The sequence below is a fragment of the Peromyscus eremicus genome, chromosome 2, assembly GCF_949786415.1.
Source record: "Peromyscus eremicus chromosome 2, PerEre_H2_v1, whole genome shotgun sequence".
Classification (NCBI taxonomy): Eukaryota; Metazoa; Chordata; class Mammalia; order Rodentia; family Cricetidae; genus Peromyscus; species Peromyscus eremicus.
In genome coordinates, this window is record NC_081417.1 from 128,317,598 (window position 1) to 128,388,923 (window position 71,326).

Consider the following 71,326-nt stretch of genomic DNA (forward strand, 5'->3'; position numbering starts at 1 on the left):
TGCGATTCTCAGACATCATCAGAGAAGCTTATGTAGTGGATGCTGGTTAATGTAGAAATGAAAAAAAAAAAAAAAGGACAGGCATAAGTACCTATGGCTTGCTCAGCCACAAGTAGGACAACTGTATCACACTCTCTACCACCAAGACTCAGGAAACATCATAAAAAAGGGGGACAGAAAGATTGCAGAAGCCAGTGGTCAAGAATAACTAGGATTAAGTATTTAGAGACATGACAGGACCGACGCCATCATTAACTCACAAAAATTATGATTGCCTGTATAGGCCTGTACAAGATCAATCCAGTCAACATCCCAACATGGAGGCAGGAGAGTTCATGAGCTCTGACTCCCACTAAGGAACTATTGGTAGTTGATGGCTTTTAGGGGATGGAGGATCTGTCTTTTTTTAATGGATGCAGTTTCTAGTGGGTAGACAATGCCCCAGTGGGTGACTCCACATTCATGTATATAGAGCAAAACAATTTTTTTAAAGTTTTAAGATTGTCATGAAGTTGAGAGGCAGATGGATGGTAAGGGAGGAGTTAGAGAAATGAATGGGAAGTAAGTATGATCAAAATACATTGTATGTGTATATAAAATTCTCAAAGAATTAATAAAATAAATACATTTTTAAAGGATATGTATACCAAGGAACATGCACAATCATACTTTAGTTGATCTACTTATAGTAGCAAAATAGTGATGACAGCATCATTGATGTCCATTGACCTAAAAATAGGGATATATTTACACAAAAGAATATTTTCTGCATTCAGAAAAAGTGAATGAACATAACAACTTAATCAATATTGGTAACATTTTGAAATAAAAATGCAAGTCACAGAATACTGCATATAACAAGATACTCTTAATAAACATCAATAGCATCTAAAACTGAAAAATGCTAGGTGTATGGTTTTTTTTAATGAAAGAAATTGCAAGTGCAAACTTCAGGATGGTGTTTGCTATGGGGAAAGGTACTGAATGCTCAAAAATAAATTATGGTTGATATTAGTTGTTGGGTTGGGTTGAAGGGTGTGTGTGTGTGTGTGTGTGTGTGTGTGTGTGTGTGTGTGTGTGTGTATGTGTTTGAGGGTGGAGAGAAGGAAAGAGAAAGGAAGGGAAGAGACAGTAGAATGGAAGGAGAGGAAAGGGGAGGAAGGTGAAAGAAAGAGATCTATGTAAGGACCAGTGGAGACAACTTCAGGAGCCAAGACTATAGACTAGCTAGTTTTGTTCATAGTGTCAATTAAACAAAAGAAGAAAAGACACCGAATCAACCTTGGAAGGACTAAGGAAGGCATTCCAAAAACAGGTACACTAGGTTTAGTCATATGAAGGAAGCATAAAGAGACTTTTCAGGACAAGTTTGCATATAATGACAAAATGTCAGTGTGAGCCTATGGGTGGCTGAGAGTCACTACTGATCTGAATGGAGTTAAGCATCATGAGAAACAAGACTAAGTAACCAACCATAGTGACAGTTGGAGCCTAGAAAAGTGACTATATCTGAGCCCCCCAGTTCCCTTTCTCTGTCTGTCTGACTAGCTGGACTCTATAAAACAACTATGACCTGAGGAATGTGCATGGAAGCGAGGCCACTACAAATCCCCCAAGTAACAAGGACTATAGAGGTTCAGCCCCTTATAGTCTTTTCCCAGAGTTCCAGAAGAGATGCTACAGCAGCAAATTAATCTGAGGGATGTTGAATGAATCTACATACATGAAACTCTTTAGTCCATTCACTTTATTCTTCTGAGTCAATTCTCTCTATATACAGCTTCTTTTCTGCTCTCATACTTAGTTCCTTTCTTTCCTGATTCTACATTTTTCTGCTGTTCTCTTTATGTCCTGTCTTATTTCTCCCTTCTTAGTCCTACCCTGTCTCAGTTCTTCATCTTAGTTTTTCCCAAGTCTCTGAGGTTTACAGTTATATACCCATGCAATCAGCAATACTCTGGCCAAAGCAAGGTCACACAGCTTGAATTCTTTCAGGGTCAAACAGAGAGGTGATAAGATCCACACAAAGAGCAATAATTGTTAGCTATCATTTGCAATCCAAAAGGGAAGTGACTAACGGGGAATGAATCAACTAAGGGTTAAATTTGGTTGATAGATCTAAAAAGGGAATTTATGTGCTCAAACTATATTCTTAAAAGTGGTTAGATAAAATGTTAGGAGTCTATAAGTCACTAAGTCATGAGTGAAAATAAAACTGTCTTTATTTTTGTCTTTGGCACCATATCTGTCCAAGCTTATCTCGGCTGTGTCATTTTCTGGCTGGGCGGGGGAAATGTACTCGGTAACTAGGCAACCTGCATCACAGCTAGATGTACCTGGTACGTAAAAGCCCTTTTGTTCTGAGGTAATTGTTAAAGGGAGATCTTTAGAACTAGAGACAAAACTTGGAAAAAAGGAGAGTTGAGCTAATTAGCACATTTGCCTTGCCTGGGCAGTTGTCTCAATATAAATTTTTACTTCTCTCAGGAACTAACAGATAGTCTGAATGCTTATCTATCTGCAGTCTATCCTAGGAGGTCTGGGAAGTATCTCAGATAAAATATTTTCATCCAGAGAAGGTCCTGGCTGGATGTTTGCTAGTGACAATAATTACAGAAAGGCCTGAAATTACAGTTTGAGGATGTTATCCAAATACTCAAATTATATAGGGGAAAATTGTGCCCAAAGAATGATCAACCACACTGTTAGAAGTTCTTGTGAAAAGAATCAAATGGGAAAGCTACAATAGCACACAAGAAATTCATTGCAGGAGACGGCTAATATATTCAAAAGCTAATATCACCAAGACTCCTTGAGTCTTTGTTTCATCCTCTGGAAGAGTTCTTAACTTTTTCAGGAAATAGCTTTTGCCACAGTCAATTAAATTCCTACTTCATATTTCTGCAGCTTGCAGCACTCAAGACTCTAAATCATGTTACCAGATCCTAAAATCTCTGGGCAATCAGTGATGCCGGACTTGGGTTTTTTTTGTTTTTTTTTTTTTGTTTTTTTTTTTGTTTTTTTTTTGTTTGTTTGTTTTTTGTTTTTTTTTTGTTTTGTTTTGTTTTTTTTTTTTTTGTTTTTTTTTTTTTTGGCCAGTCCTGAGATCTGAGACGCAAGTGTAGGTTTGGGACTTACACATCAGCACCATGGACAGATCCCTCTGCATGGGAAAATTCCAGATCAGAAGCCCTTTTACCTTACCTAACCTAGTATTTGCTTCCTCTTGCTTCTTCCTTGACCTCCAGGACTGTCTGCAGGCTCTCTGTACTCTAACCTCCACCACACCCCGTGTTGACAAATCATCCCTTCTAAATTGTCAATCTGACCACAATTCTGTCATTTGAAACTCGTCCACGATGCTCCTAGATTGGTAGCTGTGGTGGTTTGAAAGAAAATGTCCCCCAAAGGGAATGGAACCATTAGGAGGTGTGACTTTGTTGAAGTAGGTGTGGCCTTGTTGGAGGAAGTATGTCACTGTGAGGGTGGGCTTTGAGGTCTCCTTTGCTCAAGCTTCACTTGGTGTGATACTCAGACCACTTCCTGTTATCTGCAAGATGTAGAACATTTGGCTACTTCTCCATCACCACATCTGCCTGCACTGCCATGCTCTCCACTGTGAAAATAATGGACTGAACCTCTGAAACTGTAAGCTGCCACCTTGATTAAATGTTTTCCTTTATAAGAGTTGCCATGGTCGTGTTGTCTCTTCACAGCAGTAGAAACCCTAAGACAGAAGTGAAAACCCATTAGGATACCCCTCCCTTATTTCCAGCGTTATGGATAGCTTCTGTTCCTACATAGCTTTGTCCAGGGCAAAACTTTGTATTCTACCTCTGTGATGAATTCTTCTCTCCTCCTCCCCTGCCCTCTCTTCTCTCTCCCTTCTCCCCTCTCCCCTATCCTCTCCCTACCTACTTCCCGAGCTGAGAATTGGAGGCTCCAGGGTTCAATTCTTAGAATTTTTGTCCTTCTGTTTCCACCCATCCCATCAGCAATATCATCTAATCCCATGGATTTAAATGTATCTTGAACCTAAACATTTGCCCTGAACTTCAGACTTTTACCTCTAGCCATTTGATAGAGGCACTTGGAGGCTCGATAGTCACCTCAACATTAACACATAAGTAACAAACTGATTTTTTTTGTCCTATGAGAGTGATTAGGATTTTGGTACAGTTTCAAATGGGAGCAGTGAGAACAAATGTTTTTGGTTTCTTCCTAACCTAAAAGAAAAATATTCTTTCAGCATTCAGTATGATATTTAGCTGTAGGCTTTGTATACCCACCCTTTGTCACACTGTGGAACTTTTCTTATTCAAAGTTATCAACTACTTTTGTTTCAGTCTTTCTTTTTTTACATATAGTGGAATGGTTATATTGTTTTCCTACATATAATACAATGAATAGTTTTGATTTTCAAACCTTAAGTCCATCTTTCATTTCTAATATTAACCTCGTTTGGTTCTGATATGCTCTTTTATATATTATTTTGTGTCTTTTCCATAAGAGAACATAGATTCTAGTTTTCTTCTGTTGGAATATCTTTTTTTGATCTTAATATCAAGTTAATATTGGCGTCAAAAAAACTGGGCTGGGAATAAAGCCCAATGGTTAAATGTTTGCCTAACATGTGTGGATGTGTGAGGCCTAAGTTCAGTTCCCAACCCCCTACACACACACACACACACACACACACACACACACACACAACTTGGAAATTTTCTTTCATGTTTTTAGGTTTTTGTTTTATTGTTTGTTTAAGAGGATTGGAGACTTTGAGGGTTGGGGAAAGAAAATAGGCCTATTGAATCCACCAAAGTGGCAGCTAGCTGAGCAATAACAAGAGTATTTCTCACCTCTTTGGCTTTTATTTTTCATTCCTATTTGGGGAGGTGAGAATTTTGATAATAGTCTTAATTAATAATAGAGAGCTGTTGAAGTCTCCCATCCCAGACCCAGAAGCTTTAGTAGTCTGTGCTGTTCAAATAATTTGCCCATTTTGCCTCTAAGCTATCAGATTTACTGTCATTAAGTTTTCCCAAGAATGTTTTTCTGCCCTTTGCCTTTCTGAAGCCTCAGTTATAAATATACTAGAATACTTTGCACTGTCCTACCAGTTCTGAATCTCTGATTTGCCATCGTTACTACTGCCACTGTTTCTGTACTGAAGATTGGATATTTTCTATTGCTATGTTTTCAAGCTCACTGATCTCCTCTTCCTCAGTGTCTAAGCTTACAATAATCTGCATAGTGCATTTTTGGTTCAGATGCTGTAGTGTTAACCATTGCTTCTCTTGGCATGCTTATGTTTTCATTCAAGTCTTTTACTGTGTATTTAGAATACTCACTTCAAAATCTGTCTTCTAATTCTTCTGTCATCCAAGGTCACGTGGCAGTGTGTGGTGTATTGCGTGTGTGCAGGTGCACATGCTCATGTGGAATCCAAAGGTCAACATCAGATATCTTCTTCTATTGCTTTCCATCTTATCTTTACAGATAGGGCCTCCACCTAAACCAGGTGATCACCAATCTAGATTGGCCTCTCAGTGAGCTGCAGGAATCTGTCTGTCACTAGCCTCCTTGCTGTTAGAGTATAGCACATGCCACCAGGTCCAGCCATTTGCATAGATGCTGGGGATCTGAACTCGGTTCCTCCTCTGCTTGCACAGCAAGTACTTTACCCTTGCTCTCTCTTTCTGTGGAGTGGTTTTTCTCGGAACTGTAGGTTATGTTCTCTACCTTCTTTAGAATGTCACCATTTTATTGGACACTGAGCACTGTGAATGTGCAGAAAGTTCTTAGTGTCATGTTCATTGACTCTCCTCCCTTGGATATCACACGCCTATGCTAACTATTACCCAATGTCTAGATGGCTGTTTTGTATATTTTTCCAGTTTCTATTTATTTTTGTAGGATTGAAAGTCCTGTGTTTGTTGTTCAACAGTGTCAGAAGCTAAGCTTCCTCTCCCTCAGATCTTTATTCAAATGTTACCTCAAGCTTTGCAGTCTTCCTGGCAACCCTCGCTGTCCTCCTTTTCTGCTTCATTTCTCTCTAATTTTCATCATCTATCACTTATGTATTTATCCATCTCATTTAATAATCATTTGTCTTTGTTGAAATATATGCACCACATAGGCAAGGATCTTGTGTGATTTTTCTCTTTTATAGATCAAAAGAAAGATTAGAGCTCAGAATATTAAGTGATGAATGAATTAAGAATAAATGGTAATATTTGAAAATTTTCCTGATGCCATTCCTATTTTTTCTGTATTTTGTATCATAGTGTTGATCATACTTCTATTGTTGATGAATATGTCTCTCTTTCATACACCAATACACATCAAAACAAAAATAAGTAAATAATTTAAAACATAAACAAACAAAAAACTTCTATATCTATTCACCCCAAATAAATAACAGTTTTTTTAAAAAAGAAAAAGCCATGTAAAATGGGAAATACACAGGGAGTCTGGATCCTATATGTTATTGTGTTGATTCTGAATTTTTTTGATTGTTGATAAGCAAACATCAACTGCTAAGAGACATGGGATTGTGAAGAGGACTGCAAAATTGAACCAACCTAGATACTTTAGGACTATCTTAATGTTAAAAAAGAAGTCAAAAAATGTGTTTGTCAAAGGGAAATAATTTTTCGATTTGGAGAATGATCAAGGGGGACCTCCTGATTCTTGACAGGTGATATATATTAACAAAGGTTACTGCTGGTCTTCCCAGGACTTGATCATTATCTCAAACTTTCTCAGGTACCCTTAAAGATGCCTTTGCCCACAGACAACAGGAAGCAGTCTAGAGAAAATGATGTTCACATTCCCAAGAGTTAGGTTGTGAAAGGCTTTTGGTTCATTGGTGAGTCATGGATGTTTGCTATACTTAGGGGAATATAGAAATATAGGATAAAAAGACAACTATTAATCGCAGATATTTTGCACTGGCATGGACTGTGGTATATTGATACAAACTTGAAGTTAATTTTGTTACACTATATATATGTTTCTACTCCTGTTTGGGGTATTGTGCTTATGCAGTTCATTTAAAAATGCAATGTGTAATAAGAAATAAAGTTAGTAGTTAATCTATAATAACCAAACTTGTAGTCACATTTAGGTATGTTTTCTAGGTTAAATAGATATATTTTAGAAAGATAAATGGTTTTCAAACACTTCAAAGACCTATAGAATATGGCATTTAAAATGTTTTGTTAACTTAGGGCTTTTCATGACAAGGAGACACATCTGTTCCTGGCAGCACCAATTTACTTTATAAAAGGATGATGGGCATCAAGAAACTCCATAGGAGTTTGCTTTCATTGTGGCGGGATTAGCCCATTTGGGGAAGAAACTGCTTTTGCCTTGACTGCTTGACTGTGTGTTGTGCAGAATGGACATGCAGGACCCACAGGAAAGTGACTGCTAAACTTTGCCAAAACAAGGCAGGCCAGTCCTTCAAGATTCCTGCTTTACAGAAGAGTATGCCAGACATTCTGAAGGACACAGAGGGAAGCAACTAACAAACTTTTCCAGTACAAGACAGGACAATCCTTCAAATTTCCTGCTTCACTGAAAAGTCTGCCAGATACTCTAGGTCTGTAGGCTGAAGATGGATGCCTCAATGTTGCAGAGGAACTTTGGGTGACTGTCCATGCAGTCATATGTCTCTGTCATTTCTAGAGTTTTGGAAGTTGCTTGTAATGCACTTCCTGTATCCTCAGATAATATTAATATCCTTCTTGGGTCTTGGATGGAGTTGAAGACTAGATATAGTTGCAGTTTTCCTTAATTATGATAGAAAGTAAATTAGGTACGAAACTTTGGAGTCACTAAGATAGTATAGATGGTGGAGTGTTCTCTTTGCACTTGCTAAATGCAAATAGACTGAATATTGCAAATGTAATTCTTAATTGATAATTGTTCTTGTTGTGTGTAGTTTTACTATATTAAAGTTAAAACCTTCTTTTTATTTAGACAAAAGGGGAAAATGTTATACAATATTATTTTAAGATGTATTACATTCGTTTATGCTGTGGAACATTTATTTAATGATGCAAAGATGTGTTGCAATCTTTTATGTTGCATTTGTTTAACTCTGTGAAGCTATGTTACTTTGTCTGTCTAAAACACCTGATTGGTCTAATAAAGAGCCGAATGGTCAATAGCAAGGCAGGATAGGCAGGGCTGGCAGGCAGAGAGAATAAATAGAAGTAGAAAAAGAGAGAAAAGGGATTGAAGAATGAGAAAAGAAGGGCCCAGCCACACATTCAGAAAGAATCAGAAGGAAAGAAAAGAAACACAGAAATAGAGAAAGAGGCAAAAGGTAGACGGGATAATTTAAGTTAAGAAAAGCTGGCAAGGAACAAGCCATGCTAAGTCCAGGCATTTATAAGAAAGAATAAGCCTCCGTGTGATTTATTTGGGAGCTGGGTGGCAGGCACCCACAAAGAACAAAGAGCCAAAAAGTAAAAAACAACCCACAGCATGAATGGGTATTACTTCTATCAGAGAAGTGCAGTTGCCCAGAAAAGCAGCAGAGGGCAGCAGAGGGCTGCCATTCCTGCCTCTCTGATGCCAGTCTCTGCAGGTCAAGAGTGGATGTTATTTATGACAGGGAACTGGAGCTTAGACACGCAGAGCCAGAGTGGCTCCCTCAAAAAAGAACTCAGGGGGCCCAAGAAGTCCCCCACATAGCCTTACTAATCCAGTGTCTCCCACCATTCACTGTTACCCACAAACATCATCATTCAGGCTACACACACACACACACACACACACACACACACACACACACACACACACAGAGTACCAGGCCCTTCCTCAGTTAAAAGAGCCCCCTGCCCGCCCCCATTTCTGACCTACTCCCATTTTCTCTAGCTTGTGCCAAGTTCCCTGGTTCAAATAAGATGCCCCAGAAGTCTGTCTCCCTCTTTCTCAGTTCACAAACTGTAGACAGCAAATCTTTCAGGGCCCTTTATTGCCTACCACTTCAATTAAATTCTTGCCACAGGCACTACCAGGAAAGGAACATTGCCAGTTCCACCTCACAGATGAGGTAGCAGGCTCCAAGAGTAAGAGGAATGTGCCTAAGGTCATTGAGATGAACACCCAGTACTTCTTGTCATCTGTAGTCCCAAGTCCCAGGGGACAAGCCAGGTGTGAAGGTCAGGCAGGTTGGATGGATGCCTTGATACACGTTCTTTTCTCCAAGAATTATTATTCTCATCCTAAATTAATCCTAGCCACCACAGGCTTGCTACCCACACATATACTATAAACCTTTCTGTCACATGTACCCTGAGGTTGTGAGGCTGGACCTTACCTGCTTCCTGAGAGCATGTGCAGGACACCAGTGTACTCGGTGCAGCACACAAGACCTTGTAAACAAGGAGCAGCTCACTTGGAACAAGATGTGTGGGTGCACAGGCAGGGGGGACCTTAAGATAAACAACAATGCCTGGACGTTCTTTAGTCTCTCTACTCCAGTTACTCACTTCAGCAAGCAGCCCCTGAGATTCCCCCACTGGACTCTGCTCTGGATGCCAAAGACACAGTTAACAGTTAACACAGTTAACCACAGCTAATGCTGAGCAGAGGCACAGAAGCTTGCAGCAGTTCAAAGAAGACTGTATCTAGAACAGGAGAGTCCTGGTTGGGCAGTCCTCCTCCCTGCCCACAATAATGCTGGGAACCAGTGGCTGCTTCCAGCTGCCTGGGGTCCATGGGAGAAGCCATTGTTTAGCTTGGTGCTTGGTCACTTTCCTACCATTCAGTCCTTTCCCTTCCCATTGTCCTTAAGGCCACCATCTGGGTAGAGGATGCAGCTGTTGGCACAGCAGAAAAAAATGATGGGAGGGGCTGGGGGAGGCCAAGAGGCCATCCTGGGAAAGGTAAGAGGCTTCTGCAGCTGGTATCTTTCCAGATGAGCTGCAGACAAAGGTGCCAGACAACAATCTCTCTTGTACCGGGTTCAAAGTCAGGCTTCAAAGACAACCACTGATTTGCTGTGTGTCCCCAACAAGTCTTTTTCCATCTCTGAGCATCAATTTGTGTCATAGTTAGATTAAGGACAAGATGCTTATCTAAGGAAGATTCCCTTACTGCCGTGAGGACTGATACCTAAGTACTTAAACATGTTCATCTTGATTGCTTCCTCTCACTACAGCCAGAGCAAAGCATCAAGAAAGATAATGTCAAACAGGGACTTTGCAGCAAATGGAAGTTGCTCTTTCTGTTAGGGAAACAGAGGTGTATCCCCACAATGGAAGTGTCATCAAAATCCCATTTGATGAATGGGCAATATTATTTAATAATTTATAATCACATTAATGGAACAGCTGATGTTTGTGGACATTTATAATGTATCAGACACATGACTTCGGCACAGCTACCCTGTGGGCTAGGTACAGTCAAGACCAGCTTGATGAGTATGTGACCAGCACAGGCATACAGAGGACCTTACATTTGGGGCTTATTGTTCTGTTGTGGCCAGCTAGAGACTAGGAATCATTGTGTCCCTAAGTGTGTTTTGTGTGTGCACAGGGTTATTTAAAGCCTCGGTCACACAAAGAACTGCCTCCTCTAAACTACCACCTCTGAGATAGATTTCCAGGCGCCTGCCTCTTCCCTGATCCCCAGGCACTCTGCCTTCTGCTCCTGTGGGGCCTCAATGCAGGAAGAGGGAGAGGAAGGGAAGGTGTGTCTGCCCAGGCACAGGACAGAGTCCTATAGCTGTCCACACTCTGCGCCCACGTCCTATCTCCAGGACGACAGCCCTAAACAGAGAGCAATAAACAGCTTGACAGTCTGAGAAAAATCACAGTAAGAGGAGAGCTTGTTTAAACTAAGGCCTGGAGTGAAAATGCCTTATTCCTCATAAATCATGCAGCCAATCAGGAGTGCTGTTAATTAAAAACACTTGACAGAAGTAGATACTGAAGTTCAGAGAGGCTCAGAGATTTGTCTAAGATCACACAGCTCCCAAGTGGCAGCCTTCAGACCAAGACTTGGGTCCTGGGAGGAGGATTCTAAGGTCCTGAAGAGCTTCAGCACAGGAATTAGGAGACTTCATCCAACTTGTGACCAGAATCCTGGGTACTCGGCCCACTCTCATCTTTCCCAGATGAAAAAGACTCCCTCTGGGGAGTCTTCCAAGGTAGCACAGTTCTCAGGTGTGGATTCACCACTTGCACGGGCTGTGATTTTGACCACAGTGATCTTGCCTACCCTTGCCCCCAAGAACTGCCAGAAGCATGTGGCAGATAATAGTCACCCACCCTACATGACACATCATGGCATATAAAGCATTTTTATGCTGCCCCCTCATCAAGACAGCACCGAGTTAAAGCCTGGGCAAGAAATATTCATATACCCATTTTACAGACAAGAATTTTGAGGCCCCAGAATGACAGTGGCACCATCACCACCACACACTCGCATAGCTTGTCTGAAGTTTTGAATAGGTCAACAGGGATCCAGAGGCTCGGGGTGACAAAATGAGCATCCCCAAAGAAGAGGCAGCCACTACCTCGGAAAGCCCTAGTGAAGCAGGCCAGCATAGGCCCCTCAGGACAGGAGCCCTGTTTCTGAGGATGTTGGCTCGATCCCTGGACACGAGGGTCCCATCTCTGAGGAAAGTGACCAGAGAAGTAACCAAGTGCTCCTGAGAAAGAGAACTACCAAGTATGCAGTGTTTATTTAGATGGTGACTCAGCATCCTGGGGGATGTTTGCCCAACACAGAGGTGTGGTCTTCAGAACAGAGACAGACAGAAGAGCAAACAGGCAGAGAAACCAAAAGCAGACTCAGCAGAAGGACCAGCTCCACCAACAATGAGGGTGGAGGGCGGTGCATCCTTGGCCCTATCCCATTGCCCTGAGACCCCCAGCCACAGTTCCTCGGTAAGGATGTAGCATCTGCAACAGAAAGACCTCTCCCCCTGAATAGGTACCTCACTTACCTCTGGTGACCATAGATAGGATGTGTGTATGAAACAGTTCATAAAGTTGGTAACCTCATCTGTCCATTTCTAGTCCATCAGGGAATCACCAGGGAAGAACTGACCATAAAACTATTTATGACAGTAGAATGAAATGAGCCTGTGCTTTCCTATAGCCACTAGCCACAGACAGCTACTAGGCAAGGAGCCAGTGATGCCAAGGGAACAAATGGAACATTTTCACTTCATTTTAACAGAGCCAAACTGTTCATTTACCCGTACCTTTCACATATATGGTTAGTAGCTACTATACTTGGTCAGAGCCGCTCTAGAAACAAGAAGGAACAATAAAAATGGAGCATCTGTACCACAAAAGCATCACCAACAGTCACTGTCTCTTTCCATCTGCCCTGTGAAGTAGATGCATATCTCAGGTACACAGTGTGGGGGAACAACCCAGGAAAGTCCAGCAGCCACCATCTGGACAGAGCTGGTATTACACTCAGGATTTAACCCCAGATCTGGTAATTCCAGAGTTCTGCCCCTACCTCTGTGCAACACTCTTCACTTATGTAAGCATGTCATCGAATATCTATTGGGTGGTTGTAATTGGATGCATATCGCTGGGTTAAACACTTAAAGACAAATCAAGACACACACCTAAGCTGTAAGCGGGAATCCTCAGGTAAAGGTAGTGCAATTGCCACAGTAAGAATATGGGAATTTAAATTACTTTGATTTTCTTCCAGGTAGCTCAAAGCACTATGTCATAAATATCATTGATGTCTGATGAGTTTCCAGTTTATATTTCAGGCCACAGTTCCTACCCAGAATTCCTTATGGAAATATCAAGCAGCCTACTGGAGTTCAAATGTGGATATCAGATTGGCTTCTCGAGCTTGTCCCAAATCTTCTCCCTCTCAACAAATGACAAGGCTCTTCCCATTGAACCATTCCAAGCTTCTGGAGTCATCCATGGCTTTCCCCCACCCATTTTTTATCCCTTTCATCTAATCCACCAACAAATATCTTTAGCTCTGTCTTCAAGAAGCATACAGAATACTATCCATCCCCAATGCTGCCACCCCATCTAACCTCTTCATCTCTAGCCAGACTGGAGAAACTCCTGGGTCCTTCTCTCACTCCTCCCCCTCCTCCTCCCCTTCCTCTGCCTCTGCTGCTGCTGCTGCTTCCTCTTCCTTTTTCTTCTTCTTCTTCTTCTTCTTCTTCTTCTTCTTCTTCTTCTTCTTCTTCTTCCATCTTCCTCCTCCTTCTCCTTTTCCTCCTCCTTCTCCTCCCCCTTCTTCCTCTTCATTTTTCCACATAGTAGCCAGAGTCATCTTTTATACCCTGAAAAACCAGGGTATGTTCCTCAATGGTTTCTCAAACTCCTATAAGACCCAGCTAGGTCTAGCCCCTGACGTCTCTCTAACTTCATTTCCTATCACTCTTTTTGCCAAACCAGATCTTTCTGATCACGCCTTCCCAGAACCAGCATTTTGGTTACCCCCTCACTTCCTGAGGACCTCACCCAAAGATCTCTTTATCAAAAAAAAAAAAAAAAAACATTCCTCCCCTTATCTTGTTTCCATTTCCCTCATAACACTCATCAACTTCTGACATGTAATATGTGTACCTATTGTTGCTTCATGCTAGAATACAAGCTGGAGTGGATGGGCAGATAAAATAAAGGAAGCCCAGTTGAACTTGAATTTCAGATAAACAAGCAATTCTTATTTATTTACTTATTTATTTATTCATTTATTTATTAGCCCTGGCTGTCCTGGAACTCACCCTGTAGACCAGGCTGGCCTTGAACTCAGAGATCCACCTGCCTCTGCCTCTTGAGTGCTGGGATTAAAGGCGTGCACCACCACCTGACACAATTATTTTTCAATATGAGGTTGCCATAGATATTGGAGGGCTCTTATAATTTAAAAAATAGCTAAGCCAGGTGTGGCAATGCACATCTTTAACCCCGGCACTCAAGAGGTGGAGGCAGGAGGATCTCTGCCAGTTCCAGGCCAGCCTGATCTACACTAGAACTAGCTAGTTCTAGGACAGCCTGGACTATGTGGAAAGCCTCTGTCCAAAAAAAAAAAAAAAAAAACACCTCTGTTTATCTGGTATTCTAACTTTACTAGCATGTGTTTTATTTACTAAATATGACAATTCTATACAGGAAGGCAAAGGCATTGGTTATTGTGTTTATTGCAGCATCCCCAGAGCTAGAACAGTCTTGTAATGTCCCCTCAATAAACATTTATTGGATGGTTGGATGGATGGATGGACGGACGGATGGATGGATGGATGGATGGATGGACGGACGGACGGACAGACGGACGGATGGATGGATGGATGGATGGATGGACGGATGGATGGATGAATGAACTGGGCCATTAAAACGACAAGCCTAAACAGCCTAAGAGTAAGAGGGGTGGAGCCTCTGAAGAACTTTGAGCTGGTGGAGCCTCGGGTGCCAGTCCCCGCCCCTGCCCCTCGGCAAGCAAAACTCCACCTCCGCTCCAGGGAGCTGCAGTCTCCCACGGTGCCCCCTGGGGTCGGGGAGCCGGACTAGAGGCGCCTATCCAACCTGACACCAGACCCAACCCCGGGCCAGATCCGCGTCCCCTTTAACTCTCCACTTGCCCAGCACCGCTCGCGCCCTCCTGCGTGACGTCACCAGGAGCGCCCAATGGGGGCGCGGCTTACTGGCAGGCTGTGCCCGGGGCCGCTGCCAAAGGGGAAGTGAGCTGGGGCTGGAGCGATGGCCCGGGTCTGGAGCCTGCGGCCGCCGCCGCCACCACCGCCAGCGCGTCCTGAGCAGCCGCGGCCGGAGCAGGGGCCGGAGGTGCGGCTGGAGTGGCCGCAGCGCGTGTGAGTTGCGGAAGTCGCCGGTGGCGGAACACCTCACACTCGGAGCACTCCAGGCTGACCGAGCGGTGGTCGCCCCCCAGCACCGCGCCCCCCAGGGCCCTGACAGCAGGGCTGGGGTTTCCCCAGGCTCGGGCTCCTCTCTCGCCGGTCTTTCAAGCTCAGGACAGAAGCCACAAAAAGGTGATCATCCCTCAAGCCAGCCGGCTTCCTGCCTGGGCGTGTTCTAAGTGCCCGGGCAGTGTCAGTACCCTCTCCTGTCGCCACCTCTCCAGCCAAGGATTAGCGAATACTCACTGCCTGCTCTGCAAAGTCTCTTGTTCTCGAAGTTTATTTTCCCTCGACATTGGGCATCTTATCCCAGAGATCCAAAGTACCTTAGTTTTGTGTTATCTTTTCTCAGCTTCTGGAGCACTCCTAGAAATACTGGCTGCCTACAGGGCTAAGAATCTTGTTCTTGACTTAGCGGGTGGTTTTGTTTTGTTTTATTTTCCTTTTGGCAGGTAATAGTTGTTCTAGGAATTTGTCCATTTGGATCACCAGTTCCTTGGCCATCTCTATGTAACTTTCCCCCATCCATCTGCGTCCAGCTTCCTCTGGGCTCCATTCTCCAGCCCCCAGTAGATCTGGTCAGTCTCACCTCTGGGTGGGAGTGATCAGGGGGCTCTGGCCCAGGATTTCCAACCCTGGAAGGCAGTTCCAAGGCAGCAAGAGAGTTGGGCGTCGGGTACGAACCTGGCAGCTCAGGAGTGGGCGCTCCACTCACCCCTCACAAAAAGATGAAAAAACGCAAAGAACTTAATGCATTGATCGGTCTGGCTGGTGACAGCCGGAGAAAGAAGCCCAAGAAAGGCCCAAGCAGTCACCGCCTGCTTCGCACTGAACCTCCTGACTCAGACTCGGAGTCCAGCTCAGAGGAAGAAGAGGAGTTTGGAGCAATTGGAAATCGCTCTCGTTTTGTCAAGTGAGTGGAGCAGTTGTGAGGGCTTAAATGGCAAAAGGCATCTTGCCCTAAGCTGGGCAAGTGGATGAGAAGGAGCAGGGGAGTCCTTGGGAAGAAAACAGGAAATAGGCCTTGGAAAGCCAAGAGGAGGAAAGGGTGCTGGAGAAGGCAAGTTCAAATCCTGAATGAGGAGTAAGAGGTCACTCTAATGTCTAACAAGATCTCCAGATCCAGGGTAGAAGTGTGACCGTGGGGAATGGGCCCGTAGCCCAAAAATGAGTGATAAGGTTACTACTAATGGAGGCAGAGATGAGAGGCTCTGGAGGCTAGGCATTTTTAAAAAGTAGGTCAAGGGACCTTAAGGCCGATAATTATTTCATGTTTTCTCAATGAGCTTGATATTGGTGATGGGAGATTATGGTGAGGGGCATACTGTAGAAAGTATGAACCTTACAAGTATGGAAGGTAAGGGTACCAAAAAGTAAATAAATAAATAAATAAATAAAAAAGAAGAAAGAAAGGAATCTTTCCCCAAACCAGTTTCAGGTAGAGCAACCACAAAACAAATGAGCTTTGAGGATTTGGGGGTTAAGAGGTCAGTTTTATGAGCTAGCTAAAGGAAACCTTCGTGTTTGAACTTTGGGCCCTGTCAGGGACCAGACTAAAAGAAAAAGGGGATTCTGTTGGGATGTGGAAACAAGTGTTAGGCAGAGGGCCTGGGAGCCAAGAATTCTGATCTTTTAGTGTGTTCATAATCTCTGTGTCTTTTTGTTAAGGCATGGTTTCTTTACCTGACTTTTTCAGAGGGTAGCTAAGGACCATTCCGAGTTTGTCTTGTGAAGGTCATCTGATACCCTGCTGGGTTAGGTTAGACCTGAAGGCTAGGGTGAAGTTTGGTGTGAAATCTAGCATGTTTCTATTTCTGTCCTCCTAAGGCAGTAGGTTAAAAAATATCAGGTATCCACACTTAAACCAACACGTCTTATTTCTTTCATTCCATTTGCTTATAAAACTTGGTCAAAAGTTTATGAAGTTTCAATAAATGAAACAAGGTCTCCTTGGGTAAGTGAGCATATATTTGAGAGAGAAAGAGCTAGGTAATTACAGTGCAGGGATAGAATTACACAGAACCACTCATTTTTACTCTTCTTTCCATCCGTTCTTTTTTTTTTTTTTTTTCTTAGTACTACTAAGGATTGAGCTATGTTCTCATGCACGGTAGAAAAGCACCCTCTCTACCACCAAGCAAACATCCCCCACTGTTTTGTAAAACAGGATTTTATCAACTTGTTCAAGCTGGCATAGAACTTGCAATCCTTCTACCTCTACCTCCCAGGTACTTGATTATAGGCATGTGCCACCTCGCCTGTCTTGAGTTTAGCTCCAAAGACCCCCGTCCAGAATTGACAGCAGTAATCCAGAGCCCACAGATACTTCCAATGACCCATGGGAACTCCCTGTTTCCTGTGCGGTGTGAAACCTTCGTACCCGATAGAACTTTTCGTAGGTCATATTATTCAGTCATTTTCAACCTGCTGCTATTAGATGTGAATGTGTTGTCCTGTGTCCCCTGGTAAACCACGGGCTATGCATTAGAGAAGATAATAGCAGGGCACCGTGTACTGTTGCTGGTAGAGCTGTTCTCACAGCTGCTTCCTCACTCGTGTCGAATGTGTTCTCGTGGTAGGGGAGACTACTCACGATGCTGCAAGATCTGCTACCCCCTGTGTGCTTTTGTCATCCTCGCCGCCTGTGTTGTGGCCTGTGTCGGCCTGGTGTGGATGCAAGTGGCTCTCAAGGAGGATCTGGATGCCCTCAAGGAGAAATTCAGAACGAGTAAGTGGTCAGCTTTTTTTTCAAGTTTTAGAAAAAAACCAACCCATGCTCAATTAGGAATCTGCCCATTCTGGTAAGCAGTTACACATTTTGTTCTATATACTTTCTCAACTGTCAGCTCGACTGTAGTAACACTTGTTTGTTTTTCAACCCATAAACAAATTCAGGGCTTAGGTCCCATCAGAAATTATGACATTGTAGTCAGCTCAGGGAAGAACTGTAGACCAGGAGTCCAGAGCCTTGATTAAACTCCACCTACAGCCTGAGCTCCAGTTACAAAGTGACTGATGAACACCATGCTGCTTCCATCTCCATCGCAGGACCAGTTGATTAAAAATGTGGAAGCATCTGTCAGATGACTTCCTCTTTCAAGACGCTGTGTAAGAACGTAGCAATGGACAAGGATCGTTGTAAGGGCCACCATTTATGGACTGTCCACTTGTGCCAAGTCACAAGTAAATGGTTCTCCAAACAGTCCTCTGATGTGGGCCTTGTTTTTGCTCGCTCTTTCTCTCTGTCTCCACATACGTGCTGGTAAAGATGAGTATTACTGTTTGTGTTCTTAAAAAGAAAATAGAAGCTGGGTGGGCAAGACGGCTCGACAGATACAGGCGCCGGGTGCCGAACCTAATCACCTGAGTTCAGTCTCAGAGACCGTGTGTGCTGGAAGGAGAGCACTGCCCCTTGCAGGTTGTCCTCTGACTTCCACAGACACGCTGTGGCATGCATGCACCCACCCACATACACACGCTAATAAATCAATAAATATGTAATAAAAAGTTAAAAACAAAAAAAAACAGCTGGGCATGGTAGTGCACACCTTTAATCCCAGCACTCTGGAGGCAGAGACAGGCAGATCTCTGTGAGTTCAAGGCCAGTCTGGTCTACAGAGTGAGTTTCAGGACAGCCAGGGCTGTTACACAGAGAAACCTTGTCTTGGAAAACAAAAAACAAAACAAGATTAAAACAATTAAGTAGCTTGTTTAGCAATTTAGTGTTTACCTGGTCCTCTTGCCCTTTACACCCAAATCCATATGTATAGCCACTGCTGTACCACATTACTATTCCAGTGCCTATGAAAGCTTCATGAATGACTCTGTGCGTGTGTGTGTGTGTGTGTGTGTGTGTGTGTGTGTGTGTGTGTGTGTGTGTGTGTTTATGGTGTTTAAGCACAAAACAAGAACTAATAGATAGCCAATAAGCTTCTTTCCACAGGATGCTTGTTTGTGACATCTGTTTCAAGGGAAAAAAAACTTCAAATACCATGAATGTCACCATCTTAAAGTTTTAGGAAACTCTTTTGATCTTTTGAAGTATATTACATATTCATGAAGAAGTACAGTAGTCCTAACAGTCCTTACCTTGAATGCAACACAGCAAAAAGAGACATTTGTCTCATGAATGACTTCTTAAATTACAAAATGTCATATTTTCTAATTACAAAGTTCAGTTTCATACATCCAAACTACTTTTTTTCTGAAAGGTGTGTTTGTATAGTGGTTTCAACCAGGTTTAACTTAACAAATTTTCTCCTTCTTATAACAAGTATAACAGTATAATTTTTGGTTCTAGATTTCAAGAGTTGATTTTCTAAGCTAAGGAACCAGTTTCAGCTTAATCACAGACCTCAATAGCAATACTAGCACACCAGGACATTGAGCACAAGCTCCCCAAAGAACTCTGGCTCCAGAACCAGAATTTGAGCTCGCTCTTTGTCTCTTAAGCCTGGGAGATCCATGTTAAGCCTAGATATTCACAACCTCCTGCTTTCCTTCACTCGGCTTCTCTTGACCTACAGTTACTCAAGCTTTGCACTTGACCTAGAGACAGCTACTCCCCAGAGTGTTGTTGGTGTCTCTAGTGATGATGCTTTTAAAATGTTTTAATATTCACTTTGGTTTTCTTTTGAATTTCTGGTTCAGGGGTGGGATTGGCGAAGCCCACAATTCTTTGCCAGAATCATCCTGACCTATATGGTTGAATCAAAGTATAGCACAAACAAATAATGTACATTCTATAGAGTTTCTCGTGTGTAATTCTTGTTTTTGCAATATTGCAGATATTTTTAAGCCTGTATTTTCTTTGTATGTAAATAATAATCATCACTTGGAAGCAGTGTTGAACTGTATGTGACTACTGAACACACCTTTCTGTCCCATCAACCCTCCATAATTAGTTGAGCTTCCTAGGCTTGTGCCACACCTTGTTTTGATCGCATACAGTGATTATATGTTTATACATTTTATGTACTGCTCACTTCTGCCCTCTAGAGATCCCTTTATGCAGCTATTCTGTGCCTGTATTTAAAGGATACCAAGATAATTTATGCCTTAGCTGGGCTTGCCATAGATCTCTTTGTTTGGAAAATGTGAGACATATAGTAGGCCTGACAGTCAGTCGATAAATATTTGTCAAGCATTTGTTAATGCCAGTCCCTAAAAATAGTATATTCAGGAGATGCGACTCCATACACCTGGACTGTTAGGGGTCAGCTTCCCATCATTGAGGAAGATTTTCCTGGAGCCCAAACTGCATTTGTCAGCCAGCTGAGTAAAGCAGGTTTGAATTTGTCAATCTGGTTGTTTTGTAGGCGTTGATTTGCCACAATAGAAATGGCATTGGTCACTGAGATTGCTTAGTGCGTAAGGGTGCTTATCAACAAGCCTGATGACCTAGCTCAATCTCTGGAGCCTCTGTGGTAGAAGGAGAGAACCACACTTGTGAGTTGTACTCTTACCTCCACATGCATGCTGTGTCACAGGAACACCACAAGCGCGCACGCGCGCGCGCGCGCGCGCACACACACACACACACACACACACACACACACACACAAGAGAAAGAAAGAAAAGACAAGCAATGACTTCCTGAGGGAGGGAGACTGGGGTCTGGCATACTCATGCCATAAGCTGGACTGTTATGACTGATTGCTCACGTGTGTGTGTGTGTGTGTGTGTGTGTGTGTGTGTGGTTTTTTGTTTTTTTTTTAATTTCTTTTGTTTTGGTTTTTTGAGGCAGGGTTTCTCTGTGTGGCCCTGGCTGTCCTGGAACTCACTCTGTAGACCAGGCTGGCCTCAAACTCAGAGATGTGCCTGGCTCTTCCTCCTGAGTACTGGGATTAAAGGCATGCGCCATCATTGCTGGACTGTTCATTAGTTTTGTTTGTTTTTTAAAGGAAATAACAGTGATTTTAACTAAATGGAATAATTTTACTATATTTAAATAATCATATTTTTAAAATTATGCTTCTACTTTAAACACATGTTAGTAAGTTAATTCTTTTTTCTTCTTAATTCAACAAAACAGTGGAGTTCACTGACTCAGATAAGACCACTTGCTTGCTTGATTTTAATGCCTCTTGAGCAGTCAGAGCCCCTTGTTCTTTATTTCAATCAATCTTCCAAGGAACCTATGAAGATCAAAAGTGTTGAAGAAGTACCTGAAATAGAAATCAAAGTAGATGGCTTACTTTTTCTTTGCAGTCAAGGAGTAACTTGATCCTTGAGTTAAAAGACTGGCTGGCCTTGAAACATTTTTTTTCTTTAAGTTCTGTATATTTATGTGTGGATATTTTGCCTGCATATGTCTGTGCACCACATATATGCAGTACCCATAGAGGCCAGAAGAGGGTATCCCCTGGAGCTGGAGTTACAGACTCTTGTGAGTTTGCATGTAGGTGCTAGGAACTAAACCCGGGTCTTCTGGAAGAGCAGCCAGTGCTCTTAGCCACTGAACTATCTCCTCAGCCCCTGGCCTTGAAACTTAATTCAGTATTTCTTTTTCCAGAAACAGTTATTTCAAAAGACTTTCACAGTTATTCAAAGCAAAATTCTATCTCCAATACTTCCTCTCTGTCAACAATGAAACACTAGAGAAAAGGAAACGAATTTGGGAGAGAAAGAAAGTACTCATAAGTCAGGCATTTCCTTTTCTGGTCATACAGGGAAACTAGTGGCTTGATCTTTTGTACAAAATGTTAGATGCTTTTGTGTGAATACAGTCACAAAGATGTGTCCCTGACATCTTGGGCATACCAAAAAAAGTATTGTGGTCCTGTGAGCATGTGGTTTGACTGTTTGCTTCTCATTACTCACTATAAAATTAGAACAATCACATATTCTTTCTGAACCTATATTTTCTTACCCATGACACATGAAGATGTATTTTTGCCACCAAAGCACGTTGGTCATTACTCTGTTATCACACCTGTCAACATTTATAGTAATCCTCCCTTCACCTCCAGACTGAGAACTAAGGGTCTTTTGTATAAGATAGTGTAAAGTACAGAGCTGGCACACAGTAGAGGCTCAGTAACACATCATTTGATGATAATTACATAAAAATTTATTGCAAATTATAACAGTATTGTATAAATACAAAACATTACTATTGATATTATGTTGTGTTTGAAGGATGTATGTAGAGGTTTCCATTTCCTAATCATAAAAATGAAAAAATAAGAACTAGGTAAATTTTTTTGAGATTCCACATATTAAATTTTAAATGAGTTGCTTTCCATAATGAACCAACATGTATAAGTAATCATAAGTTGTTTGTTTGCCATACTTCCATTTATGTAACAACAGTGCCTCAACTTGGATTGTCTCTCCTAAAAAACCCACATCGGATAATGATTATGATCCCCTCTTGGCTCATAGACTCCTCAGGATCCAGAGTGTCCTCGGGGCTTGTCAGCTTTACGTGTTAGTTAATAGTTGTAACTTGGATTGTTCATATCTTTGTCTTACTTCTTCTTCCACCTCTAAGTCCTATTTATTGCATATAGACTTTAGGAAAGAGAGACCCTCCCTCCCTCCTGAGGGCGTTTGACCACCTGAGTATGGAAGGCATTCGTGAGATGAGCTTTTCTTTACAACCCAGCTGAAACTGTATAAGCAATTCAGTGACACAGAGCTGCATTGGTTAGAATGAGTAATGAAATGTTCTTATTTCCTAAGATGGATGTATTCTGCAAACCATGTGTAAATCAAATGCTACACTAAAAGCACTTAGGGAAGTCTGTTATTTAGAATGCAATCCTTTGGCAGCTACTTCTAAAAAATAAATGAAAATACCTAAGTTCATTATTCTGAGTTGTTCCATAGTGGGCTTGCTTAAAGGGATATTACCACTGCCCTCAGTTTCCATGGGGACTTTGTTGTTGTGTGTTTGCTGTCTAGGTTTTTACTTTCTGAGTTTTCTTTGTTGGATTGAAAAGGAGGGTAAAGTACTGAGAAATATGGTTGGAAAGTCAACAAAGACCAGGCTTATTTAGGTAACAAATATTTACTGAGTGCCTAAAATTATATTCTGAGTGCAGACCATACAGAAATGGACAAAACCAAGTCATGGAGCTCTCATTTTAGTGAATTACTTTATATTGGCCCTGTATGCCAGTTTTTGGTTTTAAATATATATAGTAACTAATCAGGAAATCTGTGACCTGAAGAAAAATGATGTAGGTTTATTCTGGAGGAACAGCCATTATCAATATTTTATTTTCCATTAAGAGGAAAAATGCTTTTTAAAGAAAAAAGAGAGCGCACTTCCGGCCTCTGCCTCGGGCTTCGAATCCCTTAACCACACAGGAATTGTTGTTTTAGAGTCCTAATGTCCCCCTGCATTTCACATAACATGTTTATCTCCCTCTTCATCTTGAGCTCCTGGGTTAGTTGAAGAAAACACTGCTATTTATGAAATAAAATAAAAATCTTAGCCCTCATGTCAGTGTTTGAATACCACCTCACAATCAGCCAACTTAAAGTAAAAGAAGATCAACATTTAGAGATGTAGTTTCTAATGGCACCTTGGACATTCTTGGGGTAGGAGTAGTAAGTCTTAACCGACTAATCTGGAAACTGATCAGACTTAACATTTATTTATCACCTACTGATAAATAGGCCCTGGGCTCAGAGACTCCTTCATTCTAACATTCTTAGGAAGTAAATCTTGCACAGTATTCCAGATAAAGAGACTGATCTCAAAGGAAATTGATTAATTTACTCAAAATAATAGTAAGGTATAGAGGTGAAATCATCTAACCCTTTCTGCTCATGGTTTTTGTCACAGCTTTTAGTCACCTATCTTCGTTGTCCTTGTTTTGTGGTCCTGGGGATAGAACCCAGTACCTTGCAGATGCAGAACAAGAGTTCTGTCATTGAGCTGTGTCACCCAACTCAAGGTTCAGTGTTAAAGGTGTTAAAGACGCACGTTTACACAAACAGTAGTGTAGCCCTGCCCTCCCTTTCCTTTCTCAGTGTAGTTAGGTAACTGAATTAAGTCGTCATCCCATAATTTACATTCACTAATCCCACTAATCTCTCTTCTTTCCTACCCTGTGATCCCTTTTTTCCCCCATCTTGAGACCAGAGAGAATGTGATGTTTATTTATAATTGTCCTTGTTTTTCTTTCAGTGGAATCTAATCAGAAAAGCTCATTCCAGGAAATCCCCAAACTTAATGATGAACTTCTCAGCAAACAAAAACAACTTGAGAAGATTGAATCTGGAGAGCTGGGCTTGAGCCGAGTCTGGATCAACATCACAGAAATGAATAAGCAGGTAGCAAAAGTGTGACTTTATTCCTGTGTAAGCTGTGGAAACAAATTTACATTGGTTGGTTGGCATTTCGTATACATTTATAAATTCAGGTTTTGTCTTTAAATTGGAGTTTGCTGTGATCCAAACATGTTAAAATAGTAGTTACTTGCCAAAATTTAAAATGCATTTACCAAGTATTTAAAATGTTAGCCTTTTCTGCACATGCACAGAGTTCCTCAGAGGTAGAGCATTATAGAGGAAGTTATAAATATTTGAGCCAGCTTTTTCTATAGAGTAGTATAGATATCAACTAAGGAATGTCATCTAATTCCTAAGGAAAGGGGAAAGCCTACTGTTAGTAGATGAGTTTTGTTTTGTTTCAGAGACTTTACACACTTAGAGATTTAGCACTGGAGTGTAGTGTTGTAGGTGGGAAGTCAGATCTAGAACAGCCACACAGTTCATGGTCAACTGGAATAGCTTAGGAGCAGGTGGTAGAGTCAGACAAGCAGGTCTAGACAAACTTGTTTAGCCTCAAAGTTGTGCAGAGCTCAGTAGGCATTGCTTCCAAAAGAAGGAATCTACCAGAGAGATGGTGTTTAGTCTAAGGATGGTGACCAAGATTCTCACAGGTGTAAAGAGTCTGTATCCCATTCTCAGGTCTGAGTTGTGGGTTGACGTCTCTGTTCCGTTTTAGTTCGGTTTTTTGTTGTTGTTGTTTTCAGTTCAGTTGGGGAAAGATATGATCTTTTTTTTTTTCAAGACAGGGTTTCTCTATTGTTTTGGAGCCTGTCCTGGATCTCGCTCTGTAGACCAGGCTGGCTTTGAACTCACAGAAATCTGCCTGGCTCTGCCTCTCAAGAGCTGGGATTAAAGGCGTGCGCCGCCGCCGCCGCCGCCGCCGCCGCCGCCGCCGCCGCCGCCGCCGCCACCACCACCACCACCACCACCACCACCACCACCACCCGGCTCAAGATATGGTCATTGAGAAGAAAACTCAAGTACCAAATGAATGATACACATATAAAATACTTAAAATTAGGTTTGTCATCTTTGTTGGGATTAAAAGAACATTCTCTTCAGGGTGGATGGAGTCCACAGAGCACTAAAATGAGCCTGTATGAAGCCCTGTTAGAAGAAAGGGCTTGTAACTATTTATAGAGTTAAACCTTTCAGCCACATTTTGGGAGTAGGATAGTTTAGTGTTTAAGACTGAAAGTGGCTTCTTCCTGGAACCCACAGTAAGAATGTCTACATTACCCAGTAAACATGCATGACAATATGCTGTGTGTGGTTTGAATGTGTGTCCCAGTTCACATGTCAAGTGTATATGGAAGTGGAGCCTTTCATGATTAATTAGCATTTACCCCAAAATGCTACTTGAAGAGAAAGAGAAACCCGTGCTGACACACTTGTTAACTCTTATCACATACATGTGATACCCTCCACTGTATTATGATGAAGCAAAAAAATCCTCATCAGATGCAGTCACGTGTTCTTAAATGAGCTAAATAAGCCCATTTATAAGTCATCCACTCTATGGTATTTAGCAGTGGCCACAGGAAGTACACTAAGACACCATAAGTAGCTAAAATGAAATTTTCTGAAAGTAATAGCTCACCTGAAAAATGGTCAGTTTCTTATGGCAATGTATTTCCTATTCATTCTTATTGGAGTGGGAAGGGTGTTTTATTTTGGTTTTGGTTTTGAGACAGAGTTTCATTATGTATCCCATGCTGGCCTGAGTGCTAAGAGTATATGAGCCACCACCCTGGTTCTATTTTATTTTATTTTTAACCACACAGGAAATAATGGATGGGTGATGGCAACTAGTATTTACTAGTTATCATTTATTCTTAGGCTCTCAGTAATTAAAGAAAAGCAGATATTCATTCCTTTCAAACACAAAGAATAGAACCAACTGTGGCCCTACATTCACACAGCAAATGAGCAGTATGGACAGAGATAACATCAGGTGCAAGATGCACTGAAGCTCTGAGAGAATGAACATTTCCCCTGGGCAGTCCGTGGGTTCCAGTTGGTAACATAGAGTCAACCATTCTCAGACAGGATAAAGTTGCTTTGCATGGAAAGATAAACATCAACTGTCTATTTCCCATCTCCTCTTCATACATAGCATTCTAGGACTGCTCAAGGAGAAAGCTGGTGCTTGGTGTGGTGTAAGAAGTCCTAGGGCTTTGTGTGTGAAACTGGAGCAGGTTAGACCAAAACTCTTTGCAGATGAGTAGCACCATGCTTTGCGAGATGCTAGATAGAGTTCTCGGCTAGCATCGACCCAGAAGGATGGACGGGGTAAAGTAAAGCTGAATGTTGTTTTCTCAGGGAGCACAGCAGTCTGGGTGGTTTTCTAAAGTTAACGCTATACATCTGGTGCTCTATTCAAGTAAGCAGCATTTGTCCTGAGGCAAAAGAGGAATAGTAAAAATAACATTTAATCATGTTTCTATATCTAATGCTAATTGTCAATTCAGGTGCTTCTAGTGGCATTTTTAAACAATTGAAAGTGGCTTAAACAACAAGAAAATGTATTCTGTCACTTAACGAGGTTTATTCCTACTACCGAGTAAGCTTAGGTTAATTTAGGCTGGGAAAAGAAGGCCATCTGGTTGGGGAAGTTAAAATTCAACTTTACTTTGAGAATCTTTAAGCTAGTACGTGAAACTTCATTTACACTTCTGTTCTATTCATGAAACCTCAGGTATTATGCCCACTCCTTCTTGACGGTTATAAGGGCCTCCCTTTTTGTGGAGAACAAATGTTTACAGAGCTGCTTTTATGGAGTTAAGCCTTTGACTCTATCTTAGTCTATTCAGACTGCTCTAACAAAATGCTTTAGACGAGGTAGCTTATAAACAATAGGAATTTATTACTCAGAGTTCTGGAGGTCCAAAAGTCCAGGATCAGGGTGCCAGCAGATTTGGTCTCTGGTGAAGGCTCATTGTCTGCTTCATGCATGGTGCCTTATTGTTATATCTCATTAGCAGAAGGGGCAAAGTAGTGTCATTGGGCTGTTGATGAGGGTAGAGCCCCCCCCAGCATGCCTGAAGAACCCCACCACTTAACTGCCACCACATTAGAGATTTTGAATGAAACCGTTAGGGGAGCATCAACATCCGAACTATAATAGACTTAGAAAAAAAAGATGCAATTCCTTACCCAGTGATCTCAGGGACAAACAGAAGATAGGAAGGTAAACAGCCTGACATGAAGCATATGGTCAAATGCTTATTTAAATGAATAGCCAGCCCAGACTGGGATCAGCTTTCCTAGAAACATTGGGCTAAGTCCTGAAGGGGAAACGGACCAGGTGGAGAAAGAGAGGTTACCCTCAGTAGGAAGGTACAGCGGATCCTCATAATTTTATCTCCTTGCTAAAATCTGTTTGTAACCTCCAAGTCTGTAAGAATGAGGCCTTTGCGGTCATCCACTGGTGTAGGCACAGCAGCAATAACTGAGTTACCCACGGACACTGACGGCTGGAGTAGAGCAAGACAGCACCTGCTCTCTTGTCCGTTCTCATATTGTCAACAAGCTGGGCTCTTGGTATATTTCATGTCACTTTTCACATTTTTCTGCCCTTTGTTGTTGATTTCACTGTTAGGTAGGCTTCCTTCAGACATCACTTTCAGTGCTGTTGGCTGTGTGTTCAGTGTTAATAAGTCAGCAGTATCGTTAAATGAGATGTTTAAACAGGAACACGTGTAAAACAGGTTATATATTGTATTGATAAGTTACTGAAAACATGACCAAAGGGCTCACAGGAACCTAGCCCCCACACCTAGGAACAGTGGTGTAGCACTCACTAATTCCGCATTTGCTGTAGCTTTTCAGAAGATAACTACCTACTAACAAGAATGAATTGCATTTGTAAAAGAATCGATAAGTGAAAAGACTGTGTATTGAGGAAATTTTAGTCCTTCCTTATAGCCCTAGTTGGGCACGGAAAGAAGCCAGAGATACAGTAAATCAACAAGCATTGTTGTCGGGGACCTTAGGTGCCCTTCCCAGTTCCTGCTGCTCTCTTTTAAGTACTTGTATGATGGTCATTTGCATATGCATCTAATTGCATTAGGAGATTGTACACTCTACTCAGCCTGAAAATGAGTGGTGATGGTAATAACGTTATACATTAAATGTTTCCTTTGTGCAGGCCACTCTGTTGACTGTACTGCATGTGTGATCTCCTTTCTCTGTGTCTTGAGTCACAAGAAGTAAGAAGTGTTAACCCCAGTTTGCAGATAAGAAAATTGAGACTTGCTGGGCGGTGGTGGTGCACGCCTTTAATCCCAGAGCTCAGGAGGCAGAGGCAGGCAGATCTCTGAGTCGGAGGCCAACCTGGTCTACAGAGTGAGTTCCAGGACAGCCAGCGCTGTTACACGGAGAAACCCTGTGGGGGGAGGGGGGGAGACACGAAAATTGAGACTCAAAAAAGGTAAAAGAGCTTACCCAAGGCCACAGCTGTGTAGCAGTCTAGCATTGAAATATTTAAGTCTTGGGAGCCTGTTTTCCTTCCATTTTTGTAGGATTAAGTAGGGCCAGGTGCACATCTTTAATTCCAACACTTTGGAGATAGAGGCAAGAGAATCTCTTGAGTTTAAGGCCAACCTAATCTACACAGTGAGTTCCGGGACAGTCAGGGCTATGTAGGGAGTTTCTACTCATAATCATTCATGATTTGTGATTATCTGTTTTCTCAACTTTTTCCTCACTGTTTAAAGAACATTAAAATCAACCCTAAAGAAAAAAACAGCATTTCTGCTTTTGAAGTATAAAATTTATATTAAGCAAATAGTCTACAGTGGCTATTTTTACTTTTGCTGATTTTAAAAAAAAATCATATGATATGCATAGAAGTCATAACTCATCTTTTGGCTAGAATGTGATTTTTTTTTCCTTAGTGGCTTTTATTGAACTCAGTTTTTAGTGTCTTCAGATTGTAAACTGTGATGTTTGTTGATAAGTTCTGTAATGCTTGAATCCAATCTCACATTCTAGAATGTATCTGTTTGAGGTCAGAGGTAATGGGAGAGTACCCCCTTGTCTCTCCAGTCCCGTTATACATGTACATTTACTGTAGTTTCCCACATAGTTTGGCTCTACTGAAGAGGGGAGATGTGGGGTGTGTAACTGAGCTGGTGACCAGTTTGTGATCCAGGTCCTTTAAATGAGAAAAACACCATTTGTGTGATCCGCAACTACAGAGTTGATGGTCAGCTCTCCAGAGCACACTCTGTCAGGGATGCAGCTGACATTCTAGAGTCTAGATCTACCATGTTTGTGACACACAGAGAAGACCTAACCTAGTCCTCCTGTATTGGCTTTTCTTTTCTTTTTTCTTTTCTTTTTTTTTTTTTTTTTTTGGTTTTGTTTTCTTTTTCAAGACAGGGTTTCTCTGTGTACCTTTGCGCCTTTCCTGGAACTCACTCTGTAGCCCAGGCTGGCCTCAAACTCACAGAGGTCCGCCTGGCTCTGCCTCCCGAGCGCTGGGATTAAGGGTGTGTACCACCACCACCCGCTGTATTGGCTTTTATTACTTCTCTAGTTTTAAGTGAAATGGCAGCTTCCAGCAGCCACACTAGCCTTCTCTGAGACCATAATGTTCCTAAAATACTTCGGACTAGCTCTGCCATAGCCTCAAGATGTTGGACAGAATAGTTTCTGCCCAGATCACCCTGAGAAATGTGTTATCCCTTGAGGATATGGCCAGTTGTCATTGAAAGTAGTTTATTCACTAGTGTCTGAAAGATACTACATAGTAGAGCATATAGAGTAATTGTAAAACATACCTGGGAGAGAAGTCCCTTCCCTTCACATGTGTACATTGTTGTCTCATGTCAGTAATACTGTCTGCACCTCCTATGTATTTATAAAACTACCATAGTTTTTAATATGTATCAGCGTATGGGTTACACCAAGTGTGTATGTGAATAAGTGGAGATATTCGATATGTGGTATACTACAGCGTCCTTTGTTCACTGACTATATCTACACATCTAGTGATAGGCATTTAAGTTATTCTAGTGTTTTGCTGGTACAAATAAAAAAGACTTGTTGTGCATATTTCTTTGTGCCTGTGAGCAAGTAATCTATAGGATGGGTTTCTATAAATGAAGTTGCTGAACAAAGGATATAAATATTTCAGGTTTAGAGGGCTGTTCCTTCAAAACAATCCTTTTCCAGTTCACATTCCCATGAACAATAAGCCTGTTTCCTTATGTTCTTTGAAGCCTCAGTATTATCCATAGCTTCTTAAAGGAATGGCAAAAAACAAAAACCTTCCTGATATAATTGCTACTCTATGAGATTTATAGCTTCCTAAAGTATTTCTCAGTGTGGGATGAGGTGTCTCATCTTTTTGTTTTGAAATGGATAGAGGTAGAACATTAGTGAGTGATCTCTGTGTTTGAGAACACTTGGGAGGATGCATGTGTAAGTACTCATTCAGTCTCACTTCTGAAGAACTGCCACTGATTTGGTCGTGTGTACTGGGTACTGTGCTGAGTTTTAGTCACATGTGTCATTGAATTCTTGTAACCTATACTAATCATCTGTTGCTGGGTTACATTGGATCTCCAAACTTACCGGCTTAATACAACAACCCTTCATTATCTCACACTCTCTGTATGCCAGGAATTGTGAAGCAGCTTAGCAGAATGTTCTGGCTAAATCCCTAGGGTTGCAGCTAAGGTGTCAGCACAAAGAAAATGCCAAATACTTGTTGAAGGAATGGAAAGGAATCTGGTCCTGCTGTGTCTCACATTCTCTGGTGCCTGCCAGTTTGGCCTGTAGCAAGAGCCCAGAAAATCGGGTGTCTATGAGGCCACTCTTGTTGCAATTATTGGTAAACCTTTATTCTCATCCTAAAATTTCGAATAAGAAAGCAGTCAGGCACCAAGACTCTTTGAAGAGTATTTTGAGTCACACTGCAGGACTTGTTAGAATGTGAACTCAGAGCCTGAAATTGAATGTTACACAGGTTCCCCCAGTCCCCTGTTCAGATAGGAGTCCAGCTACTTAAATCCTACCCCAAAGTAGTAGAAAAGAAGCCACATTTTATTTTGATTCAATTCCTGTTTTAATGCATTCATTGCATCCTTCAGTGAGTCAGTGGGTATTTATTGAGCTCCTTCAGGGTACAAAGTAATGCTTTGGTTGAGCTATTGAGTTTGAAATATTAATCACATTATTAAACCAAAACCAAGTCCCTGAGTAGTTGAAAGTGCTGTTCAAGTTGTCAGGATACAGTTCCTGTGGACTATATTTTGTGATGATGGGCTTTTACTTTATAATATATGTTCCCACTCGGACAGGAACAAAAGTTCAGTTAAATAGGTCTTCTATTTTACCAAAGTGAAGTTTTGAAGTGGTCCTTGATCATCAGTTTTTTCCTGTTCAACTATTGAAGGATTGTGTGGTAATCACTGCATCTTTTGAGTAATTTAAGAGTTTAGGGCCGTGCAGCTGCTAGGACTAAGGTAAAGAATGACGCTTGGCTCTGCATCTTTGGCGTTAGTTTAAACCGGGTAGAGAAAGAGGGGGCTTATTGCTGCTTCCTGAGTCTCAGCTCTTCCAAAACACTGCAGTTCTTCTGCTCCTGAAAGCTGACAGTACCTTGACATTGTGAGCTATAGAGCTTATGAAGGAAGCACATACTCAACAAATTCTGTTTTCTTTGTGTATTAATCTTTTTCAGATTTCTCTGTTGAGTTCTGCAGTAAACCACCTGAAAGCCAATGTCAAGTCTGCCGCAGATTTACTTAGCCTGCCTAGCACTGTAGAGGGACTTCAGAAGGTAAGTGCTGTGTTTGGGCACTATGGTTACCCTAATGCTGGAATTCTGAAGAGTTCACTTTGAAAACCTGGCATTTGAAATCAGCTGCTCCAAAAGAGCAGTGTGAAGTCTACCACTGTGTGCTGTGGAGTTCAAAACAACCTTGACAGTTGGGTCTTTAATTTTCAGCAGGTTACTTTATGGTTCATACAGGTTTTCATTTGTCTGTCTTGTTCCAGAGTTTGCTCTGCTGGGACCACTGTGTTAGCAGGGAGCATTTTACTTTTCAGTTTGTCATCACACTGGCTTCAGGAGCCCAGACCAGTTGTGGACGAGAGTTGCTGTAAACGTCTACTTTTCCATGATTGGAAAGGAGTTGAATTGTTTGTTTTGTTTTGCTGTTTCGAGATAATCTAAGATGAAATGCAGAAATTAAAAATTAAGAAAAGGGTACTTTTAAACACTCTCGGGTATAAACTGAAAAAAAAAATTACTTTGGGAACAATTTGGTATTATTTTCTAAAGGTGTCTATAAGTCCTAAGCAATTATTTGTGTGTACACCATAGACCTCAAGGCCTGTGCAAACAGCAGTTCGTAATTTCCATTTATTTGACCCCTGGAGTGTTAACAGCAGACAAGTAGAAGCCAGAAGGATGAGACTCAGGAATGCCTAGAGCGGGATGGGGAGAGTGAAAAAGGATTGAAAGGGAAAACAAGGTTTCTGATCGAATGCAGAGAGCATTGCCCCATAACAAAAAATGAAAGAAAGACTTTAGGAGTCAGAGCCCCTTGCACAGTGAATTTTAAATCCAGGATCTTTGGCTTTTAAAAGTTAGCCTGTGATGTTTAATTCAATTATATGCCATGCTCTGTCCATAAATATCTAAATTGTTACACAAAGTGAGCAATTGCTAAACCACAAACAAAAATAAAACTTGATGTTTTACAACCACAGCATTGTGTGCTCAGTCCCTGTAATTTGCTACTTGTCCAGTATGGTTGTCTGCTCTCAAAACTTAAATTAAAAAGGTTGAGGCAACTTTAATGAAGTGGATTCTTGCCTTTGTTCCCAAGGATCAAGTAGGAAAAGGCAGGCCTCTGTAGCCCTACAGAAGCAACTTGGCAGTCTTACGTTAGAAAAGGAAACCCGGGCTGGAGAGATGGCTCAGAGGTTAAGAGCACCGACTGCTCTTCCAGAGGTCCTGAGTTCAATTCCCAGTAACCATATGGTGGCTCACAACCATCCATAATGAGATCTGGCGCCCTCTTCTGTGTACATAATAAATAAATAAATCTTTGAAAAAAAAAAAAAAAGAAAGAAAAGGAAACCCGCTTGTTCTTGCTCTCGCTAATTCAATAAGCACTTGTGGAGCTTCCTCCAGTGTGTACCAGGCACTCTGCAGTTGGTAGGACTACTAGTTTCAGAGTTTCATTCTAGGATTTACATGATTTGTCAGCTGCTTTCCTAAAAAACAACCCCCAAACAAGAGCACAGTATCTTCCTGTGTCCTCACGGGCTCAGCCAGTCAGCCAGTGAGGATTCTCTAACAGTAGGTGGCTTTCAGTGTATGGTGGCTTTTTGCAACAACAGTGCTTACATAGATTCTACCCCAAACTTAGATCCTACCCCAAATGTTATCTCTTTGCAAATCCTGCTGGGCACTGCTTTTATTGCAAATGATGATGCAGTTTTGAAATGGTAGTTAATCTCCAAAACCTAGCTGGCTTTCATTTATGCCATGTAATTTTTTAAATATTGAAACGTTATCATCTCCTGTTCCCTTGAATTCTTGTTTCAGTGTAGTTTTAAAACTGCTTTGGAGACTGGGGATGCAGCTCTCTGGTGGAGTGCTTGCCTAGCATGCACAAAGCCGCATAAAACCAGCTGTGGTGATGTAGGCCTGTAATCTTAGCATGTAGATGGTAGAGGCAGGAAGATCAGAAGTTCAAATTCATCCTTAGCTATATGGCAACCTGGACTACATGAGACTGTCTCAAAATAATAAAATAACTTTGGTTAAAAATACTGATATCATACTGTAAATTGTCAGTATGTCTTAATAAAAGGATAAAACCCACCAAATAATAACATTCTTTTGGATTTTTTTTTTAAGTAATTAATGGAAGCTGAAGAGATGGATCATTGGTTAAGAGCACATACTGTTCTTGCTAAGGACTGGAGTTTGGTTCCTGTAACTCTGGCTCTGGGGGATGTAATAACATCTTTTGGCCTCCATGGATACTTGCATTCACATGCACATACCCACACATACACTCATACAAATATGCATAATTTCTTAATTTTTTAAAAAGAACTTCTGAATTGTACCCTCTGTATACTTGGGTTCTTTAGGACTAATATGAGCAAAATAAGTAGTTGCCTAAGTACACTCATTGCTGACAGAATTCTACTGCCAGCTGGGTTTCCTAGAGCTAAAAATCATACTCATCCAATTTTGCTCAAAAGTCATCACTTAATACTCCTGACTGTTGACAGCCAATAGCCTTGACTGGCCATCTGCTGGCCTGCTGTTTAACTATGGGGTAAAGATCAGAAGTTCAAAGTCATCCTTAGCTATATGGCAACCTGGACTACATGGGACTGTCTCAAAATAATAAAATAACTTTGGTTAAAAATACTGATGTCTGCCTCTGCCTCCCGAGTGCTGGGATTAAAGGCATGCACCACCACCGCCCGGCGGATTTCTGTGAATTCGAGGCCAGCCTGGGCTACCAAGTGAGTCCCAGGAAAGGCGCAAAGCTACACAGAGAAACCCTGTCTCGAAACCCCCCCCCCAAAAAAAAAAATACTGATGTCACACTGTAAATTGTCAGTATGTCTTAATAAAAGGATAAAGCCCACCAAATAATAACTTTTTAGGGGTAGGCATATTATCCGTGAGTCCCAGATTTATTCTTTTATTTATTTATTTTTCAGTATATGACTGTTATAAATAATTTTTTTAGGAAAATATATTTTATTTAGGAAAGATTGTGGTTTTCTTTAATTGAGAAAATAGCTTGATTTTTATAGATATGGGAAACTATTCATAGAAAGAATGAATGTTTATGTTTTTTGCTAATTGTTTCAGTATAAGTTACATAGAATTCATAGTTTGAATACAGTTGAAATAATTAAAATATTGATTTATATTTAGCTAGTGCTTTAGTGTAAATTAAAATCACAGCATACCATTACACTGCCATTAGAATGGGCAAATTGTATAAATTAACAGCAACTGTACTTGTGAATGTATGAAGTAGTAGGAACCCTCTTAAATACTATTAATGGAACTGTAAAATGGCACAACCATTTTAGAAAATAGTGTGTAAGTTTTTTAACAAGGTAGGCATAGATCTGCCATATGGCCAGCTGTTCATCTATGTATTGTGATAATGAGAAAGTATGAAGGGAGATGCAGGCACAAGTCCACATGTAGACTTCCACATGAATGTTTATAGCAGCTTTATTTGTAATAGTCAATACTGAAAACCTAAATGTCCATTCACTGGTGAATAAACAAGTTGATAAAACCCTATAATGGCATGTAACATGCTGAGCAGCTTAGACATAAATGAATCTCAGTTGCACTTAGTAAAAGAAGATACACTAAAAAAAGGTTTTAGAAGGTATGTATTCATTGGTTCCCTTTATGTAAAGTTCTAGAAAATGCAAACTAATATATAGTGACAGAAAGTGAAAATGGTTGTCTTGGGAAGTTACAGAGAGGCATGAAGAAATTTGGGGTGGGGGTAATGTCTATTGCTTCTATTATGGAAATAGTTTCACAGATTTATTATGCATTTTGAAAATGTGCATGTATTGCATGTTAGTTATACCTAGTAAAGCTCTTAAAGGGGAAAACTGATATTCCTACATTGTTTCTATTCAGAGCGTAGCTTCCATTGGCAATACTTTAAATAGTGTCCATCTTGTTGTGGAGGCGATACAGAAAACTGTGGATGAACACAAGAAAACCTTGGAATTACTGCAGAGCAGTATGGTAAGATCTGTTGACACTACAGAAAGGCAACATGTGCCTGCTCACTATTTCCTGTGTCATGATCCCAATGAGCTAACCAGACCCTATTCTGCTGCTTAAACAAACAAACAAAAAACCTCATTGGTCTACGGTCTGTAAGTCAAACCATTATGGTAGACAGAATTGAAGCTAGGTCTTTTGTAAACATAGTATTGGAGATGCTCATAACACATTTTCCAAAGGTAGAACAAGTAGGGTAAGAAAAGAAGGAGATCAGAAAGGTATCAGAAAAAAGGAGATGGAAATAGAAACTTGTCTCATTTATTGCTGCAAGCAAACCACTCCAGCAAGTTATTGTTTCTCACTCTTCTGAGCATCAGGGATTTGAGCAGGGTTTTTACACCCCTGGTGCTGAGAGACCAGGGGAAGAGATGATCCGGAGGAAGAAAAGTCATCTAGATGTTCCAGCTCCCATCAGGTGTCAGTGGGATGCAGCCATATGTATCATCTCATACTAGACCACGTGGAATTGATCCTCCACCATCTCCCAAACCGAATACAGTAAACCCACAGAATAGTGAGAAATAAAACATTTTTGTTGTTTCAACCCCAAAATTTGAGGAAGATTTGTTGTGTAACAACAAATAGCTGAGCTGGAAGCAACGCCTTGCTGTTTTCAGACATCTCAGTCTCCTAATGCAGCTGCACATACAAGCTCTCCACAGTCATCCAGGCAATAGCCACTTTGTAACAGCTCCTGGAGGATTTATAAAGGTAGAAAAAAGGGTGGCACAGCCCTTGCTATCCGGATGGAGAAACAAGTTAACTTCAGTTTGTACCAAGGAACCTGAGCTGCATCAGAGAGTTCCAGAAAGGAGGGTTTTTCATTTGAACTAGTACTCACTGTTATTTAGTGGGTCACTGTTTGTTATGTAGTGGAGCTAACCTAGAGGGAAAAGATTCAACATAGGTGTCTAATTTCACCTGCCACTGAGAACCTCTGTAACCCATGGTAATAAAGATAGAACTCACCAATTCCTTTGTCTTGTGCATGCTCTCAAGTAATGAGCCATTTCCTAAAATACTTTTGCCTAACTATTTTCTGCTTCTTGAACCATAGGTGTTACATCTTTTTCTTTTTAATTTTACTTTCAATTTGTATGAAAGCAAGGTTGATAAATGTCTAGGATTTCATATTTTAAGGAGAACTGTTTTGCCAATGACACTGTTGTAACTGAATCAGCATCTTTTAACCTTCCAGGACTACCAATAGTAATCTTCCTACTAGTACACTGTCCTAAGCCATAGCTGTGGGCTGCAAAGGAATCAGCCGTACAGTTTTTCCCAGTAAAGGGTGAAAATGTATCTAAACATATTAGAGTTATAGTTAAGTGTCTACGAAGAGAGACTAGAGCAGAAGGGAGGAAAGGAAGATATCAGCATCTGTTAAGGGAAAACCAATCGTGTGCATGAACCCTTCCTGTGCTATGCCCTTGATTATACAGTTTCCCCGCAGGTAATAAGGGAGAGAAGAGAGGAGTTTCTAAAGAATTCATTCCATTAAGAAACTGAGAGGCATACTAGGAGGAACTCAGATTCCTGTAATCTGGGTGCTGCTATCCAGCCAGCACCTGCTTCAGGCTGGGCACCCTCAAAAGTCTGGGATACCCATGGCACCTTTGAGATGGGTCATAGTGTAAGGTTTGGGGGCTTCTGTAGATTAATCCATGGCTACATCCTAAGGAGGCAAGAGATGGTTAAGTAACTTAGTAGTTAATTGTTGCTTATGTACTAACTTCCATTTGTGTTAATATTTCTTAAGGAGATCAATGGAAGCAACCAAATCATGCCATCATCTTCAGCTACATCAGAACTTGACAGTAAAACCCACAGTGAAAGTTCAAAACAGGTACTTTTTGCTTGGGTGGGCTATGGAGGCAGTCTAAGGAATATGAGCTTAACATACAGTGCCCCAGTAGGTGCCTTAGCAGGTGCCTCATACATCACCCTCCTGTCTGAGAACTGAGCAGAAAGGATATATGTTGGTACTTAGGAGTCCTATCTCTTCTGTGGTACTCTGCTTTCTCCCTTGTATGTCAACCAGTGAAGTAAATTCCTTTTCACATCTTGCAAGAGAAAGACATAGAATGATCAGATTATCCTGAAACTCTATGGCAAATAACAATCTGGGCAAAATCCAAAGTGATGGCTGTTTTGAGCCACAGAAAACTCTAAGAATCTTGAGAAACATATCCTTGAAACTTGGCATTTTCTAAAGTCTAAAGACAAAAGGAGCCGGGCGGTGGTGGCGCACGCCTTTAATCCCAGCACTCGGGAGGCAGAGCCAGGCAGATCTCTGTGAGTTCGAGGCCAGCCTGGGCTACCAAGTGAGTTCCAGGAAAGGCACAAAGCTACACAGAGAAACCCTGTCTCAACAAACAAAAAAGACAAAAAGAGGGGAGGGATACTGGATTCAGAATCACATTAAAGAGAATAAAGGAAATCTCTAAGAAGAATTTCTGTCCTGAGTTTAATGCTCTTTAAAACCTATAGTCATCATTCCTTTTTAAGTAGCAATCAGTACTAGAATATGTCAATAAAAATAATTGAATCTTGTACTAAATAATGCACTACTTGCTGTGCTTTTGTTACATGAGCCAATTCAGTAATTGGTATTGTTCCTAAGGTAGCTTTGTTCTGACCAATTAAGTTAATGGGACTTCAGTTAATAACCCAATATGCTCTCCTGCCAGCAAATGAGGTAAACATGAGGAAATTAATTCCCAGACTCACCGCTTTGAGGGACCAGAGTGGGAGCTTGCAGACGGTTCTCTTCTTCACCCTCCTGTCTAGCTGAGGCCAAACAATCCAAGAGGGCAGATTGGGAACAGTTTAGAGAAAGAGCAAAGCAGATCGAGGCAGTTGGTGGTCACGGCCAGGAAAAGTGCCTTCCCTCGTTGACACAGTAGTGCTTGCTGCAATGCTCCTGCCTGCTTGTCTAGTTGCAGTATTTAGGTGGATCCCACAACTCTTTTATTTCCACTCTAGGATGTCCTGTACCTTCACAACTCCTTAGAGGAGCTCAACAGTACTGTAATGGGATACCAGAGACAGAGTGACCTTAAATTCGAGGGAATGAATGAGACACTCAGGAACCTGACACAGAGACTCAGCCTGATAGAAAGTGATGTGGTTGCACTGAGCAAGGCAGGAAAAAGAGCAAACCTGACCTCCAGCGTGGTAAGCCTTCTCAGCTCTGCTGTGGCATGCTCTGTGTTGGTGTGTGTTGTCTGTACATAGATGATATTCCCTGTCCTCTGTGAACAGTAGTCTGGCGTACTTAAGAGGCTACACATTTGTTTTGTGCTTAACTTATGTCTGCTTAAATCCGTATAATAGCTCTCCGAAGTGCACAGGGTATGTGTGTTTAAAGGGGTGAGATCAAGGGTCAGTTTAAACACGGCAACTCACTACAACTTGTTGACTGAAATGACAAGTCTCTTACAGTGTTGCCAGTGGGCCATCAGGTAGGGAAACTTGGACATGTTTTTCCAAAAGAGGTCTTTTTTTCCTTTTCTTCTCTCTTCTCTTAAGGTGTTAGAAGTGGTAAGAGGGGCAGATACAGGAGTTGGGGATTTAGCTCAGTGGTAGAGCACTTGCCTAGTAAGCACTAAGGCCCTGGGTTCGGTCCTCAGCTCCGGAAAAGAGGGGCAGATACAAAATCTTGTGCCATTTTTTTAACCCTGAACTTGGCTTTCAGATTCATCCTGCTCCTGTCTGCATATTAGAGGAAACCTTTTACATATAATGTTAGGAAAGCCATTTAAAACAGATGAAGTTGCTTCTATAAACAAACCCTAATGAAACCAGCTGGGTCACACAGAAAAGATATGAAAGGAGGAGGGGAATTAGATGGGAAGAAGGAGATTGGCAGAAGTGGGAGGAACATGTAAGGGTTAATGGGGGAGTGGGTGGAGGTGATCATGATAAATATATTATGTACACAGATGAAAATATAATGAAACCCATCATAATGTATAACTGCTTGCTAATAAAAACATTTTTAAAAAGATGAAGTCAGGCCAGGTGGTGGCGACGCATGCTTGCTGGCTTCATGATCTCATGAATGGAGTCTGTTTGTAATCACATTTCAACTGTACATCATGCTGGGATTCATGTGGATCGTTTCGTTAACAGTGACAGGTCTCACTTTTAAAGGTTCAATAGAGCAAAGACATGATATATTTTTTGATGGAAACCAAATATGGGAAACTGTACTGTAAATTCAAGTAACTGCCAAAGCTGGAAACTAACTCACACATAAAGTCGTCCTGGCGCATGGTAAGGAATGCTTGAGCTGGCTCTGCCACAGTGAACTTTGGCAAGCTGCCTGAATATGGCTCTGTAAGGTGGGGTAGAAAGACCTGTCCCCCGCCTGCTTTACAAGAGTGTGTAATTTACTACAAAGCTGTGGAGATTAAAGAGGCCTCATTTTTAAAGCCCTTTTGAACGCAGCTAAGCTAAGTAAGAGCTGAGAACTTTGAATGATTTGATGAATAATGTGCCTTGAAGGGTTTTCAAGGCTTATTGTGAAAACTTACCACCTAAACCCCGTGCTGTCTCTGCCATCCCCCTCTTATTTTTATCCAGCAAAGATAATTGGTAATAGTGTCCATCTGCCCTACTATTTCTTCCAATAACATCAGACTGAGCCTGGATCTGGGTAGAAGTTCTGTTGCCCTTTGTACTTCAGTGTTAAAGGTTGTAGCTAAAATATTTAGAAGCTTCTATTTCCACTTTGTCTCCTGGTGCCCATCTCCATTCTCTTCTGTTCTCCCACCCCTTTGCCATTTGTGTTTAAAGAGGTTCATATCCTTTCAATAAACTTGACCAATTGGTTTAAGAAGTATTAAAGTGTCAAGATTGGAGAGAAGGCTCAGTTGGTCAAGTGCCTGCCACACAAAGTGCCTGCCACACAAGCATGAAGACCTGAGTTCATATTCCAGCACCCACATAAAAGCTGGACACAGTGGCATGAATCTGGGAGTGAACAGAGACAGATTCCCAGAGCTCACTGGCCAGCCAGCGTAGTGAAAATGGCAAGCTCCAGGTTCAGTGAGAGACCCTGTCTTAAAAAGAAAAAGGTGAAGAGTGATTGATTGAGACTTGTGAAAAGAGAGTCTTTGGTGAACCGCAGAACTGATACTGTAAAGGGCCAGAGCATAAAGGTAAACAAGAAGCTTCCATAAAGTCAAACAAATGCATCAGCATCTCTATGCTGTTCCCTCTAAGTGGAGCGTTTGATCTCTGGTGATAAACTCCAAGACCGAGCAATTAGTAAGTTAGGGTATTAGTGAGTTAATGAACATCACACCAAGCACCTACCTTGTGCTCAGCACTTTACTAGGAGCTGGGATGGCCACAGTGAGTGAGATAGATATGTGACCCCTATTGTGAACAGATATTTAGTCACAAGTCTGGTAAGTACTTCAGTGGAAAAGCATAGGAATCAGGTTGGCTTTCCCAAGGAAATGGCTGGTAAACTAACACAGGTATTGTCCCAGTCTGCTTTTGTTGCTGTGACCATGACCGAAAGCAGCACAGAGAGGAACATTTATTACATCACTTGAGTTATAGTCCATTATCAAGGGAAGCCAAAGCAGGAGCTTGAAGCAGAAACTACAGAGAAAGGCCACTTACTGATTTGTTTCCTCTGGCTTGCTCATCTCCTTTTTTATACAGCTCAGACCCACCTACCTAGTGATTTCACTGCCCTCAGTGGGCTGGGCTTTCCTCCATCAATTAGCAATTAAGAAAATGCCCCATATACATGTCCACAGGCCAGTCTAACGGAGGCAGTTCCTCAACTGAGGTTCCCTCTTCCCAGGTAACTCTAGTTTGTGTCTAGTTGACAAAAATTAATTAGCACAGTTATCTAAACTAATGATAGGGACAGAGGCATAGATAATCTAAAAATGGTGTCCAGCTTACAAATCATTTCACATTTAGATTGCACTCTCAACGCTTTCATAGTCCTTTTAAGTCCTGCTAAGATAAAGGAAAAGCCAGGAAGAGGTGACACTTACTGCAGCATTATCTGAGGTGCACACAGTGTTTGAGGTCAGAGGATAGGAAGTTCATAGGAGATGAACTTGGCTGAAGCCACATTGTAGAAGCTTTTGATGTAAAGCTTTCTATATTTACTTTTTCATCCTTAGCAATTTTATCCTTAGCAATTGTCTAGATAAAGTTGTGTATATTTAAGATTTTGATGCATTATAAGCTGGGCTTTTATTGAGTTTTTAAACTGCTTCTGTGCATTTTTCAAACCTCACTGAGAGAATGACAAGAAAATTTTAAGAACCAGGATTTAAATGTTGAACACACACACACACAAACCCAGATGATTACTATTAGAAAATAGTAGTGATTTCAGGAGTAATTCACATTTTTAACAGTCAGATCAGAACACAGTACCACATTTCTACCTAGATCTCTTGGCTTTACTTTTATAACTTCGTGCCAGTCGATCAGTCTCTTCATGTTATCTCATCAAAGCATCCCATCCAGATTCATTTTCTCCTGGGAATAAGCATTTAGTATCTAGTTTCATTCATATGTCCATATTGGATCTCCCTAAGTAAACTAGGTAGCCACTGTACCGTAGCTATTAGGGTGGACGTAAAGACAGGAAAGGGATGTGTAAACTCACTGGGGATGAGAAATGAGATGTAGTGGTACTTCTCAACAGAGGACCAGGCCTTTTCATACAGTAAGCAGACACTAACCACAGGAAAAGCAGGCTTCTCTCTTTGCAATTAATTCTGTTTTTTTATATGCCATCCTAGATTAAGCTGGAAAGAAGGCAGTGGGGTGAGGAAGGTGTTAAACTGAAGTAACAGTTTGAATTAGAAATATCCCAACTTGCTTTTCGTGTCTGACAGTTCCTGCCACCAGTTGAGTCATTTCAGTAGGGATATGGGGCAGATCCGGGGAATACTTGTGGTTTGATTGACTTTTTTTTTTTTAAGTTCTGCTTCAGATGACATGGTCACAAGGTAATATCTGAGGCAGTCTTTTAGTTAGTGTAAAATAGCTCCAGAAAACAGCATCCCCCATCATCTGGGAAGCGGGTATAACACAGGCACCTGAGAAAGGGCACATTTTCTTTACTGCTGACATATGCATGCCTTCCCCTATCAGTGGAATGTTCACAGTGAGACAGATCATGGAGAACGTAATGTTCCCTTAATGGTCTAGCCTTAAATCCAGCTCAGCACTGCCCTAAAGACAGCCCTGGTATTTGTCCGTCCCTTCGTTGACGTTAGAGGGCCCTGGCAAAGGTCAGTGAAACGTATTCTGGGAATACCGCAGTCTCCAGTTAGCTGTCACTTCTGCCTTAAACCTATCTGATCTTTGTTTTGGGCAGAAAGAAGATAATTCAAATTCTCAGGTATCCAACCTTCGAGAAAAACTGCAGCTGATCAGTGCTCTCACAAACAAACCTGAAAGCAACAGGCCTCCGGAGACCACAGAGGAAGGTGAGCAGCAAGCTGACTTCTGAATATTTCACGCAGGCTTGGGCAGCCTGCCTCCCACACAGGGAGTAGGAACGGTGTCCGCCAGCACTGATGAAACCGAGTGAGTGATGCCTGAGCGCACCGAGATGAGGCTGATGCACTTCGCTTTCATTTAGCAAAAGCCCATTTTGTACTTGATTTGTACTCTAGTCTATTAAGGGGAGAACGGGTAATGTTTAGCTGGAAATAGACTTCTCCATGCTGCCTGCATCCAATTATAGGCAAAAATGTTACTGTCATAGCTTATATTAAACCAGTCCTAAATGTTATGTTTCTGTTACTGTGAGTGCATAAAATTTACTTAAAAATAAATATTAGTCCTCCTGAAAGTCATTAACATGTAATGATGGAATTATTCAATACAGGCCACTTGGCTGTAGGTAAGGACACACTTAATCAATATTATCAGATGCATTAATTAACATCTACTGATTTAGGTCTTGTGAGGATAGAACAAGGTACTAGACAGTGTTGGCTTTGACCTCCCTGCACCAAGCATTCTTCAGCTTTGGAGATGTAGGATAGCTTTCCTGGGATTCTCTCCTGTGAGAAACAGAGCTACGTTGAAGGCCTTCCCCTAACATTGTCTTATGATAGCATTCTTATGGTGGCATAGTGGTAGCTAGTGGCTCATGCCCCCAGACCAGACTTACCAGCCTATTTCCCAAGAAGTCAAAAGACTTATCCAACTAAAGTCTTAGCATCTAAGCATAAATGATGGTAACTGTACTTATTATAGCTTGAGTATTCCTTATCCAAAATATGTAGGGCCTACAGTATTTTCAATTTGGGGTTCTTTCATTTCTTGGAATATTTGCAGGTTATCTTTGAGTTGGTGTCAAGTCTAAATACAGAAATCCATTCATGTTTCATATATACATTATCCATATACATATGGCCTGGTGTTAATTTTATTTGGTATTTTTAGGTCACCTTTATTTGACTATGACCCATCATATGAAGTCACATGTGGAGTTTTCCACCTGTGTCTGTACTCCAAAAGCTTTTGATTTGGGGGCATTTCAAATTAGGGCTACTCACCCTCAGCAAGGGTTCTGTTTCAGACCTTAATGTAATGCTGATTCCTCCTCACTTGTCCACAGACATCCCTCAGTCCACAGCTTCAACTTCACAGTTACTGTGCCACTTTAACTCTCGGCTACTTCTCTTAATTAAATATGTATGCTGTCATCCTCAAAGTTGACCTTCAATACTAATTTAATTTGGTGTTAGAATTGATTGTAATAAAGATGTATGTGTTTGCTACAGAGCAAGTACAAAACTTCACATCAGATCCGTCAGCATTGTCAAAATTTTCACACCTTCTTGGAGACCAAATTGAGACCCAGCTGAAACCTATCTCCTTGCCAGGGATTTCTAGCATCAAAGGTAACGTTAATGATGGAAATGTTCAACATTGTGACAGTTACAGCTTTTTAATGTTTTCTTGTTTAAAAACAAAAGCCTATCTAATGGACTGAAGAGATGGCTCAGGTGTTAAAGACTTGAGTTCAATCCCCAAAACACAAGTTAAAACAAAAAAAAAAACAGGTGTGGTGGCACACATTCTTATAATTCCAGCACTGGGGATGTGGAGACAGGCAGATCCTGGGGCTCAGTGTCCAGCCAGCCTAACCTACTTGTTGAGTTCAAGCTAGTGAGAAAAACTTTCTCAAAAACAGAAAGTGAACAGGGGCCAGAAAGATGGCTGAGTGGCTAACAGCACTTACAGCCTGATGACCTAAGTTCAATCCCCAGAACCAACTCAAGTGAAAGAAGAGAGTTGACTCTATGAAGTTGTCCTCTGACCTTCACACGTGACATGTATACACCCACACATAATAATAATCAATTTTGGGGGCTGGAGAGATGGCTCAGCAGTTAAGAGCCCTGACTGCTCTTTCAGAAGACCCGGGTTCAATTCCCAGCACCCACATGGCAGCTCACAACTGTCTAACTTCTGTCTCAGGGGATCCCACACCCTCACACAGACATGCATTCAGGCAAAATACCAACCCACATAAAATACAAATAAATAAATTATAAAAAAAAGTAATAATAATAATAATCAATTTTTAAAAGGTAGACAGTACCTGAAGAGTGACAGCTGAGGTTGTCCTCCGGCCTCCACATACCTGCAAACACACACACACACACACACACACACACACAATTTATATCCACATTATTGGGCCAGCTACAGAACACTGCCTAAGTCTGAACAGCAGATAATTGGTTGAGACAGACTTCAAATTGAGGCTGACTCCAAAGCCTCCATACTGTCTTTCAATGTTTTTTAAGGTGTTCAGTCAAAGAATGGGAATACACTATAAGATACAGTCTCAGCCAGATACAGTGGTACATGCCTCTAATCCCAGCACTCAGAAGGCTGAGACACAATGATAAAGAAATTGAGGCCAGCCTGTGCTATATATAGTGAGATCATGTCTCCAAAGAAAGTCTTTCTTTCCTTCAGGTATGTTGTCTAATGCAGAGGACAGAAAAAACAAAAACAATTCTGTGAGATTAGCAAAACAAGTCAAAGTTGACTGTTTTCAGGGCCCTCTGGGATCTTGACAGTGAGCAAAATAAATACCATAAGAGGCTGTATTTCATAGGATGACGCTTGCCTTGTTCCCAGTAATGTCTTCTACTCTTCATCATGATGTTGAGGCCTCCTGGTGTTCTTTTGCTGTCTGGAAAATCACCCAGTTCTGATCACATGCCTTCCACTGGCTCTTCACTTTACCTTAGATGCCCTTGTACATTCTCTCCCAGGTCTAGAGTGGTGCTTCCTGTACATTATGACTGGTTTTGTTTGCTCCTGTTTAGCATATGCTACTCTGTTGAAATTCCCTGGGGAGAAACGAAGCTTAGCTCCCATGAGTAAAGTCTCTGTCCTAGTCACTCCCCAGCCTGCAGCTCAGAGCCTGGTAGACATAAATGTGTAGCTGAATGAATGAGTTGCTTACATGCTGCGATTAATTAATGCTTAAAAAGCTCTTCTTTTCCCTGCCTCTCGTAGTTTCCCTTTGTTGTCTGGAGAGGAAGGAGAGTCATTGTATTTACTCTCTATTAAAAAAAAGTTTCTGGGGCTGGAGAGATGACTCAGTGGTTAAGAGTACTGGCTGCTCTTCCAGAAGATCCAGGTTCAATTCCCGGCGCCCACATGGCAGCTCACAACTGTCTGTAACTCCATTTCCAGGGGATCTGACACCTTCACACCAACATACATGTAATAATTTCCATCTAGCCGTTTGGTGTTGGGCCCTGGGAGGAAGTATTCCGTCTGCTCTTCTGGCTCAGGAACTTCTGAGGCCTCACTGGCACTGCCAGGCCTGTGACAGCAGGAAGGAGGCACTGGCAGAGTTTGTAAGAGTTCCTCAGTGGAGCCCATCTTGCACAGAAACTGTTCTCCCTCCCTTTGGCACATTTTCATTTTTCCCCAGTCCCAAATGGCAAGAGGCTTATGGAGTCCAAGTGTGGCCTTGAGTAAATGAAGGAAAATAATCAGGAAGACTTTAAAAAAAAAAAAAACATAGCCCAGAAACCTTCATTTCTTCAGTATTACAAATCTTTTCAATACACATAAAAACTCAATCAAGTCATTTCTATTTTTTTATTTCTTCTAAAAGTTTCCATTATTTATTTACACAGTTCTTAATTGTGTGTGCGCTCTCCAAGTCCAGAGGCATCAGATCCTCCTGGAGCTGGAGCTGCAGGCATTTGTGAGCCTCCCAACAAGGATGCTGGAAACTGCCCTCTGGTCCTCTGGAAGAGTGCTGCACTCCTGACCACTGAGCCATCACTCTAAATACCTTTTGGATTTTTGGTTGGTTGGTTGGTTGGTTGGTTGGTTGGTGTTTGTTTGAACTTTTTTTGTCTTTTACTTTTTTTTGTTTGTTTTGAGACAGTCTCATGTAACCCAGGTTGACCTCAACATTCTGTATACGTAAGACTGGTCTTGAGCTGGATTACAGGCATGCACTTACACCTGGCTCAAATCCTTTTTAAATGTTCAAGGCTTTTGTTGGAAACTTTCTAATCCCATTGGCTGAAATGATATCTTAGTTATTTTTTTAATGCAGATTGACTAGTGGCATTAACCACTAAAAAATAAATACACAGAGGCAGACAGAGAGTCCTGTGGCTCTTTTTTAATTGAGATATAATTCATATTGCATGTCACCCTTTTAAACTGGATAGTTGTGTGGGCCTTAGTATATTCTCAAGGTTATGCAGTCATCACCACTGTCTAATCCCATAGCATTTTCAAGTCTCAGAGCAAATTCCTTGATCCTCTGGCTCTTACAGTCTTTCCACCTTGTCTTCTGCAATGTTCCCTGAGCCTTAGATTCAGGAGTTGTTTTGTAGATGTATCCATTGGGACTGGGCTCCACAACTCTGCATTTCGATTGGTTGTGGTTTTCTGTAATGGTTTCTGTTTGTTGTGAAAAGAACTTTCCTTGATAAAGGAAATTTCTACTACCCCCATCTGTAAATATAAGGACAAATATTTTTAGAGTGTTGTTAGAATTTATGCAGGTTCTAAGTTCTCCAAGGTCCATGACTTCACTAGGCCAGGGTAGTTAACTAAGTTTCCAGTACTAGGCATAATTTCCCTCTTAATTTAAGCAGATCTTAAGTTCAGTTAGAGAGCTGATGGTTACTGCCAAGGTATCCATGCTACTACTGCACTCTTGTTGTTGTTCATTTTTTCTCTTTTGCTCTTTAGGGGGGCCCCCCACCCAGCTCCCAAATAAATCACACATGGAGGCTTATTTTAATTATAAATGTCCAACCTTAGCTTGGCTTGTTTCTTGCCAGCTTTCCTTAACTTATCCCGTCTATCTTTTGCCTCTGGGCTTTTCCGTTCTCTTACTTCTGTAAATCTTACTCTTCTCCTGTGGCTTGCTGTGTAGCTGGGTGGCTGGCCTCCTTCTCTGGCTCCTTACTCTATTTTTTCCTAGATTTCTCCTTCTATATATTCTCTCTGCCTGTCAGCCCTGCCTATCCTTCTCCTGCCTTGCTAGTGGCCATTTAGTTCTTTATTAGCCCATCAGGTGTTTTAGACAGGCACAGTAACACAGCTTTACAGAGTTAAACAAATGCAACATAAACAAAAGTAGCACACTTTAAAATGATATTCTCCCACACACTCTTCGGGTTATTGTGCCATGCTGGTCATCATTGTGTCCATAGGCATCATAGCAGGGTAGAACTCTTGGTTGCTTCCCTCCTTTGGAAGCTTGATTGGCACCTTCTGGTACCAAAAAAGCTAGTCCTTAGTGAGGAGGCTGTCAGGTCAGTTCCAACTCAGGGGCCTCTGGACTCTGTGTCTGAAGTGCATGGTGTCTTCAGCAATAGGGACTACCTTCCACCTCTGGGGGGCAACCAAGGACAATGGCAATAGCCTGTATGTTCTGGGGAGTCTCTTGAACAAAACTGACCAACAAAAAGTGGACTTCTTATGCCTGATGTTGAGGTTTTTCTTAGGTAGTCTTTGGCTCTTGGAAAAAGCATTGCCCACCCAGATGAGAAGATTTCATTTAAACTATATATGTATATTTACACACAGACATATGTATATTACAGTGGTTTGTTGGTTTGTTGGTTTGTTTGTTTAGGTAAATAGTTAATATATGATTCCTTTTAACTTTTTTAGATATCCTTACTTATTTTACCCTCCTCCCCCCTTCTGTGTTTCTCTCCCTCCCAAGTCCCTGATTCTTGAGCTACTTAATTTCTGGATCCAGAAAGACAATGTTACATTGTCTAGAAAGAGCCATACTAGGTAATATGAAAATTTGCAGCCAACCATATTTGATACACTTCAGTGTTTTTCAAAGTTGGTTGATCTTTGTATTTTATAATTGACAGTACTGAGAATGCCACCTCACATAAATATGTAGTACAATATAGCAAGAGTATCTTTAGGACCATTTCAGAAATTGGAAACTCAAGTCAGCAACTCAAATAGCAATTTTAAAAATCAAACATTCTAACACAATACATGCTAAAGAATAATGGCAAGAAAATATTAAAAGTCTTTGTTTTCTACAAACCATTTTGTTCCTATAAGAAGAAAAAACTTGATATATACAATAAAAGCACTGCAGTTCACAGCATACAATAGTCTCAAATCCAAAGCAAAGTGCTTCCGGCAGCATTTGGTGGTGTGTGGCACAAGGACATGTGCACTGCAAAGTGTACACGTTGTGTGTCAGGACAGTCGTGCAGTGCAGTGCAGGCTAACACTTCCAGAAACACCTCAGACTTGTTAAGCATATGACTTTTATTTAACATTTGGTCACTAGTGTTAAGAAATCTTTTATTATTGCCCAACTTTTTGTGACCCCTACATTCAGGTACATAACCCCATATGGGTTTGCAGCTCACAGTTTAAGAAGCTATGTGCCATATAGTATTCCCCTCATTCTTAAAGGATCAAAATTAGTCTCTCTTGTTTTTTCTTTTTCATGTCTGTACGTGTGCGTATGCATGTGTGTGTGTGTGTGTGTGTGTGTGTGTGTGTGTGTGTTGTGTATGTGTCTAAATACATGTTTACATGGGTGGGAGTTGTGCATGGGTGTATGTGCATGTTTACACATGTGTGGTCTTGGACACATATATGTGTATGTACATATATTCGGAGGTCCCAGTTTAATGTCAGGAATCATCCCCATTGCTATTCCTATCTCATTTCGGCAGAGGCTTTCCATCAAATGCAGAGCTGGTCGGTAGGGCCAGTCTCAACAGCCAGCTTGCTCTGGGGATCCTGTCACCACTCTGAGGCTGGGTTACAGAAAGCCCTCCATGCCCACATAGCACTTGAATGTATTCTGGGGATCCGAACTCTGCTCCTCATGCTTGCATGATGGCAGGCACCTCAACCACCGAGCCATCTTCCAGCCCGGTCATTCTGATTTAATGAAATCTTAAGATGTTATCTTTTGGAGTCAAAATCTACAACTAGTACTGTGTGCATGGCGGGGGTGGAGGGGGTGGGGGGAAAGGAAACTGACTACTGGGTATTGGAAAGGGTGCCCTTGGAGGCTAAAAGAGGGCATCTGGTCCCCTGGACCTGATTGGAGACTTGACTCCGAGCCATCTCTCCAACCCCAAAGATAACATTTTTTTGAAGCAAAGTTGAGAGGGTTGTTTTGTTTTGCAGGGGAGAGGTTTGTTTGCATGGTGATAAGATCTCAGGATGTAGCCCTGGCTGGCCTGGAGCTTACTGTGTAGGCTATTCTGAAATCCAAAGAGATCTGCCTGCCTCTACCTACCCACTCCCAAATGCTGAGATTAAAGATATTCAACACCACACCTGACAAAGTAGCTTTTCTTTAATGCTTTGAAGTCAGCTGAAGCTACTTTTAACTGTGTGTGTAAACATCTAAATGTCTGCTTTTTAATTCCTGTTTAACAGATCTTCAGGATTTATTCCACAAGGCTGGTCAAGATGCAGATGGGATGCTGACCTACCAGGAAATCTGGAATTCCCTAGGTTCTGCCATGCCAAGACCAGAGAGCTTGAGAGCCTTTGACTCCAATGGAGATGGAAGATACTCCTTCCAAGAGCTAAGAGTAGCTTTAGGTATCTAGTATCATCAGGCATATTTTGAAATGGATTGTACACTGGACTACCTAAAATCTACTTACCTTTTAAAAAAAAAAATCGACTTACCCATCAGCCCTCCAGCCCTTCACACTACTGTAGCAGACACATTGCCACCTTTTAACTTGTTTGAAAACTCTATCAAAAAAAGTTATTTTTTTAAAAAAAAAATTTTACTTATAATATGATGTTTGGAAATCTATGATTTCCTGAAGCCAGTAAGATCTTGTAACTTAAAAGTTGCCAGGAGAAAAATAATAAAGCCCTCTATCTCTTTCCTGTTTTTGAAGGGAAGAGAACTTATCTTTTAAAGCTGGAAAGTGTGTATATAGAGATAATAAGTCACTGTTTATATTTCATATGAATTTGCCTTAAATTAGCTGCACTTTATAGAGCCTCAGAATATGTCTTTTCTTTGAAAGATGAGTCTTTTCTGTTTGTAAATATATAAAATGAGAGGGAGATTGTGCATATTGTGTAGAAAGTCAGAAGAATGGGTTTGAACAGGATGAACAGATGACTGGTTTTAAGTAATTGACAGTCTGCTCTGGGTGGTAGCTGAAACCGTTCACGTCTCTTTAAGGTAACCCTCAAAGCCTTGGCACCACCACAAGGTTTGTCTGGCCTGGGAGCTGGGCATCAGATCCTGGGAGCTATGCAGAGGGTGCCAGCTCCAGGCTCAGGAAAGTCAGATTCTGGGTCATTGTTCCTCTTCCTAACATAAAAACCAGAGAAGTCATGTTGGGATTTCCCTCATTTTTAATTATCTTTCAGAGTTTATGAGCATAAAAGTTAATCAGTGGGGAATTATGTTTTCCTCTCAAGCAAGCTAGATTGTCTTCTCTATCCACCCACTCAAGACCACCTTAAAGTGGTAACTGCCTCCCTCTGGCACCATCTCCAGTCTGGAATGAGAAGGCTCATGTCCTTGGTCACTATGTCAAATTCATTGTCTAGAGCATAGAGAAAAGCTCTAAGTTTTGACTCGGGAAACAACATCCTCTGGGATTTTACCTCTGGACTAACCGAGAACTTGTTTATTTCTTGGCAGGATGCCGAAAGCCAAGAGGTGGTCAAATAAAATGTGAAATCATATTCTTTCCTCACGGTTGTCCACTCAGAAGTAGCTATAGGTTTTTCTGTCCAGAGGATGCCACAGTGAGCAGGCAGGCTTGGAGCAGGGGCCTCCCGGTGGTGGTGGCAGTTTTTCCAGATCTAAAAAGCAAGTACAATGCTTCCCCCTGTACGTACTCTGTGGGCAAGTCATGAAAGGTCTGACTAGAAGGAAGTCACCAATGTCACTGTCTGTTGAGAACACTCCCACTGTTGCTCTTAGCATCTCTGGGCAACATAAGTGAAGACCACACAGAACCTCACTTTGCTGTACCAGTCAGGGAAACACTGGAGAAGCTGCTGTGATGTGGACTTCCTTAGTACAGATCATTCCTACTGAATTCTGTTCAAGTTGCCCTGTGAGCTCTGGATAGTCTAGTACCCTTAAACCTTCAAAGATGTTTGGGTTTTGGTTTGTTTTGGTTTTGTATTTTATTTCCTTTACGTGACATTCAGCTTGGTGTTGGCTTTTTTTTCCCTAGACATAATTAAAACTCAGTGAAGGCAAGATAAAGTTTTCCTGTGCATGTGTCTTCTTATCTCACATTTCTTCCTCTTTAAATTTTTTGCCTTAACGTTTGCCTTGCCCATCTATGCTGTCACTTTCTTGGAAAGGTTGAAAATACACTTCAACATTATCCTGGCACTTTAGGTGACTTGAAGGTAACTCTTGTTCTGGCTGCCTTCTGTACTCCCCTTCTTTTTAATATATAGATATATACCCTCACAGATTTTGTAACAACCAAATAAAGTTCTAGCAATAAATTGAATTATTCTGCTATATTTGTATATATTGTACTATAAATAGTATGTCTGTACCTGGAAGGTATTTTTTTTTTTGAAAACTGATTTATATGAAATATACTGAGGGTAATGTAGCTTGTCCTTTTTAGTTTCAAGTTTTTATTTGTAGGCAGATACTTTCAAGACACCTTAACTCTTTGTGGTACATGCTTTTCAGTGGGGAAGCAGGGTTTGTTTCTTGGTCTTTCTTCTGTTCTTTCCCCTTCAAGCTTGTCTGCCAGCATCACCCCTGAGCCGTGTGTTGTCCCCTCCCCTACCAAGTTGACTACAGGTATCCATAACTGTCTTCTCATTCTGCTGGAGGCATTACCAGATCTCCTGGGTAGAGGTAGGTATCTTATCCTCCTTTGCTAAAAATTGGACAGACTCACTGGCCTAGGAGCCCCAAAAGCCTATCCCTCAGTGCGGATTGGGGTTTTCATTTGTATATTGTCTTAACTTGTGCATCCAGTGCCTTGTGTTTGTCAAGCTTCAGCAGCCACAGATCACCTCTAAGAGAAGAACTGGATGGTGGTGGTGAGTTTGGCCTTGTCAGTCAGCAGCTCTCTAGTGCTTCCCACTTAGTTTCTATAAGCATTCTCCTTGGCCCTTTGCTTTATTGCTGTATATCATCTAGCATAATATTTACTGAATAACCTTCCTCTAGCTAGTCATGGTAGTACATGCCTATAACCCAGCCCTTGGAAGGCTGAGGCAGGAAAATAATGAGTTCTAGTCCAGTCCAGGCTACATAGTGAAATCTTGTCTCAAAAAAAGTACCTAGCTTAAAGACGAATGCAGTGGCAGTTAAGGAGCAGAACGATGCTTGGCACTTAAGAATGAGTCTAATGCTAGAGCTGAAGAGTGGACAGTCTTACTTCACTGCTGGCTCTTCTCACCTCCATTTCAGCCTTCTCTTTGTCCTTGCTGGACACAGCCCTATCAGCCCCCCTCTCTGGTCCCAGCAGTCACAGCTAAAGATTTTGGCTCTGATAGGCTCACACTCGTAATGGCCTATTGAGTTGTTTTTAGTGACAGCTTTTGTCTGCTGCACACCTCATTGGCTTCCTTACCAACCATCTAGATGTGGTCCCTTCTCTGACAGTCAAGCCAGAATACATTTGGGTATTCCTGAGACTTGAGAGAGCATGGATTGTTTGTTATATGAACCTAACCTACCTTGTTGTTTTCTCATATTAAGAAATGTAAATCTACTTTATATTAATGGAGCTATTTTGGTAATGTATAAGCAGTTTTGATTCTGTTTAGGGAGTGGATTCAAGGTTTCCATGACTTCATTTGAGCTTTACTGATTTCCTATTAATATAGCCATTTTAATTTATCTAAATAAAACATTTCCTTTCTTTCACTGTGTCTGACTGAAATATTCCCTGATTCCCCTGATTATTAAAGGGAAAAACTTGCTTTAGTCCCTATTTTTGTGGACTGCTTGCTACCTCCTCTTGAAATCAAAGGCTATTAGTGTCACAAAACAGTGTTCAAGAATCTGCCTTAGGAATTCCAGTGTTCTGTCAAGGAGGCTCCTGAGGCTAACCGAAAAAATGCATGATTTGTCTCTGCTGTTGGTTGCCTGTCAGACCCCTTTGTAAGACCCATCTGTAATATTCCTTTGCTGAAGACACCACATACTCTGTTCACAGGACAGAAATCAAGCTGGAACTAGGCAGGAAGCTTCCTTCCTTATGGATAGCCCTCATAATACATGAAGGTGTTCTCTAAGCTGCTGGAGTAGAAAAGTCATCAACAGTCAGCTATGGACCTGTGCACAGTACTACTGACCATCCAGGCAAGATGTGCCCACTGGTACAATAATATCAATTCTATTACAGGAATAACCAACCATTTTCTGTTTGGATTTGAGGCCCACTCCACAACAGGGAATTCATGACCTAGTATCATAAGCTCAGTCAAAAGCCTGTGGCTGGGAAGGTCATAGGCCATACTACAGAAACTCATAACCACACAAAGTGAGGGTTAAATGTCCATGCATGAATGAGACATTTATATATCCCCTCCGGGTTCAGGGCTCATTGTTGAAGACGAGGTAGACAGAATACACAAGCTGGAGGAAGTAGGGGAGTAGAATACTTACATTGAGTTTGATGTGGCTCTTGCACTCACACTTGAAGTTGTGATTATCTACCCAAGACTGAGCCTGCCAACATCCAGTCATGGATCAGAAAGCTCATTCATGAGGCCCCACCCTTCCCTGACTTAACTAACATTAACCTAAATGCAGTTCATGATTGTCGTGAATGGGAAATTTATTTTCTTAAGTAGTGTAGCCACTGGTAAGCAACCCGAATGAAATTCATTGTTGGTTTTTTGTTTGCTTGTTTTGTTTCTTGTTTTTCAAAAAAGACATGAAAGAATTACAGTGTTTGACCTGAGTAGTGAAGGCTGCAGGGCTCAGGCTTTAGGCATATTCAGGATGAGAGGGAGGAAGATAAGGACAAAGAATGAGGCTATGCTAGGGTCCATTAGAAGAGTCACGTAGGCCTGTTTTATGTTTTCAGATTCTATTTAAAGAGTGTGGTTTAAAAAAATGTTCCATTGACTTGGGGGGCTGGAGAGGGCTTAAAATCCATTGCTAGAGTTTGTATAGACAGGACTGGGGCTTTTCTATACACATAAAGAAATTAATTATATATTTACCAAGTTCTGGGGATCCCTATGTCTCTCCCTTACCATACATACACAAAATCTTGAGTGAGCCTTCCACTCAGGGCAGTTTATACATAAAGCTTACATCATTTACAAACATGGGTTTGGCTGATTTCCCTAGTGAAAGGAGGTCTGGGAAAACATAGTTCAATGGTAGAGCACTTGCCAAGTATGCACAAAACCCTGTGTTCAATCCCCAGCACTGGGGGAGAGAAGAGGGAATGAAAAGGAGAAATTCCTATTCTATGGCTGAGCCACTCCTTCTGATCTTAAAACTGGACCAAATAGGTAGTGTTAATCTTTATCAGTCCTTTAAGGACTTTTTCAGGAGGTGTTGACATTCCCATGTAATGGATCTTAACTTTTGAGGAGTCATGTTTATTTTTAGGAAAGATATAAATGGTGCTGGAGAGGTGGCTCAGTGGTTAAGAGCACTGGTTGCTTTTCCAGAGGACCCAGGTTCAATTCCCAACACTCACATAGAGGTTCACAATTGTCTGTAACTCCAGTTCCAGGGAATCTAATGCCCTCTTCTGGCTTCCACAAACACAGACATACATGAAGGCAAAGCATCCATACACATAAAATTAAAGAAAAATTTAAAGAAAGATATAAGCAATAAAGCCAAGTATGGGGATACAAACCTGAAATCCAGCACTCAGAAGACAGAGGCAGGAAGGTAGCCTAACATACACAAGTGTTCCAAGCTAGCCTAGAACATAGTGAGCCCCCATCTCAAAAAAAAAAAAAAAAAAAAGAAAAGAAAAAGAAAATAGGAGAAAAGGAGGAAAGAAAGGATACGATACAAACTAGGTGTAATTCTAGAAGATGCTCTGACCAACCAGTCTGCCAGTCAGGTTAATGACAACCCCCACACACTAATGCTTTTAACCAAACTGTTCTAACAAGACATGACTAAGCAAATATACCATGGGGTACAGTAGAAATACTAGGAAGTTAGATGCCAGGAAAATGTGAACTGGAGAGCTGGCCATGCAACAAGGAAGGCATATGCGCTGAGAACCTGAGTCTGCATCTCTAACAGAAGGATCAGAAGAACAGCCATTTGGCATTGTTCTTGGGAATATTAGAAATAAAGGACAAAGACAGCCAGCTAAGAATCCATACATGGCAAATAACAGTCCATCTATACTGTAGTGGCATTTGTTAGGCCTATGACATAGCCAGTGTGGGTCACCCAGCCCTCAACAACTGTCCTCTTGTGGCAGCTGTGCTTCCCATCCCATCCTGCTGAACAGCAGTGCCTGGAGGCCTAAGTCAGAGCCTGGCACTCATTTGGGCTTGAATACTGGATAGAGGAATATTGAGTCCAGTCCCCCAAATGCTAAACTCCAGTTCCCAGAACATGCAACGGTGAAACTCGTGACCAGATTGATTTGCAAAGTGCTACAGTCACATACTCAAGATATTGCCCATCTAGAAACAGATGAGATAGAGGAGAGACTTAGACCCTTTTTTTTTTTTTTAATCTTTCATGATGTAATATCCAGATGGCTCTAACCTCCTTGTCAATAACCAACTCCTTGAGGGTATCTCTGTTTTCCATCAAAAGGAGCCTTGGTACCTGCAGCTCCCTCCCTCAATGAGAGGAGACTACAATTCAGAAGCAAAGGGCTTGGCATTAAAGCAGTTTGTTCCATGGGCCAGTTTGGGGAGGGAAGAGAAATGAACATTCTTTTCAGGGCAGTTGGCCAAAGGGTAGGAGACAGAGTGGTTCAGCATGGGAGGTAGGTTGCAGAGGGACAAGGTAAAGGGCACCTCCTGAAAAATGGGAGTTGGGGGTGAGGAGTCAGTCCAAGGCTGTGGCATTGTTGAAGATAGGGGCTGTTTGGGGACCACCAGAACATGTTTTGAGGGACCGGAGGCTTCACCCCTGGGACTGCTGTCTCGCACAACATAGTTTCCGCCTTCAGAGATATTCAGCTCCCATAAAGAATCTGGATTCTGAACTTGGGTCTCCGTCTTGCTGACAGCAGGGGGAGGGCCAGTGTTAATGGCTGCATTCATGCCATGGTGACACCGCTTGTTTATCCAGTACAACAGTGGGCTGTAGGCGAACATGGCAGCTCTCATCACTTCCACCCACTGCTGGGCATGTTCTTCTCTCTGCAAGTTCTTCTTCCAGTGCAGAAAGAGAATGCAGCTGCCTATTAGCGAGGAACACAGCCCCAGGAATCCAACGCACAAGGAGATCCACACTAAGGCAGTGAGAAAGAAATCTGATGCATTCATGTAAGCTCTGAGCTGTTTCTCATTCCTCTCCTGGACCTCATCACCATTACTCGTTCAATTCCTTCCCTCCCTCCTCGTTCTCCTGTTCAACACTAGACTTCCAAGTTACTTAAGGGATCATTTTAGTTATTTACAGAGAAGAAACACTAGGTCTAGAAATGGTAAGAGCTAAGTCAGCTTTCCAGTAGTCCGTATGTCTCTAGAACAGACTGTCATCTAATTGCTTAGCACTCCAAGCAGCCACCACTCCTCCATCCATGCAAAATATTTTCCCTAACTATTTGTCACCATGCCTAAGGACACAAAGTGAGAGGCAGGGACTAGAGATGGTGCACTTACTGCCAGGGAGGCTCAGGTCCTCCTTTTGAGAATCCATAGAGGTCAGTCAGCCTTGGCACCCAGCCTGTCGCTCTGGGGAGAGGAAATTCACATCTCTCCACCAATAGGAGTCCTCAGAAGGCCCAGGCCTCATTGTTCTCTAAAGGAAAGGTCACCAGGTTCTGTCCACTGGGCATTCCAGGGGCCATGTTTGTGGGGTAGTCCTGATAATGGAAGGGAGGGACCCATGCAGTGGCATCTCATAAACGATTACCTACTGCTTCTACCAAGGACTGGGCCACCAGGAGAGCTGTCTGCCCTCATCCTTGCAGTGAGCCAGGAGAGCGAGCCCCCAGGAAAGGGCCCTGGCACTCTCAAGGAGCTAACCACTCGGTTGGTGATTAAGGAAACACCGCTGGGTACCTTGCCCACTGCCGATTGGGACAGAGAACACACAGAGCATTGGGCATGCCTGCCCTCTACAAATCTTGGCCCAAGTTGTCAGAAGAAAACTGGCTCAAAGGAACCAAGTAGTGAGCACCTCCTTTGGCTCTTACAATCTCTTTTATTTGTTTCATTTCCTTCCTTCAGCAAGTGCTGGCAGGTGTTCTCGGGCCCTGTGGGAGCTCTCCTCTATCTGGTCCTGCATCCTTTTCCAGCCTAACCCCCCTCCTCATCCTTCACACTCCACACTCTTGCCAGCCCAACAGACATCCCCCCTACACACATACACACACACACACACACACACACACACACACACACACACACACACACTAACCACCTTGGGAATTTTGCTCATGCTGCTTCCTCCCTGAGAGAGCTGCTACTCTCGTCTTACCACTGAGAACCTTTCCCGGCTCAGCTCAACCTCTTGCTATGTAGCAAACAGTCTTTCAGTTTTCTTCCCAGAAGAGACTTAGAGTTGTCTAGTTCAACTCCCTGAGCCCTGTGGAGACAGGTCTCACCTACCCAGCAACCAATCCCCCAGCATCTACTGAAGCCAGAGCCTTGCTTATTACTTAAGGCAGCTTGATCCATTTATGGATAGCTCAGTTAGAAAAGCCTTGTGAGTTAAGCCTAAATCAACTCACAGGAGGATATACTGTAGCTGGAAGTTTTCCTGTGTCCTGCCCGGTCCTGCAGTCGCTCAGACCCCAATAAACACACACAGGTTTGTATTATTTTCAAACTATATGGCCTAATGGCTCAGGCTTCTCACTAGCTAGCTCTTATATCTTAAATTAACCCATTTCCATAAATCTATACTTGGCCACGTGGCTTGTGGCTTACCGGTACTTTACATCTTGCTTCACTCTCCTTTCTCCTCCCTGTCTCTCTCGGATTTTCCCACCTGGCTCCATCCTGCCCTCCCATAGGCCAATGCAGTTTTATTTATCAACCAATCAGAGCAACACATATTCACAGCATACAGAAAAAAAAATCCCACAGCAATATACCAACCAGTCCTAGCCTGAGTTCTTACCTTTTAGTTTTGCTCCTTTTATAGTCCCCCATTGTGCCTTGAGACACACTTGATTACTTTTGTTTTTATGGCCTAAATACTAGACAGAAACAATGTAAAGAGGAAAGGTTTCATTTAGCTCCTGGTTCAGAGGGTTCAGGCCATAGTTGCTTGGTCCCATGTGGGTGGGCAGGACACCACAGCCTCAGAGAAACATGTGGCAGAAGACCACTGCTTACACTGCAGCAAATAGGAAGCTGAGTGCAGGGCCAGAGGCAAGCTCTGAGCCATAACCTTCAAAGTCCTGCCCCTTGTGATCAAAGTCCTGCCCCTTGTGATCTTCTTCTGCCCAACCGCTTCACAGTTTCCACAGCCTCCCAAAATAGTGCCAGCAGCTGGGGGCCAAGTGTCCCCAAAACATGAGCTTGTTGAGGACATTTCAGATTCAAACCAGAGCAGGCACTATTTACAGAGTTCTTCCCAGAATGCCTTTTCCCTTGGCTCCGCCTTATTGCCCACCGTTTTTGCTCCTCCTTTGTTGGTGTTTTCCTCTTTCTCCTGGTCTCTAAGTGTTAGCATGCTCCAGGGCTTAGTCTTTAGCATTCTATCTCCGTTCCCTCCTGGGTGGACTTATCCACATCTATAACATTAAAGAACACAAATACACTGATAATTCACAGCTTCATACCTCCAGCCTGGAACATAGCTCAGAACTTGAGATTCACGTACCCAACAGTCTGGTTGACATCCTTCCTTGCCTATCTATTAAGTTATACTTAATCTTGGGTTTTAAAGTAGGAAAATTACTCACCCTTGGAAGTTTCCATTTTTGCTCCACATTTTGGAGCAAATTCCAGCAGTCAGGACGATCCTTTGAAGAGTAGGCCATGTACTCCTCTGCTCAAAGCCTATGGCAACATCCCATCTCACTCAGATTAAAAGCCAGTTCTTAACCACAGCCTCCAAATCCCTGATCAATTTAACCACCCAACTCAGTGTCATCTCTCCCTCTGTACCCTCACCCACTGGGATAACCTCTTACTGTTTCACAATAGTATAATCACATTTGCATTTGCTGTTCCCCTTAGCTAGTCAGTTTCTGCAAGTCTCCATATAAATCGGTCCCTCGTTTCACTCAGACCTCTTGCTTGGGCAATCTCCCTATTTGTGCCCCTCATCTTCCTTTGTTCTTTCTACATACAAGCACTGTCACTTATCTTTTTCTACTAAAATGTAAACTCCATGGATTTATGAAAATACGGTGCTTGCATTAGTTACTTTTCTGTTGCTACAACAAAAATAAATAAATAAATAAACCATGACTGAGGCAATTTTTAGAACAAGGATCTTTTTGTCTTACAGTTCCAGAAAGAGAGTCTGTAATGACAGGGGAGGCATGGTAGCAGGTAGATGGGTCAAGAAGCTGAGATCACATCCCTTCCATATGCAGGAACAGAAAGCAATAACTGGAAGTGAGGCAAGCCTACAAACTCTCAAAGCCTGCCCCCCTGTGATATACGTCCACCAGCAAGGCTCCACCTCCTAAAGGTTCACAGCCTCCCCCAACAGGGAACCAAGTAAGTGTTCAAATACCTGAGTCTGTGGGAGACATTTCTCCCATAAACCACCACAGACCTAAAGCGTTAGATAATGATAACTTCTGTAAAAGGTAGAGTGAGATAACAGGGTGAAGTAGAGTAAATATAGACTCTAAAGGGGGGTAAGAGGGGTATGGCTCAGCAGGTTAAAGGCACTTGCCATGTGAGCCTGGTGACTGCATTGGATCCCTGGAACCCACGGAAAGAAGGAAGAGAGAACCTGTTCCACAGACTGTCTTCTCACTGCTGTACAATTGCCTCCCCCAACCTCAACACATAATTTTTTTTAATGGTGAGAAGGTTCATCAAGAGAGGTATCTCTGAAGTGCTGAGATTTGAACTGAGTTGTAGATGAGGAGGAGGCAGTATTTGAGCAGAGAAAACAACACGTGCAAGAAACCTGACCCAGGAATTCTGAGCCAGGTACAGGTGAGCAAAGTGAGACTTTCATAATCACCCACTGCGTTGTTCCAGCATTGGGAGTCTGATGTCTAAGGACAGGCTGCATTGAACAGTTTGGAGGCTCTGTTCCTGCCTCAGGAGAGGTTCCTATCAACTGAGGCCCAGATAAGGACTTCCATGGGACTGCCCTCACATAGGATACATTCATGCTGGCAGCAGGTGGGACAGAGATGATGTCATTGTCTCTAAACTCATATCTGGTTCAGCAGGTGAAGAAGATGGTGGCATTTTAGTTGGGGGTTTGGGGGACCGACACATTCTAAGGATGAAAAAAGAGCCTGAATAAAGATTTGTCAAGGACAATTCCTAGTATCTCTGAGAGTAGTTCAATTACATGCCAGGAACCAGGCGTTGGTGGCGCACGCTTTTAATCCCAGCACTCAGGAGGCAGAGCCAGGTGGATCTCTGTGAGTTCCTGGCAGCCTGGTCTACAGAGCGAGATCCAGGACAGGCACCAAAACTACACAGAGAAACCCTGTCTCGAAAAACAAAACAAAACAAAAACAAACAAAAAACATGCCAGGAAACAGAAGGAACCCAGACTTCAGAGGCAACGCGTTTTAAAAAGAGCTCAGCTCTTAGGTGGAACTTGGCATCTCAACAATTTGCAGACAGTTTAGCTCTCCCATCTGTAAAATGAGGGTAATACCTACTTCATAGGTATTATGAAGGCCAATAGGACCTTCTGCAAATAGAAACCAAAAAAGAGAAGCTTCAGCTGTGATGTTCAAACATCCTTTGCTGCTAAAGGAACTGTTACAGCTAGTGCCAAGTAAATTTAGAAAAGGGGCAAGCCCAGTGAGAACCCGAAGATCCAAGTCAGCTTTCCAGAAGAAGCTTGGCGCGCAGAGGCTGCTGGTCCCGGGAGGGAGGATGTGAATCCCGGCAGACTCCCAGGAGGAGACGCACCACTACACCCACAGAGCGGGTGGGCAGAGACAAGAGCCACCAACCCTTAGCCTCCCTGTCCCTTATCCACTCGGGCACCCGGAACCTTGCGCGCGCGGAACCTCGGTGGCGGAGCATCGGCGTCACGGACCTTGAAGGCGATGGAGCAGGCGCGCGGGCCGGGGGCCGAGGCTGACGCTCCAGAGGAGGAGGAGGGGGAGGCGCGGGCGGCCATGGCGGCCGTGGTATCAGCTGCGGGTGGAGCGTGCCCCGCAGTCCTGCAGGTGGCCGGCCTCTACCGGGGGCTGTGTGCAGTGCGCAGCCGCGCCCTGGGGTTGGGGTTCGTGTCACCAGCACAGCTACGCGTGTTCCCGGTACGCCGGGGCTCCGGCCTGCCCTCGGGGGGAGCAGACGGTAGTGGGGTCAGCGAGCTGGAAGCTAACCCCTTCTACGACCGCTACCGGGACAAGATCCAGCAGCTGCGCAGGTGCGGTCCGGACCGGCTGGGGGTTGGGGGTTGGGGGTTGGGACTCGCGGCGCGGGCTGAGCTTCCGGCATTACTACTACACTACCCTGCTTGGTGGGCTTGTACTGTCCCCACTATACCAATAGTTTGTTTCTAAGTTCAGAGAGGCCAGGTCACTTGCCTAAGGTCACATCGCTGGTCTCTGCAGGGCCTTTGGATCTTCCCACAGCTTGTGCTTAGTTCTCAAAACGCTCAGGTGAACTCTTTAAAGCCCTTATGAGGAAGACCGCTCCAGGAGTTGTCCCCTATGTAGAAATGTGAAAATGAAGCCTTCAGAAAAGGCACTTGATTTGCTCAAGGTCACATGTTGAATCAGCAGATGCCTGACCAAGAGATCAGGTTCCCAGGCTCCCAGCTTAGGGCCCTGACTGCATGGAGTGAGAAAAGTGCTGCAAAGACTCAGCGTTACATTTGGATCGCCCGTTGAACCCTTTCATTAAGGTAATGGAGGCGAGGCGGTCTGGAGAGAGGTAGAGGCTTGCTGGAGGTCACACGGTTGGTTAGGATTTGTCAGACGGAAACCAGGCTTCCTAATGTTTCAACTTCCAGAAGGTAAAACCTAGAGATGGAGGGGTGTACCTTAGTGGAAGAGCACTTGCTTACTATGCACAGGGCCTTGAGTTCCATCTCCAGCACTGAGGGGGATAAGTATGGTAGGGTCATGGCTGTTAAGGTAGGTATAGTGGGTGCCTTGTTCCAAGTGGAAGAGTTGAAGGTCAAAAATGGAAAGGGGTTTTGAGAGTTTGGTGGTACAGGAAGGCAATTATGAAAGGAAACAGACATTAAGGGCTGTGAATTCTCTGCGTTTTGTCTCATTTTAATTCCACTCGCTTAATTTCGTCTTCATCTTCACTAGGACAACATCGTCCTCTAACTAGTGTTCACCACTTCTAGTCTTGGAACCCTCCACCCGTCCACTTTACCATGAACATAATGATCTTTCACACTTTTTGAAGCAATGGTGGAACAAATGAATGGGTACTTTTCTTTCCTTCAAACATTAGATAGTCTCAAATATTTGTCTTTGTTTTGTTTTGTTTTTTCGAGACAGGGTTTCTCTGTGTAGTTTTGGTGCCTGTCCAGGATCTCACTCTGTAGACCAGGCTGGACTCGAACTCACAGAGATCCGCCTGGCTCTGCCTCCCGAGTGCTGGGATTAAAGGCATGCGCCACCACCGCCCGGCTAATATTTGTCATTTTAAAATAGTTTTTTGACCTACAGTTCTCTCCACCCATTTCTCTCTGATCCCTTTTACCCACAAGCATCTCCAAAGGGATGTCTACTTGCACTCTGAATACTTAGCGGTTCCATTCACGCTTTCTCAAGAGCCCATAATGAGGAAGGTTTCTTTCCTTCCTCTAGGTCATTCCCACCAATATTTATACATGTTGATATCTCAGAAAGTGTCCCATTGAATTCTGCACAGTGTCCAAACTGCTTAGTGTTCCACATAAAGCTTTCACACCCCAGTTCCTGCCAGTCTGTCTAGCCTGATCTAGTATCAAAACTTCAAATAGTATGGTCTAGGTCTAGCTCTAAAATAATTGGAGGGAGGGGAAGTGTTCCAAATATAGGAGACAACATCACAGTCAAAAGTACAGTCATGAGACCCCCCTCAATCATTTAGGGAAGTTTGAGCACATTTTTGCTATAATTATCAGTCGTGCTCATGTACATATTTACATATCTCCAACTAGATAGTAAGTTTCAAGTAAGGACAGTGTCTTAGCTATTTTCTGTGTCCCTGGAGCCTAGGAAGAGCTCTGCTGCCCAGGGTGCCCCTGTGCTCACTATGCATTGACCGTGGCAAGCTCAGGTACATCTGTGGCTGCTAGCCGGGCTTACCCAGTCCTTCCATCTACGCAGTAATGAAAACAGTGACATTTGATGTCACATCCAAATGGAGTAGGGGGTACCCTATAATGTCTTGACTATGAACGTCTACCAAAAGGTTAAACAAGATGTCTTTGTCTCCTCACCCATGGTATTGTGTGTCTCCCAGCGAAGTAGCTGGGATAATGTTTTCATCTCAGCATACAAAGTCAAACATCTCATGGTCAGCTACACATTCTGACGTATTCCTAATAATGACAGCAGCCCCAGCCTAGCTTTCAAGCCAGAAGAACATCCCTGTTTTAAGATAAAAGATGAATTTCTGATGTTCTGTCTGCAGGTTCTTTGGAGGATAAGTCAGGGAGATACTCGGGTACTAACTCTTCTCCCAAAGCACCCACTTGGAGCCCAGGATTGAGGGTGGGGATAGAGGGAGACACCAAGAATTAGATATATTCAAGTAAAAGCATAACACCTAGTAGGCGTGCTACAGGATTCCTGCCTGCAGAGCTGACCCAGCAATATGACTTCAAAGTATTCTTTATCTCGAGTAGCCTAATATCTATAATGTTTTAAGTACCTGAGAAACCAAGCCCTGCATCACCTGGGAATAACTTGCAAGCGATAAGAAATGTACTGATCCCTTGAGGCCTAACTGTAGTTGACCAGCTGGCTTTGCTTTCCACTTTCTTGACTTCCAGGCTTATACCCAGTTCTTAACAACTAAAAGCAAACCCTACAACCTCATAATGCCTGTGTCCTTCCTTTGTGGACATGGCCTATGATGCCTTGTTCTTTCAAAATCCAGAAAGGCCTAGGTGCTTTACCCTTTGATTTACCTTTGGTCAGGTCTGACCCAGCTGCCTTTGAGTCCCGCCTGGAGAAGCGCAGTGAGTTTCGGAAGCAACCAGTGGGGCACTCCAAACAAAGTGATTTTATCAAATGTGTGGAGCAGAAGGTAAGGCCTGCCTGGTCCTTTTTGTGTGTATTATATGTTTACTAGCATTCCTCCCAGCCCTTACCCTTGAAGTGATCTCATTGATGGATGAGATGGTGGTAACCTGAACATCTGATCTTTACTCATTCTCCATCAATAAATGTATATCCTGTTCTTTCTGGGCAAGATCCTGTAGTCATGATGGAATGTAGAGGAATGGAAAGATGGTCCCTGCTCACAGGGAATGCAGTCTAGTGATCAAATCAGTGTACACATGGCACTGGGCTATAGGAAGCAGGGAAATGTTTACAGTGGAGGTCCGGGGTTTAAAGATAGGGTCTCACTGTCTATCACTGGCTGGCCTGGAACTTGCCATGTAAACAAGGCTGACTTTGAACTCACATAGATTCTCTTGTCTCTGCTTTCTGGGAGCTGGAATTAAAGTTGTGCACCACCACACCGAGCAAGATTCTTTTTTTTTTTTTTTTTATTTGTTGTTATGTATAGGTGTGTATGCATGCAAGTATGTACACATGACTGCAGAGGCAATTGAGTTTAAGAAGTAGAGATAAGGTAACTTACCTGCTAAGAAGACAGGCTCTGGATCCACATGCCAGGGACTGAATCAGAGCTTTCAGCTGCCAGCTAGGTAATTATGGACAAATTATATAAGTTCTCTGAGCCTCAGTTTTGCCTATTTGTGAATTCAAAATAGTAATAATACCTACCTCACAGAATCATGCTAAGGACTGAATGAACTGGTATCATCAGCTCAGTCCCTGGCCTTAAAAAGAACTTAATGTATCATTGGTCGCTGTGATCCTTGAGCAGTCAAAGCTGGAGAAAGCATGTGGGTAGCTATGTGTATAATAACCTAGGACAAGGCTTGCCAAACTCTTTGACCATAACCCACAGTAGGAAATATATTTACATTGCTACTTAGAATACACATATATGTTACAGCATACACATTTTTTATGGACCAGTGATATGTAATACATTCCTTTTCTATCTTTAGGCTGGTTCTCATTCTGTAAACCAGTCTCGTCTGGAACTTATTAATAACTCTGGAGCTCTCAGTCATCCTCCCACCTCAGCCCCCCATGTGTTCAGATTGCAGGTGTGAGCCATCATGCCTAGGGAGTGCATTCTTATTTTTCATTTTCCAAAAAATTGTGATGACAATCCACTGAACTGATTTTGCAACATATAATTTGAAAACTTCTAAGCTGGGAAATGCATGGAACGAATTCAGGAGAGACTTTAGCTAGGTTGGAGCTACTTTCAGTTGTTTCTGGCCCTTTCAGAGAGGAAGTGTATTAGTTGTTACCATGTTTCTGTGATGGAAATAACCTTAATGAGGAAGGATTGATTTGGGGACATGGTTTCAGACATGTCAGTACAGGTCAAATAGGGTGTGGGCTCAGGAAGCAGAGACAAGGAACTATAAGAAGAGACCAGGATAAGATAAAGCCCCTAAGGACATGCCCCTAATGACATCTTCCTCCAGATAAGCCCCACATCCTACCTTTCATCACTTTCCAATATCATAATAGTATGAATCCAGCAACAGATTAATCCATTCATTAGGTCAGAGCCCTCATGACCTACTCATCATTGGAAGTGCCATCACAGACTTACCCAGAGGTACACTTTACACATCCCCCAGGCACTTTTCAATCCAGTCAGCGTAACAGGAATATTAACCATCACAAGAAGTCTAATTAATAGAGAAACTGAGAACTCAACAGGACTCTAGTGTGCTGACCCCTACCACTAGAAGTGCTATCAGTTCTAGAAATACATCTCTCCATTTCTCACCTGATCTGTGGATGGTGTGGAATAGGTCAGAGCGCCAAGCACAGAAAGTCCAAAAAGAACAAATTGGGAAGGAATCCTTCATGTTCCTTCACACTCCTTCATAGTGGCAGGTGTAGAATGAACTTCCTGTAAGGGGATTCAGTGATTACTACAAACTCTTTCTCATCTCTGCATCTCAGCATCTTAGCAGAAGGAAAATTGTCCATAAACAATAACTTTTAGAGTAGCATGTACAGTGTTGTAAAGAGTGGATAGAAGTGAATTCTCAGGTACAGAATTACGTAGTGAGATTGACAACTTCCATGACTTGGTTTTCTTTTTCCTTTTTTTTTCTTTTCTTTTCTTTTTTTTTTTTTTTTATGAGGAAAGTGTAGTTTAATAGCCTGTCTCATCATGTATTTCAGACAGATGCCTCAGGGAAACAGCCTGTGAGCAAAGGATTCACTAAGGACAAGGTAGGTTTCTAATTAAATATAGAAATCCAAGTCTGAAGTCATATGGGACATCTATAATAAGAGGCTGCAAATTTGAACATATTTATTGTGCTCAGTGATCTTTTTTGTATAAGGTGATTTTTTTCCCAACAGTAGAGATGAGAATATTTCTGTAGATTTTTGTGTCCTTGACATGACCCCCAGCTTCAGTATGGGTCCAAGGATGCTACAAGAAATTTGAAGGAAATGGAGTGCACTCCTTTCTATAGAAAGTAACTTTCAAAATCAAAGCACCATATGTAGTCTGTACTTTATTGTGCAGATAGGGAGCTCCCTGGTAGAACAGCAGCCGGGGTTTCTCCTTTTTTACCAGCCGCAAAGGGCTGCAGGACTCACTGGTGAGACTGAAACATTTGGGGAGTGCTTGATGACCTAATAGATACTCCCCAGGAATAGAACTGTGAAGGTCTGTGTGGGAGCGGAGACTCGCGTTCTCTGAGCATGTGAGTGTTGAGTGCTTATTCTGTACCTACTAAGGTCTGCTTCACTGGGCTGACATTCTGTTCTACAAGGCTTTAGACGGAATTCAGCTGGGGTTGTTGTTAATTGTAAATGTTAATTGCTATTTCTTCTTTCAAGACTCTCAGTTCAATCTTTAACATTGAGATGGTGAGAGACAAAACTGCAGAGGAAATAAAACAGGTAATGAATGAAAATGAGTAGGTATACTCCCTGTGAACCAAGTCTGAGACCAGAAAAGGTCATACATCTTTCTGACATCTTTTTCTGTCCCAAATGAAAAATAGTCACAAGGGGCAAAAGTGATGAGTCACATAAATAGCAGTGACACGAGAAATGTGTCTTTCTTTGTCTTGCTTTGATATGGCTAATCAACTTCGGTTTTCCCTCTTTTTTGTCCCGTTGCCCATGTACTGTTTTAAATCCTCAGAACTCCATACCTGCATCCCTGTCCTACCTTTCCAAACAGGCTCCCTGGTGTGGTGCTGGCAGGTCGTGGTGAGCATGGCTGCAAGGAGCTCTCCTTGACGTTCCCTTGGCTGAGTGTGCTTAAGGTTCTACTTGCCTTGCAGAGGTGTGCTGGTTAGAACAGAGACTTCCAAAACAAGCTGCCATTTTTTTTTTAAGTCCTAGCTCTGCCACTCTGCCACATTTGACCAGACAAGTTAATTTTTCAGGGCCTCAGTTTCCCCGCTGTGAAGTGATAACAGCTGTACACCTACTTCTTGAGCTATTTGAGAATTAAATGAATTAACATTTGTGAGGCAGTCCTGGCACAGAGTAAGTGCTATAGCTATGTTTTAAAATAAATGAAAAAATACTATGTTGGGAACTTGTTTGCAGATATCCAGTGACAACTCCTCCCCTAACCCTGTATTCACTTCCTTAGCACTGTGACCTAAGGACCTTCTATAGAAGCGTCCTGAACATCTCCCTTGAAAGCATTCTGATCCCTCCTGCCTGTCTGATCAGTCTATGTACCTTAGTTTGCATTGCTAGGTTGTTTGTTTGCTTTTGGGGTTTTTTTTTCCCCTTGAGGCAAGGTTTCTCCATGTAGCCCTGACTGTTCTAGGACTCACTCTGTAGACCAGGATGGCTTCAAACTCAGAGATCTGCCTGCCTCTGCCTCCCGAGGGCTGGAATTAAAGGCACGTACCAACCACCGCCTGGTGTTTATTATTTTTTTATATCTAAAATTCTTTTCTCTCTAGCCTGTCTGAAACTATTTGAGCATTCTGTATACTTCCCTGAGTTATATTAGGTGTATGTGCTAATTAACAATGTAGTAATGAAAGGGGTAATAAAGACAGGCAGGCATTATGCTTGGTGTTTCACTGCTAGTTTTCCATTTAATTCTAATGTCTACCCTAGGAAGTAGATTCTGTTATTCCCAATTTAAAGATATGGGGTTAAGAAATAAATATTTATGCAAAGCTATGTTCTTAACATTGGCAATTATAAATTTAAAAAAAATCAATCACTTCTAAAAATATCGAGGATTATTTACATCTTACAATATCAAATTCCAGCCAAGATTCAGTTCTTTGATTAAAAATAAGCACATCTCTCTCAATAGTATATAATTATATGTATGTGAAAGAATATTTCTTTATGATTTATTATGAGTAAATGTTTGATTTGTACACCTATTTTAAATTGCATATTCCGATATTCAAATTTCTCAGGCAAAAACAAAGTCGTAAGTGGAAAAACTTTAAGATGCCCTGGTATAAGCCAAATTCCCTCCCTTTGCAACTCTCCCCACCCTCATCCCCCAGCAGTACTGGGAACTGAACCAAGACCTCATGCATGGTAAGCAAGTGCTCTGCCACCAAGCTATAACCCAGCATCACAGTCACCTGACACTGTTGGATGGCAGGCCATTGGTGACAGCACAGGCAGATATCCTGCCTACAGAGGGCTTGCAAACCAGTAGAGGAGATGCATTCATATGCTAATGACCATATTATAGACTAGCATATTTGTGTTAATTTTCTATTACTACAGTAAGACACTGTGACCAAAAGCAACTTGGGGAGGAAAGTGTTTATTTCAGCTTACAGTCTGTAGTCTGTCATTCAGGGAGGTCAGGGAGGGAACTCAAAATGGCAGTAACCTAGAGGCAGGAGGTAATGCATTGGCCATGGAAAAGTGCTGCTCATAGGCTTGCTCAGCCTGTTTTCTTGTTATTTTGTCTTTTTTGTTTGTTTGTTTGTTTGTTTCCAGAGCTGAGGACCGAACCCAGGGCCTTGTGCTTGCTAGGCAAGCGCTCTACCACTGAGCTAAATCTCCAACCCCCAGCCTGTTTTCTTATATGTCTCAGGACTACCTGCTGTGGGATGGCACAATCCACAATAGGCTGAATCCTTCCACATCAATCATTAATTAAGAAAATGCTGGAGGGTTGGCTCAGCAGTTCAGAGCACTTATTGCTCTTGCAGAGGACCTAGGTTTGATCCCCATGGTAGGTCACAGCCATCTATAATTCCAGTTCTAAGGGATCCAACACTCTCTTCTGACTTTCTTAGGAGCCAGGCACAAACACAGTACACATACGTGTATGCAGGCACAACG

At 42.2% G+C, this 71,326-nt stretch overlaps 3 protein-coding genes across 6 annotated transcripts in view; 2 read left to right on the forward strand and 1 right to left on the reverse strand.

Moving 5' to 3' along the window:
- The first annotated feature begins 14,664 nt into the window (after nt 1–14,664).
- On the forward strand, nt 14,665–54,381 carry Efcab14 (EF-hand calcium binding domain 14). The gene is made up of 10 exons (XM_059254732.1): nt 14,665–15,788; nt 17,455–17,603; nt 24,018–24,163; nt 31,857–31,955; nt 35,829–35,939; nt 37,741–37,827; nt 38,967–39,158; nt 43,348–43,459; nt 44,768–44,887; nt 50,928–54,381. The coding sequence occupies exons 1-10, from the start codon at nt 15,604–15,606 to the stop codon at nt 51,101–51,103; spliced, it is 1,377 nt and encodes a 458-aa protein (XP_059110715.1). The 5' UTR covers nt 14,665–15,603; the 3' UTR covers nt 51,104–54,381.
- A 2,792-nt stretch (nt 54,382–57,173) lies between these two features.
- On the reverse strand, nt 57,174–62,788 carry Tex38 (testis expressed 38). 4 transcript variants are annotated; one of them, XM_059254735.1, is made up of 3 exons: nt 62,447–62,788; nt 60,545–60,641; nt 57,174–57,916 (listed from the first exon to the last, which is right to left on the reverse strand). In XM_059254735.1, exons 2-3 carry the CDS (start codon nt 60,558–60,560, stop codon nt 57,312–57,314), a joined length of 621 nt encoding a protein of 206 aa, XP_059110718.1. In that variant the 5' UTR covers nt 60,561–60,641; nt 62,447–62,788; the 3' UTR covers nt 57,174–57,311. The 4 variants fall into 4 exon arrangements, with proteins under 4 accessions (XP_059110718.1, XP_059110719.1, XP_059110717.1 ...); XM_059254736.1 differs by lacking the exons at nt 60,545–60,641; nt 62,447–62,788 and adding an exon at nt 59,562–59,994; XM_059254734.1 differs by lacking the exons at nt 60,545–60,641; nt 62,447–62,788 and adding an exon at nt 58,290–58,422.
- Atpaf1 (ATP synthase mitochondrial F1 complex assembly factor 1) overlaps nt 62,635–71,326 on the forward strand; it is a 12,390-nt gene continuing 3,698 nt past the window's right edge. The window contains exons 1-4 of the mRNA XM_059254733.1: nt 62,635–63,168; nt 65,891–65,999; nt 68,204–68,254; nt 68,873–68,935. Of these exons, the coding sequence (XP_059110716.1) occupies nt 62,843–63,168; nt 65,891–65,999; nt 68,204–68,254; nt 68,873–68,935 (549 nt within the window). The 5' untranslated portion in view covers nt 62,635–62,842. The remainder of the gene's footprint in view (nt 63,169–65,890; nt 66,000–68,203; nt 68,255–68,872; nt 68,936–71,326) is intronic.

Excerpts from the sequence above, each read along its gene's own strand:
- Efcab14 (XM_059254732.1), top strand. The coding sequence starts at position 15,604 with ATGAAAAAACGCAAAGAACTTAATGCATTGATCGGTCTGGCTGGTGAC. Across the intron at positions 24,164-31,856 it reads TCACAGAAATGAATAAGCAG|ATTTCTCTGTTGAGTTCTGC; the intron begins GTAGCAAAAGTG and ends AATCTTTTTCAG. Across the intron at positions 39,159-43,347 it reads CAAACCTGACCTCCAGCGTG|AAAGAAGATAATTCAAATTC; the intron begins GTAAGCCTTCTC and ends TGTTTTGGGCAG.
- Tex38 (XM_059254734.1), bottom strand. The coding sequence starts at position 58,326 with ATGGATTCTCAAAAGGAGGACCTGAGCCTCCCTGGCA. Across the intron at positions 57,917-58,289 it reads GGACCTGAGCCTCCCTGGCA|TGTGGATCTCCTTGTGCGTT; the intron begins GTAAGTGCACCA and ends TCACTGCCTTAG.